Consider the following 72,089-nt stretch of genomic DNA (forward strand, 5'->3'; position numbering starts at 1 on the left):
CTCAGATTCATCGTGAGAATCTTAAGTAGATGTAACACATCCACGAAAGAGGTGGCTTATAAGGCGTTTGTTCGCCCGATTCTTGAGTATTGTCCAACTATCTGGGATCCTTGTCAGGTAGGACTGATAGAGGAGATATCCAACAAAGAGCGGGATCGTTTAGCTGTCGAGAGAGGGTTGTGGAGATGCTATACAAACTCTGCTGGCAGACGTTACAAGAGAGATGTTGTCTTTCACTGAGAGATTTACTACTGAAATTTCAGGACAGCACATTTCAGGATGAGTCAGACAAGATATTACTTCCCCCAGCATATGGAGAAAATTCGAGAAATTTGAGCCAATACAGGGGCTTACCGACAATTATTCTTCCCACGCACTATTCGCGACTCGAACAGGCTTGGAGGAATCAGATACTGGTACCGAGAGTACCCTCCGACACAAATCATTAGATGGCTTGCGGAGTATGATGTAGATGTACATATTTTCTTTTAAGGCATAAAATACGTTAATTTTCATAAGATATATTATCATTGCCGGGGAAATACTTTCAATGAAATAAAATTTATTGGTGTCTCCAACATATAGGTTACGTAGAATGTCACGTAATTTCAGTGCCCATGTACCAGGTGATCAAAAAGTCAGTATAAATTAGAAAACTTAATATACCACGGAATAATATAGATAGAGGGGTAAAAATTTACACACATGCTTGGAATGACATGGGGTTCTATTAGAACAAAAAAAAAATAAAGTTCACAAAATTTCCGACAGATGGCGCTGGACAGCAAAACGTCAGTGACTGCGCATGACAATCGTGAATAGAAGGAGCTGTAATGGGAGAGAGAATCAGATGCGACGGCAGTCGCAGCATGTTGACGTTGCCTGAAAAGGCGCTTTTAGTGAAGCTGTATTATCAGAATGGGGAATGTGCTAGTTCAGATTTACGATCCTATCACCATAGGAAGGGGATTCGAACCGGTAAAGGTCAGTTGACAAATGCAGCTGTGGCGAGAATGATTTCGACGTTCGAAGCCACGGGTTGTTTAGACGATAGACCCCGTAGTGGCCGACCGAGCACAAGGCGTAATACTGCTGAGACAGTTCAGGAAGAAATGGAGACTGTAGCGGTTTCCTCAATGCACAGGGAAGTCAGCGCTCGAGCAGTCGCATGTCGCACCGGCATTCCGTACGCTACTGTTTGCTTGGCACTGATGCGTACCCTCCGATGCTATCCGTACAAAATCCATCGGCATCATGAACTTTTACCTGGCGATTTAGTGAAGCGGAGGACATTTACGGTGTGGGCGTGTCAAAAGATGGCGGAAGATGACGATTGGTTGAGTAACGTGTTGTGGAAGGAGGAAGCTCATTTCACGCCCCGACGGTCTGTCAACGCCCACAACTGCAGAATTCGGGCTACCGAAAATCCTAGAACTGTCGTGGAAACTCAATTTCACGACGAGAAAGTCACGGTATGGGTTGGATTTACCACATCTTCCGTTATCGGGCCTTTTCTCTTCGAGGAGATGTCTGATTCTGGTTTTGTAACTTCTACTGTGACTGGTGAGAGGTACACCGATATGTCACAGAATCGCATCATCCCCAGCCTGGCTGATAAACAGCTGCTGGAACGTACGATGTTCATGCAGGATGGCGCTCCACCCCATATTGTTAGACGCGTGAAAGATCTCTTGCGCGTGTCATTTGGTGGTGATTGTGTGCTCAGCCGCCACATTCGTCAAGCTTGGCCTCCCAGGTCCGCAGACCTCAGTCCGTACGATTATTGGCTTTGGGGTTACCTGAAGTAGCAAGTGTATCGTGATCGACCGACATCTCTAGGGATGCTGAAAGACAACATCCGAAGCCAATGCCTCACCATAACTTCGGACGTGCTTTATAGTGCTTTTCACAACATTATTCTTCGACTACAGCTATTGTTGAGGAATGATGGTGGACATATTGAGCATTTCCTGTAAAGAACATCATCTTTGCTTTGTCTTACTTTGTTATGCTAATTATTGCTATTCTGATCAGATGAAGCGCCATCAGTCGGACATTTTTTGAACTTTTGTATTTTTTTGGTTCTAATAAAACCCCATGTCATTCCAAGCGTATGTGTCAATTTGTACCTCTCTATCTACGTTATTCCGTGATTTATTCAGTTTTCAAATTTATACTGACTTTTTGATCACCCGGTATTTGACCTTGAAAAAAAAAATTCCTTTCGAGTGACGTTTACAGACTAAGCTCTGAACACAACATGCGTTGCTCTGCATTCTTAAACGGACACACAGCGTCTCCACTGAAATTCACTGAAGATGTAGGTTCGCCCTTCATTATGCTGCTAGCTGCGTGAAGCGATTTTCTGTGATCTATATTGAGAAAGAGATTTCCAATCAAAAAATTAGAAACTGGGCATCCTGAGAGTGGTGAAAATCTTATTTTCAGGAAGTAAACTTTTCTCCAGTTTCCAGCCTTGTACAGTGATTAAATATGCATGAGCTTTCATATGACTGATCGTTGGCCATCGTCAAGTAGTGACGGTCACCACTTTACAGTGGCCGAGGAGCACTCGCCCAAAAGCTAGTGATTTTTATCCAACTGATGCAGATGGAAGATTATAATTAAACTTTCAAAACACAGTAGAAATAACACCACACGTCAGAATGACGTCAAATTGCAGTGGAATATTATCACAGAAGGGGGAAAACTCCTTATTTTTTTTAACTGTGTAGTGTGGGCTGAAGAGATCATCCTTGATGACTTATTCTTCTAGGATGGGATGTAAGGATAAAAGGAAAACACTTTATTTATTACACATTCCGTTAGGCTTGGACACTCAGTGGGTCCTTTAGCCTGCTGTCTTTGGTGATGTCTATCTGCTGTTGAGGATGAGATGTGTCTAGGCTGTTATGTGTGACTGTTTCCTCGTGTTATGACAGATTGCCTGTTGGGGATGAAACGTTATTGACTTCGGTACTCGATACTTGTGCCATCTTGCAGGGTTTACCGTTCCTACAGATTATAATTGTCGAACTTCGTCCCTAAGGGCATCGATTTTGCCAAAAACTCGTAGAGCCTTGTCATGGACCTTCTCTTGTTTAGTGGTCGCGTGGAGCGCGGTGCGGATGTCGACGTTTCTTGTCCACCATGGAGCTACTGTGATGATAGAAAATGTTTTGCAGCGTTTGGAGTTTGTTGCAGTTGGAGACGCACGTAGTTCCACACGAGGTGGAGCCATATAACGTTGTGGATTCCACCGTTGCCTTATACAATTGGAGTTTAGTCTTAGGGTTGAGATCCTTACTTTTCCGGAACGGAATCAATGACCTGGCCATCTTCTGGGCTGCAGTCTTCTTGTCGTCAGTATGCTGCGTAAAGAGTAATTTTTTGTCAAGGTAGACACCGAGGTGCTTCACTCCCCTCGACCATGGGATAAATTTATCAGCTATTTGGAGTCTGTCGTTCAGAACTGGTTTCCTCCGTGTGAACATAACGGCTGCCGTCTTCGTCAGGTTCATCGTTATCTTGTTTTGCAGCGCCCAGCGCTCCATTACAGCGAGTTGCCGTTGAATCCTAGCGATTAGTTGGTCCCAGTGTCGCCCAGTTGAAAGAGAGGCCGTATCGCCCGCATAAAAACTCGCCGTAACAAGGGGACTGTTGGGATGTCATTTATATGTAAGTTGAAAAGCAGAGGCGAAATGACAGAGCCCTGCGGAATTCCTGCGGAGATCAGTTTCATTTCGGAGTTTTTATCGTCAACTCGGACGTACAGTTTCCTGTCCTGCAGAAAACTGTCTATGAGTCAAATTTAACAATCTGCAATAGGGGCAGTGCGATGCAGTTTGACGATAAGATTGGACCGCCACACTTTATCGTAAGTTTTTTCGATTTCAAGGAATACACCAATCGTGAAGTGCTGCTTGTTGTATCCTTCTTGTATCCGTTCGGTGATCCGTAGAAGTTGAAGTTAGGCAGATAACTTGTCCTTGAAACCGAATTGCTCGGGTCGTATAACATCATGCGCTGTAAGCGTCTCATGGAGCCTCTTCAACAGCACTCTCTCGAGCACCTTGCCAAGTATCGGCAAGAGGTTAATTGGCCGGTAACTGATGGGTTCTGCTAGGTCTTTACCTGGCTTTGGTAGTGGAACTATTCAAGCCGTCTTCCATGTCGTAGGAAAATATCCCTGCAGAAGACAGCTGTTGAAAATTCGGGTAAGAAGCACAGTTTGCTTACAGGGCAACCGTTTCAAATCGGTGTTGCTTATGGAGTCATTGCCTGGCGCGTTATTCCGAGTCTTCCGGATAATTTTACGGATCTCCGCTGATGTGGTGAGTTGTGGGAGGCGCTGCACAGGCGCAGTACGAAAAGCAGTCCATTCTGCTGTAACGACGGCTTCCTGTCCTTGCAGGCGGACGTCGTTCACGGGGGTCGCTGGTGTAGACATCTGTTCTAGGTAAGTCGTAGCATACAGATCCGCCTGGGCGAGTTCGTCATAGAGGAGGCCATCTGGTCCTCTGATGGCACGTTTAGGTGGCCACTGGTGTCATATGTTCTTGAGTACCTGCCGTTCGCCCTCGGTTCGAAGTAAGAATTCATCCATCTTATCATCCCAGATCTGCTGACGTCACTCAGCCACTCTCCTGTGCAGTTCTCGTGTTAAGAGGTGTGTTTCTCGTCGATCAAATGGTTCAAATGTCTCTTAGCACTATGGGACTTAACATCTGAGCTCATCATTCCCCTAGAACTTTTTTTTTTTTTTGTCATTAGTCTACTGACTGGTTTGATGCGGCCCGCCACGAATTCCTTTCCTGTGCTAACCTCTTCATCTCAGAGTAGCAATTGCAACCTACGTCCTCAATTATTCGCTTGACGTATTCCAATATCTGTCTTCCTCTACAGTTTTTGCCCTCTACAGCTCCCTCTAGTACCATGGAAGTCATTCCCTCATGTCTTAGCAGATGACCTATCATCCAGCCCCTTCTCCTGATCAGTGTTTTCCACATATTCCTTTCCTCTCCAATTCTGCGTAGAACCTCCTCATTCCTTACCTTATCAGTCCACCTAATTTTCAACATTCGTCTATAGCACCACATCTCAAATGCTTCAATTCTCTTCTGTTCCGGTTTTCCCACAGTCCATGTTTCACTACCATACAATGCTGTACTCCAGACGTACATCCTCAGAAATTTCTTCCTCAAATTAAGGCCGGTATTTGATATTAGTAGACTTCTCTCGGCCAGAAATGCCTTTTTTGCCATAGCGAGTCTGCTTTTGATGTCCTCCTTGCTCCGTCCGTCATTGGTTATTTTACTGCCTAGGTGGAAGAATTCCTTAACTTCATTGACTTCGTGACCATCAATCCGGATGTTAAGTTTCTCGCTGTTCTCATTTCTACAACTCCTCATTACCTTCGTCTTTCTCCGATTTACTCTCAAACCATACTGTGTACTCATTAGACTGTTCATTCCGTTCAGCAGATCATTTAATTCTTCTTCACTTTCACTCAGGATAGCAATGTCATCAGCGAATCGTATCATTGATATCCTTTCACCTTGTATTTTAATTCCACTCCTGAACCTTTCTTTTATTTCCATCATTGCTTCCTCGATGTACAGATTGAAGAGTAGGGGCGAAAGGCTACAGCCTTGTCTTACACCCTTCTTAACACGAGCATTTCGTTCTTGATCGTCCACTCTTATTATTCCCTCTTGGTTGTTGTACATATTCTATATGACCCGTCTCTCCTTATAGCTTACCCCTACTTTTTTCAGAATCTCGAACAGCTTGCACCATTTTATATTGTCCAATGCTTTTTCCAGGTCGACAACTCCTATGAAAGTGTCTTGATTTATCTTTAGCATTGCTTCCATTATCGGCCGTAACGTCAGAATTGCCTCTCTCATCCCTTTACTTTTTCTAAAGCCAAACAGATCGTCACCTAGCGCATTCTCAATTTTCTTTTCCATTCTTCTGTGTATTATTCTTGTAAGCAGCTTCGATGCATGAGCTGTTAAGCTGATTGTGCGATAATTCTCGCACTTGTCAGCTCTAGCCGTCTTTGGAATTGTGTGGATGATGCTTTTACGAAAGTCGGTTGGTATGTCGCCAGACTCATTACTCTACACACCAACGTGAATAGTCGGGTTGTTGCCTCTTCCCCCAATGATTTTAGAAATTCTGATTTAATGTTATCTATCCCTTTTGCCTTAGTTGACCGTAAGTCCTCCAAAGCTCTTTTAAATTCCGATTCTAATACTGGATCCCCAGTCTCTTCTAAATCGACTCCTGTTTCTTCTTCTACCCCATCAGACAAATCTTCACCCTCATAGAGGCTTTCAATGTATTCTTTCCACCTATCTGCTCTCTCCTCTGCATTTAACAGTGGAATTTCCGTTGCCGTCTTAATGTTACCACCGTTGCTTTTAATGTCACCAAAGGTTGTTTTGACTTTCCTGTATGCTGAGTCTGTCCTTCCGACAATCATATATTTTTCGATGTCTTCACATTTTTCCTGCAGCCATTTCGTCTTAGCTTCCCTGCACTTCCTATTTATTTCATTCCTCAGCGACTTGTATTTCTGTATTCCTGATTTTCTCGGAACATGTTTGCGCTTCCTCCTTCCATCAATCAACTGAAGTATTTCTTCTGTTACCCATGGTTTCTTCGCAGCTACCTTCTTTGTACCTATGTTTTCCTTCACAACTTCTGTGATGGCCCTTTTTAGAGATGTCCATTCCTCTTCAACTGTACTGCCTATTTCGCTATTCCTTATTGCTGTATCTATAGCGTTAGAGAACTTCAAACGTATCTCGTCATTCCTTAGTACTTCCGTATCCCACTTCTTTGCGTATTGATTCTTTCTGACTAATGTCTTGAACTTCAGCCTATTCTTCCTCACTACTATATTGTGATCTGAGTCTATATCTGCTCCTGGGTACGCCTTACAATCCAGTATCTGATTTCGGAATCTCTGTCTGACCATGATGTAATCTAATTGAAATCTTCCCGTATCTCCTGGCCTTTTCCAAGTATACCTCCTCCTCTTGTGATTATTGAACGGGGTATTCGCTATTACTAGCTGAAACTTGTTACAGAACTCAATTAGTCTTTCTCCTCTTTCATTCCTTGTCCCAAGCCCATATTCTCCTGTAATCGTTTCTTCTACTCCTTCCCCTACAACTTCTTTGCAGTCGCCCATGACTATTAGATTTTCGTCCCCCTTTACATACTGCATTACCCTTTCAATATCCTCATACACTTTCTCTCTCTGTTCATCGTCAGCTTGCGACGTCGGCATGTATACCTGAACTATCGTTGTCGGTGTTGGTCTGCCGTCGATTCTGATTAGAACAAGCCGGTCACTGAACTGTTCACAGTAACACACCCTCTGCCCTACCTTCCTATTCATAACGAATCCTACACCTGTTATACCATTTTCTGCTGCTGTTGATATTACCCCATGCTCATCTGACCAGAAATCCGTGTCTTCCTTCCACTTTACTTCACTGACCCCTACTATATGTAGATTGAGCCTTTGCATTTCCCTTTTCAGATTTTCTAGTTTCCGTACCACGTTCAAGCTTCTGACATTCCACGCCCCGACTCGCAGAACGTTATCTTTTTGTAGAATAGTCAATCTTTTTCTCGTGCTATCCTCCCCCTTGGCAGTTGCCCCCCCCCCCCCCCCCCCCCCGGAGATCCGAATGAGGGACTATTCCGGAATCTTTTGCCAATGGAGAGATCATCATGATACTTCTTCAAATACAGGACTAATGTCCTGTGGATACACGTTACGTGTCTTTAATGCAGTGGTTTCCATTGCCTTCTGCATCCTCATGTCGTTGATCATCGCTGATTCTTCCGCCTTTAGGGGCAATTTCCCAACTCTAGGACAAGAGAGTGCCCTGAACCTCTATCCGCTCCTCCGCCGTCTTTGACAAGGCCGTTGGCAGAATGAGGCTGACTTCTTATGCCGGAAGTTTTCGGCCGCCAATGCTGATTAATTATCAAAATTTAGGCAGCGGCGGGGATCGAACCCGGGACTGAAGACGTTTTTGATTATGAATCAAAGACGCTACCCCCTTTTTTTTTTACCTTTGCCTTTCGCGGGCATGTGCTCTACCATCTTCTTTTTTTTTGTAATCTTTATTATTGAACAAACGGAGAGTACATATATATATACACAAAGCAAAAGTTCTTCAAGGTACCAGTTAAACATATACAAATGAGTGTTAGGTAAACAAATTATTAGAATAACATGAAATACAACAAATTAGAACATATCCTGTTTTCCTTTTTTTTGTTTTTTTTGTTTTCGTTTTTGTTTAAAAATTTGTATTGAACGAACTAAAAGTACATATATATTCACTATGCAAGAGTTCTTCAAGGTACCATTTAAAAATATACAAATGACTGTTAGTTAAACAAAAAAAATATTAAAAAAGAAAAACATTAAATACAACAAAATATAACATATTCTGTCTTCTTCCTTTTTTTTAAAAAAAAAATTAAAAATTGTGTTTGTTTTTGGTCGATGCATGAGAACGTGGATAAGGGTGTTGCATCATGTGACAGGTAGGCATGGTACACCCCAACTTTGAGGGGGGTCAAGGAAGACGCTGCGGAGATAACCGGCAAAAGTTTGTCGGTAAGATGGTTTTCGGGTGAGGGTGCTATGCGCGGTCACAACTTTGTACCAGAAGTCAAGGACTGTATGCGGACCACTCCGAAAGAGGTATTCTAAAGCCTGTCCTCGAAACCAGATTAGGGTATGGTGCTTAGCAAGAGGGTAGTGAAATGTCTGGGGCAACAACAGGAAATCCGGGGTTACCGTCGTTGGCGGGGCACGGAGGTAAAAGCCCACGATTCGTTGGATGAGGAGCCATACGTTTTGTTTCAGGGGCACGTAAGACGGTGCTCGTCGGTGTCTTCGAGCTGACAGTCAGGGTAGAGTGGGGAGGTGGCCAGTCCTGTGCGATAAAGTCGACTATTAGTCGGGAATTTTCCATAGACTAAAACATACCAGAGTGCAGACACAGACGACGGTAAAAAAGGGTGCATACACACACCCCCAAACCGTGCGCCAGTTGATGTCAGGATGCTGTAGCACCATGGGGTCGCAAGGGTTGGACAGCATAAACAAACGATAATAATCTTTTGTACGGGGAGGACGGGTGACTGGAAGATCGGCCCGAACGTAGCTGAGTTCTGTGAAACAATTGGCGACGTAGTACAATAATGGACAAATAGGTGCCACATTGATCGGTGGATCGAGAGAAGCTGGTCGGAGGATATCTAAGAGACTGCGTGTTAAAGACGCGACCGGCCCCTGCCAGTGCCGCAACAGAGTGTGGACAAAGAGTGCAGAAGAGCGTGCCCGCACGTTGATGAGTCCGAGGCCACCTTTTGCAGGAGGCAGTGCTATAGTGTTATAGCGGACTTTGAAAAGTGCCCCTGCTGACACGAAATACCCAAAGGCTGATTGGATGCGGCGGCCAAGGAGTAACGGCATTGGGATGATCTGGGCGACGTGTACCAGTTTAGGGGCGACATAGATGTTGACATAGGACACACGTTGGAGTTGGTTTAAGTTACGGTGCACTTGACCGCGGACATGGTGCCGAATCGACTGCAAAAGCCGCCGGTAAGCCAGGGCCACTGTGCGGTGTGTGGAGCTCGTAAATTCGATACCCAAGTAACGAAGGGTGGCACTAACTGGGAGTGGGGTCGGCACCATAGCCGGGAGGCCGCGCCCAATGTGCATCATAGTCGTTTTACGGACATTAAGAATGCTACCAGAAAGACGTCCATACTGGTGGATCCATTGGATGGCGTCATTGAGTTCCGTGGAGGAGCAGGTGAGAAAAAGGAGATCGTCCGCATAAGCCCTACAGTGAAAGGTGTGGTCACGCAAAGTGAGGCCCTGCAGTCTAGAGGTAAGTCCAGTGATGAGGGGCTCAAGTGCAATGGCATATAGTAAAGTAGACATAGGGCATCCTTGACGCACAGAGCGGCGTATAGGAATCGGTCCTACAAGCCTCCCATTGACTTGTACCATCGAGACCGCAGGAAGGAGTAACCGGCGAATGGCATCGACAAAAAGCAATGGGAACCCCATACGTGTCGCCACCATGAGGAGGAATTGGTGTCGAACGCGGTCAAAGGCACTCGTGAAATCGACGGATACCAGTGCTGCACGAAGGCGACAAACCGACTCCAGTGCAATGAGGTCACGGCATTCTCCTAGGGCTGTTTGTAAGGTGGCCCCACAACCACATGCAGTCTGCTCAGGTGAAAGGACCGTAGGTAAGACGGTGCGTATGCGCGCTGCTAAGAGGCGTGCATAGATTTTATAGTCTGCATTCAGTAGTGTAAGGGGGCGATATGCAGAGACATGAGACCCTCCCTTCGGTTTAGGCACAGTTAGAAGAATGCCAGTGATGAATTCAGGTGGAATTGGGAAGGACGGAGTAAAGAGTTCCTGAATCATTTCCGTCCAGCCGTCCAGCGAAGAAGCATTAACGTGGTGAACGCCCGGTAAAACTCCACTGGGAGACCATCTGGTCCGGGTGATTTTTTCTTGGCCCCTTTGTTGATCGCATCTATCACCTCTTCTGCGGTGATTGCAAACATCATGGACGTTGACTCCGCTACGGTGAGGGTCCGATCAGGGGAAGGACGGAGATCATCAGGAATGGGTGTCGCCATCGGTTCATCATCATAAAATTGGCGATAATGTTCAGCAAAGGCGGACACGACCGCCGCCTGTGTTGTGTGGTGAACACCATCGGAGGTCGTGATGTTGGGGACGAAAAGCCGACGTCGACGACTATGGTCGGATGGGGCATGGATTGTGGATGGGGTTTCGTCGTGGAGGAGGTCTTGTCGTCGGGAACGCACCACGACACCATGCAGTCGTGCACGTCAAAGAGAGAGGAGACGATCTTTAGTACGTTGTCGTTCCCTGTGGGTGTCAGGTGACGGAGGGAGCGCATCGCGCTCACGGAGGACGGCGTAGTGAAAATTTGTGGTGTCTCGATGCCATGCTGCTGCTTCCTTGCCACATTGTATGAAGGCCTTTCTGATCGCAGGTTTGGCACATTTGAGCCACCAATGGAACGTGGATGTGTACTGCGGAAGGCGTCTTTCCCAAGACGCCCATGTAGTGGCAATACATTGTTGGCAGTGTGGATCATGAAGGAGGGAGGTATTAAGCTTCCAGTAACCTCTGCTGCGCCACACTGACTGAGGTGGCAGAGCCAGGGAGCAAATGACGGCGCAATGGTCCGAAAATGCAAGGGGCCATCGTTGAGCTTGGGCGACTTCATTGCCGAGGTGAGCAGAGACATAAAACCGGTCCAGTCTGCTCGCAGAATGTGCTGTATAATGGGTAAAACCGGGGGTATTGCCATGGATTTTCTCCCAAACGTCCACTAGATGAAAATCTTCGATTAAGGTGAGCAGCGCCGGGCATGGCGAATAACCAGGTACTTGGTCCTGCGGATGGAGGACACAGTTGAAATCGCCTCCCATGATAAGGCGATCATAGCGTCCAGGAAACAGGGGCGCCACGTCATGTCCGAAGAAAGTGGACCGCTGCCGACGGTTCGTGGAGCCAGACGGAGCGTAGATATTGATGACGCGCGTGTCGAAGATGGTAACAGCCATGCCTCTTCCACAGGGAAGGATTGTCGTGTCCGTGAGTGGGATTCCTTCGCGTATGTAGAAAGCCACTCCACGCCCTGATTGATCACATGTGGACGTGTATGAGTCGTAGCCGTAGACTGGTGGTAGTGTGGCAACGCGTACTTCCTGAAGAAGGGCGACGTCGACGTCAGAAGCCCGAAGCATGTCACATAGGAGTTGCAGCTTGGGTGCAGTGCCGATCATGTTGATGTTCAGTGTGGCAAACCGGTATGTTTGTTTCAGTGGTGGTGGACGCGCATCTACCATCACCAAGGGAAGTAAGAGGAGGGCACCGACAGGAAGTCCCGTCCCATCAGCTGCAATGCCTCGCTTTGATGTTAACAGGCAGCCTCGCCTGGCGGAGGTAACTCATCCGGAGGAGGGGGCGTACCTTCCTCAATGTCGTCGGCCCATGCTCCTGTGCCGTGGGTCTGTCCAATGTCCATGGGAATTGCGTCGTGGTGAGAGAGATCTGGAGTTGTCGGCGGGGAGACAGGCGTCTCAACCGGCGCACCGATCGTTACATTGTGCGTGGCGACCTCCATAGTGGTCCCGTCCTGCGAAACGTCTTGTTCATCGTGAAAGTTGTCCGCCGACCTCTGCGTGGAAATGTCGGCTGCTTGGGTGTCGTCTTCGTCGTCGCGGGTGGCAACGCTCTGAGAGCCCGTGGGTGAACGGCGACGGCGTTTGCGCCTACGTGGCGAGCGTTGTTTGCGCACGTGTTCCTCAGTGTCGGATGACGGCAAGGAGGAGCGTCGACCGGGTTCGAAGGCGTCGGTGGGTACAATGAAATTGTCAAACAGGTGTTGTGAAGATGTACTGGTCTCCTCAGCGTCCGGTGCGGGAGCCTGTTCGGCGGCAAGGTTGTCAGGTGGGACGTCTGCACCGTCCGTTGGTGACTGGGACGGTGGGACGTGCCGATCGGAAGGACAGGGCGACGGACTGGACGAAACTGTAGACGTGGCAAGAGCCGCTGCGTAAGTGACCGGTAGGGCAGTCATCGTGGGTGTGACGGACGCTTCCGACAACGGGAGCTGCGCGACACGTCGTTGAATGCATTCAGACCGTAGGTGACCTTCTTTCCCGCAACCGGAACAGGTCCGAGGTTGGCCGTCGTACATTATAATGGCACGGCAGCCTCCGATACGTAGATAGGAAGGCACGTGTTTCTGCAACTCGATGCGGACCTGTCTAACACCGTTTAAAACTGGATAGGTCTGAAATTGGACCCATCGTTCGGCAACATGTTCCAGAACGTTGCCATAGGGACGGAGCGCCTCGATGACGACGTCTGCAGGTAGTTCGAACGGCAGTTCGAAGATCCTTATCGTCCGTGTGCCGAGACCTGCGTGATCGACGGTAACGGGTCCGACGTTGCCGTCGGAATGACAGAAGCGCAGTCCACGTTTTGCCTCTTGAAGCACCTTGTCGCACGCCGCATCGTTGATCATTTTGACGTAGACGGTACTGCTAACTATGGACAAGTGGATACCAATTAGATCCGTTGGTGGTATTTTAACTTCATCGCGTATAAATCGTTCTACCTCCAGGGCCTCGGGTCGGGCGAAGTCGGAACAAAAGTTGAAACGTAATGTCTTCTTCCGATAGTTGTGCGCCATGGTGGTCTAGAAGGAAAACGGCACTTACAGCGGCCGAAGTAAACACAAACACACCGTGCGCGCCTCGCCCGCAGCGCTCTGGCGCGTGACCGCCTCGCAGCACTGCCGTCGGCAGACTACCTTAGACCACTGTGACCCCTCCCTAGATCTTAGAACTAATTGAACATAACTATCCTAAGGACATCACTCACATCCCTGCCCGAGGCAGGATTCGAACCTGCGACCGTAGCGCTCGCGCGGTTCCAGACTGAAGAGCCTAGAACCGCATGGCCATCTCGTCTATCGATCGGGTTTCTATAGCGAAGCCAACGTCGCCTCCTCCTGTTTCCCTGTGTCTTCAGTTCTTGGAGTAGAGGCTGGAACTCGTCGAAAGATACTACAGGATAGACTGTGCGAGTAGTTGTCCTCCCTTTGGCTACCTTTATCTTCTGCGTCAAAGTTTGTACAGCGATATCTATAGCTTCCGGTGTTGAAACGTCCTGCGTCGGGCGGATATTGTTGTCAAGATATGTCCGAAATTGTCCCCAGTTCAGAGTTTGTGAGGTTGGGGGGGGGGGGGGGGGGCGGAAGATTGGCCGTTGCATTTTCCATTATGCTGGGAACAGGTCGGTGGTCAGACGAAAGATCTTCGACGGTGCGGAGCTGGGGGTTCGTCTCAATGTTTTTGATGAGAGCAATATCTAGGACGTCCGCTTCTTGCCAATCGAAGGAAGGAATCCGCGTGGGCTCGTGGACGATGGACTGTGATGCCCAGTTCTTCTTCCATGGCAATCAAAGTTCGTCCACGAGGGTTCGTAATCCGGGAATTCCACGCGACATGCTTGCTGTTCAGGTCACCTCCTAGGAAGATTTTGTCAAAATTGGTGTAGTTACTGCGTAGGTCGTCTGGCACCAGGTTTTTACCGGGGCTATTGCACGCCGCGATGAAAGTGATGTTGCCTGTCACCGATCGAACAGTTAGTGATGTTGCCTCCAGATGTTGGAGGTGTGGTAGTGTTTCATGATGGTGCTGCAGTTCCCATTTAAGCAGAACTGCTGTCCCTCCACCTCGTTGGCCTTGTCTGTCCGTTCCATAGACGTACATGTTACGAAATCTGAGCTCAGCTGTTGGACGAAGATGCGTCTCCGGTACAAGTGTGATGTCGATTTTGTGACGTAAAAATTCTATGAATTCTTAGTTCCATATACAGATTTTCAGGTTTATCTTGGTCCCAAGGCGATACATCTTAACCTGTTCCAAAGGCCTTCAATACACTTTCGATTAAGAAAAGTATCCCCAGTAGATGTTTCTGTACGGCGGTGGGAAGTTTGGCGACATCAGAGAGTGCTGGAGCTATGGATTCCAACAAATATGCTGGTGAGACGTAGGTTTTCGGTTCCGGTCGTCGTGGTAATGCTGCGTGGGCGTGTGAATAATGCCGGTGGTGATGTAGAGGTGGGCGTGCTTCAGGAGGAGGCTCTGTTACTGGCTGCCGTGTTGCCGCCGACTGTTCTTGTGGTGTTTGCCGACGGTGGGGCGGAGGGGGTGGCGTCAGGTAGGAGTTCCGTATTACCCGAGTCCTCCGTTGAGAGGGTTGCGGGGATGACCGTTGTCTGGATTTCCTGAGAAGTTCCAGGTACTTCTGACAGCCACGCCATGTGGCACTATGGTCCTTTTCACAGTTCGCACATGTCGGTGGAGCCCCTCTGGGATGAGTACATACTGACGATCTGTGTTGCTCTCCACATCGAACGCAGCGAGTAGGCAAGCTGCAATAAGTAGCTGCATGTTCGAATCTCTGGCAGTGGCAACATTGAACGGGTCCTTCTTGTCTGTTGTAGGTTTCAATAACGACTTTAGTATATAGAAGGTATTTGATGTCGTAAATTTTGTAGTTTTCCTTTTGGGCTGTGACACAGTAAGCTGCTTGAGGTCGTAATTCCTTGGTGTTGTCGTCCCGATTTTTAAACTCGTGGACGTTGATGTCAGGGAAACCCTTCTCTATGAGTGCGTCTTTCAGTTCTTCCTCCGTAACTTCGGCAGGTAGACGTTTGCCAACCACTTTGAGGACCTTGTCCTCTGCGGCCTGATGTGTAAAAAGGTGGATGCCATTCGACACAAAGAAATTGATGGCACATCGTTGATCTTCATAGGAGTCAAAGTGATATTTGATCCTTTCTCGTTGGTAGATGGCCGTAAGACTACCGTCAATATTCGCTTTCAGCGCCTTGTTGAGTTCCATGTAGTTCTTGGTATGATAAACAGTAACGGGCGGGACTTTGCGTAGTGAATTCCGGCCAGAGCAATCTGTCCCCTCTTTATCTGCTTCGAGATTGACGTCTGGTCCATACGTTCTGGAGCATCCGTAGTATCTTCCGTCGCAATAGCCTCATAACGGTTGGAAGTTTTCAGTTCTTCTGGACGTTGTCGCTTCCGAGAGTTGTTCTGCTTAGAAGAAGCGTTGAGTCGTTTTCTTTGGCGAATTAGTGTAAAATCGCCCTCTTCGTCGGTGGACTGCATGGTCCAAACTTCTTCAGAAGAGACTCTCGCCATTTCGTCGTCGTATTCAGGCAGAGAAAATTGTTTCAAGTCGTCTACTTGTTCTTCAGGCTGTGAAGTAGGGACTGTACTAGAGCGGTTGTCATATACTTCCTGACTTTGCAGAATCATGTGTTGTATTTCACGCCTTAGTTCCCGTTGTTGCCGATCTTTCTGTGTTATTTGATGTCTCTCGTCATAGGGGTTTGACGTATGTTGTACTCCGCTCTGCATTCGCATAGCGCTCGTTGTGGTCCTGTCCTCATTATCCTGCCTTTCGGAATCTCAATACAGGGGTCGTCACCGTTGTATCCGTCCTGTGGGGAGCGGCCGCCGGGACGGCTGGCGGGTCAGGCTCCACCGACAGGCCAGCGGCAGGTGACACTTCTGGCTGTGGGGCTATCCTAAAGATGTTGTGTTCAGTGTTCCGATTGCAAACTTAGCTGCATTGAAGGCACGTATTGCGCAGTACATTCTGAACGGGATCCCGGAAACACTTCGGTCTGTTGTGGAACATGCTGTTTCTCGATTTCAGCTTGTTGCAGAAAACGGTGGACAGCATATTGAACACGTTTTGCGCCAGTCACACGCAAATTAATAATCCGGTTTGATTTTTATTGATGCTTTTTATGGTGTTTTTGGCCTCACGACAATTAAAAACCGATTTTTCCCGTCCGATGTGATATGACCTTGCCGTGGTGAATGGACTTGCGTAACTGACAGTATCACACCTGCACAGCCATGCACACTGAGTAGTGTAGTTCGTTTAACGTCAAACGTACCCCTTAGGCATTATATGATTCATTTGCCAGTTGTAGCCGACCACTATTAAAGTATGATGCTTACAGCGCCATCTATTGCTACATTTTGTAACTATTTATTTTTCTTCTTCCATACGTTTCCCCCATCTCCGATAACATTACGTTGCAATTTGACGTCATTGTGACCAGTGTTGTTATTTCTACAGCCGTTTGGAAGTTTAATCACCATTAATATTTACAGTCATTAGAACATGTATTTTTTGTGCATTCCTTTGAGCGATGAATATTGCATTTGAATTCGATAGACCTCTGCTGCCAACTGACTGACGTTCTCCAGCAGATAAGTGTTGACCAGTAAGTTCCACTGGGAGACCCCCTCCTTTTCCTCGAACGAATACGGATCCCCTACACCTCCCGTAAACTCGATCCCCGTCACCCACTTGTCTCTCCCATCCTCTCCCACCCCCCGTCCGCTGCCGCGCCTGTATTCCCATGTCCCACCTTCTCTCCATCTCTCCACTCTCCGTACCCTCTCCCAAGGTGGCTTCCACCAGCTACCCATCCCTGATGATGCCCTCATCCCCTCCATCTACCCCTCCTATCAACTTTGATCCTGCTCTTCCACTTCCTGTGTTTTTTCCTTTGGGCACCCTCTGTCCCTTCTCTCCCTCCTTCCTTCCTCCCCTGGGTTTCCCCTACCCTGCGTACCTTCTTTCCTCCCCTCATCTCCTCTGCCACCGGCTCTGCTCTCCCCTCTCCCTCCTCCCCCACCTTTTTCCCCTTTTGGCAGGTCCCCGGACTCGCACCCACCATCGGTTTTGCGTGTGTGCCGTCGTGTTTGTGCTTCAGTGTTTTCGCCACCCACGCTCCATTGTTCACGTGTGTCGTCTCAATCACCAGTGTTCGTGTACAGTGCTGACAGTATCGCGTGTGAACAGCTTCGTGTTTTTTAATTACTGTGTCTACCGTTTTTTGTCCACCGTTATATTATGTTACTTCTGTGTCTTCATTGTTTCTCTCTCTTCGTACTGCCTGTGGCTGAAGAGCGGCGTAAAACTGCCGCTGCCAGCACACCTTGTGTAAGGTGTAAAATGACAATAAATTTAAAAAAAAATTCCACTGAGACGTCCACCTCAAAATATCGATGGATCTGGAAATACCGTTGCTCCGTGGAAAGTGGCAGACGTTGTAGATCATCACCGCATAGAACGCCGTGTATTGTGTCCTCCAGGTTAGGGGGGGGGGGGGAGGGAGGGGAGCAGCGTACGTGTCAGTGTGCCCTGGCCGGGCCATCCGAGCGCGACGTGACGCAGGGCTGCCGTCTGCGCGGCGGGCGGTCGATACGCGAGGCGCGGCACGGCGGAGCCTCGGCTGGGCGCCCACGGCCGGCCTGCCTGCCTGCCACTCACTTGTCTGCCGCGCGCCAGCTGTCAGCGGCCGGGCGCCGGCCTGTCACACCTGTCTCAAGCCTCACTCTTGTAACACTTCGCGGAGCCACCGCCGCTGATATCTCCGTCTGCCACTGTACAGATCTGCAAGGCTTAAGCGCCCTCCATACAACTTACTGATGCTAATCCAGATTTCTGAGATGTTCTAGGTCACGTAATGTATACGAAGTGTGTAGGAATAGAAATTTAAGTCTCATTCAAATTCACAGGGATGGACAATGATTGGAACTCCTCATGACATCATCTTTTCTCACAATTTGATTTTTTTTTAAGGAGCAATCACAACTGAAATGGGACTAATTTGCCCAAAAGAATTCGAACAGTTGTGAAACCGTTAATTACCTTACAAGTTCTAATACTGTGCTATAAAATCCATTTTTCTTTACAGGGAGCACCAAAAATTTAAAATTCTTAAGGGGGGTAGGACGTCAAAAGGTCCGACTTGGAGCAGGAGAGGCAGCACAGGACATTTTATTTTCTACTATCTATACTTTTACAAATAATTTCATAAAACTTTGTCAGCATGACCAGGAAGGATTCATGATACATACTCATAGCAGTGGAAGTCCAAAACATAACAAAATAGATTTTTTTTAGATATGAAATTTCATCAATTTTTCACTTACTGCTGGCTGCATTTGTTGCTACAGGTATATTTTTCTTCACAAGTAAGAGGGTTTCTTTGATGAATTTTGCACATCATACAAACCATACTCACCGGTGTATGAAACTCTAGAATGTTCCAGATCTATTAAAAACTGTGGTAAAAATTGAGGTAATTAAGTACAAAATTTGATTCTTTTCTAAACATAAAGTTTAAAACATACTAGCTCATTCATTTTTTCATTAATTAAATAGATTCTAGAATTTCAGACACCTGTAAGTATAGTTCGTATGCTGTGCGAAATTCATCGAACAGTCGCTCTTAGTTATGAATAAAAGTGTACCTATAGCAACAAATGCAGCCAATAGTAAGTGAAAAAATGATGAAATTTCACATGTAAAAACAATTATTTTGTTATGTTTTTGAACTTCCACTGCTACGAGTGTGAATCCTGAATCCTTCCTGGTCATGCCGACAAAGTTTTATGAATTTACTTGTAAAAAAATTTAAAATGTCCTGTGGTGCCTCTCCTGCTCAAGTATTCAATATTGAATTGAATAACTTCTGAATTTAACAAAACCAAAGAGGTAAAAAAACTTACATTGGCATTTAAAGCATACCAAGTTAGCAGCGGGCATCAAAAATATTTCAGAAAATTATTTTTGAATACATTATGGGAGTGAACAGTGATCAATGTGTTACAAATATTTACTATCAAAAACATTCTTGATCAGAATTTATTTATTACGGTGACCGGTTTCGACCACTACTGTGGTCATCTTCAGACCAATGAGTAAGAACCTCCTTCGGGTGGTAAATCACTACCTTCTGGTGGTAGCGATTTACCGCCCGAAGGAGGTTCTTACTCATTGGTCTGAAGATGACCACAGTAGTGGTCGAAACTGGTCACCGTAATAATTAAATTGTGATCAAGACTGTTTTTGATTGTAAATATTTCAGAAAAAACTATCTTTAAAGACGGTCCCTTCTAAGAGAATGAATTAATTAGCAAATATGCATCGAGGATCAAGCGGCTCAAGATTACAGAAGGAAAGGCAAACTCAATTTAGGGAGCTGACGAAACGGCATGGAAGGTGCCCGCAGACATTAGTGCCGGAGGGCAATACGACGCTAGAAGAAGGCAGACGAGGCGCGCCCCGAAACAACTCACGGCATCAGCAACCATGGAATTGAACGTCTCGCCAAATGCACGAGGAAACTGTAGACTCTCACCTTAGGCGCACAGCGTCAACGTTAATGCACCATGAACAGCCTTATATACTTAGCCCACGAATGGAATGCACCAGAAAAACGCATTCCAAACACCGAGCTTTCAAGTTTCCCCACAGATCAGCCTTACACCGTAACGGTTCCCGCATACATGGCAACACACTGTTTCGACACACGCACCGCCTTATGCCCCAACAGACGTCTCCGCCTCTCTCCCACTCCCCACAGAGACCGGACTCGCACTCGACTAAGAGATCGCTCCGGAACTCGCAACGGCCCGCAGCCCCGCCACCTCGCGGTGCGCCAGAACGGTGAAGCCACGCCAGTAGGACGCTAAGCTGATGTCGATACGAGCCAGCATGTCTCAGTCACATTGGAGAAAGTTATCCGATTAATAATTTACTTCTCTGCAGATAAATCCTGCTGACCCGGTACACTTCGACATTCCCGCGCTACAGTTCTATACCAACTTTAGAGTTGAGCTAACGAAACTACGGTATAAGGTGAGTAACTATGTGGTAATTATATATGCCGGGTGATCAAAAAGTCAGTATAAATTTGAAAACTTAATAAATCACGGAATAGTGTAGATAGAGAGGTAAAAATTGACACACATGCTTGGAATGACATGAGGTTTTATTACAACAACAACAAAAAAAAGTTCACAAAATGTCCGACAGATGAGTCGTCAAAAATCTCTTGCGCGCGTCGTTTGCTGATGATTGTGTGCTCGGCCGCCACTTTCGTCATGCTTGGCCTCGCAGGTCCGCAGACCTCAGTCCGTGCGATTATTGGCTTTCGGGTTACCTGAAGTCGCAAGTGTATAGTGATCGACCGACATCTCTGGGGATGCTGAAAGGCAACATCCGACGCCAATACGTCACCATAGTACCGGACATGCTTTACAGTGCTGTTCATAACATTATTCCTGACTACAGCTATTGTTGAGGAATGATGGTGGACATATTGAGTATTTCCTGTAAAGAACATCATCTTTGCTTTGTCTTACTTTGTTATGCTAATTATTGCTATTCTTACCAGATGAAGCGCCATCTGTCGGACATTTTTTGAACTTTTGTATTTTTTTATTTTTGTTCTAATAAAACCTCTCTATCTACATGATTCCGTGATTTATTCAGTTTTCAAATTTATACTGAGTTTTTGATCACCCGGTGTATAAGGTAGTAATTAGTCATATTCCAGATGCATTGGTGGCACTGGTAGGGAAAGAAACATAAATTAATTTTTTAAGACAGAAACTGGTAACTTATGACCTGTCTTTGTTTTTTTTTCGTTTCTTTTGCACAAAAGTAGAACCGCACATCTTTCATTGTTTGTCCACTGCATATTTTACGTTCTTACAGAATATAAATTGCATTTCAACGTTAATAAATAGTTGTTTATCACATAACTTATAACTTTTTGCGTAAAAAATGCAATTACGTGTGATATAATTACAGTTTATATTCACAACATAAAAGTATATATTTATTGTTATTTTGTACTCCATGGATCGTTCTTCATCATGATCAACGGCAAGAGCTTCCTGTTCTTATACATAATTATGAAAGTTGCTTATGAATAACAGAAAAATGTTTTATATGTGTTCATCGAATTATAGAAGTGATGTGTTTTCGTCCGCTATATGATAAACTTTTATTATTTTACAACATTCTTCTGTTTCACGTTACCAATCAACCATTTTTTAATAAAAGCTGAATTATAAAACGACAACTTGAGTTTAGGTACAAATGCTGTTTAGTTTTAAGCAACAGGCAGTAATAAAAATGTTACATAGGATATCACGCCTTTTGTATTGCTCCACTTACTTTCTAGACGATTCATCGCTGCTAGGTTTTGAGAAAATGTGGTTAGACATTGATCGCACACATAAAGAAAGCAATCGTTATGAGGCAACTCCCAATAGGTATCCAACACACCTGATGTAATGATAACGTGGTTACGACCTTAACTGACCAGAGCTAGAACAAAAACTCCCGTAGCCTATGCTTTTTTTATGATAGCCTATGGCAGCCTACAATAGTTGTATAGCTCTCATCATACGGAAATAGGAGTCAAAAGAATGGCGCACTCGTTCTTCTCTTTTTCAAAGGAATTTTGGAACTTCTAGCAGTGAACTACGGTGCTGTTTCGCGAAGATTTGAATGTGTAACAGCACCATAGACAAACAAAAAATTAATTACGTAAGTAAATCATTTAGGTTGGCTAAATAAAAACTGGTGACTACACGCTACACCTGTCGACTTTGCCTGACTTAATTGAAGCATTTTCAGTCTCTTTTTCGCCTTGGATGTCGACGTCGACCTTTCAAATTTCAGCTGTGCCCTTGACCCTGAGACAGGCACACGGAGTTATTATGGTACCAGAAGTTATTATGCTTAGCTTTCGGTCAACAAGGAGAGAAGGCTATGAATTATAGAACACCAAAAATCTACTGTTGTCGAGACTAGTTGCGGTCTAAGCATCATCTTCAATCAACGAAAGTTGTCATTACTGTTTCTGGTCTTTGATTTTTGTATACAACGTAAGCGTTTATTGCAATCATAAAATTCGTCGATCGAAGATTATCTCTATGGAAATAAGTGACTAAGGTGGACAATATATCATTGCAGTAGTTTTTGTTGCTCAATATGTGCGTTATTCGAATAAAGGTTTGTTGTATTGAACATTTGCTGCATGGTCCAGTGTGAGCAGGAAACTAAGCTCACCGAATAAACAATTACTCACCACAGTGCACACGGACATATGGCGCAGCTATCGAGTCACGTGCTTAGCAACGCACGCACTGGTTCTACGTGAGCATAAGGTAGTTGTGATAAGCGAGCCATTTATGTTTCAAGCAGACCATGTTTCGAGCAGACACTGTGGGTAAACAGGGGTACACGAAAGGAAGTGACAAACTGGCAAAAGTGAGCAATCCTTTCTGGCCATACCAATGGCCATACAGTGTGTAAAGTTGCTGATTTCTTGGTGTTTCGTGGCGGACTGGTCAAAGGGTCTACAAGCAGTGGTGTAACTCACGTGACCACGAAACACGACTTCAGAATTGTGGTCGGAAAAGATCATGGCTGAGAGGGACCGGAGACGTGTTTCATGGCTTGTCAATCAAATTCGCTTACAAACGCGGCAGGAATAGCTGCAGGTAGTGAATGATGGCCCGTTCCAACCTGTTAATGAGATGACATTGCGACGGAAGCTGCATGCAATGAACTTTTGGAGTCGGTCACCTAGCAAGAAAACATTGCTGCAAAGCCAAATGAAGACAGCAGCAAAGACCATCGTGCTTGAAGAACATGTCTGATGCTCTGAACCCTCGCTCACCATATTATTTTTCGACTGGCCTCAAAATCTCCTAACTTGAGCTCCATAGAAAACATGTGGGACATGTTTGAACAGCTGGAAAAACGCAGACATTAGCTTCCCCACAATTTGGTAGAATTATGTCATCATATCCTCAGTGAGTGGCTTACCCTGGTTGGGATGTACCTCAACAGCCTAGTGGACTAACTTCATAATTGAATCAAGGCGTTTGTCAAGTCCAGGGACGCAATTACCACGGTTTTAAATGATACTTAAAATGATTTCTCTAGGCGGTGACTAACCTTTTTGTCCCTAATGCTTATGTAGCTTGTGAATACCCAACTTGATATAAAAGTGCGCTGCAGTATTTGCGTTGTTAGTGGTGTTAGTTTCTTGACTTGCTGCTAGGCGCCGATACTGGCAGGGCGACGTTGGGCTGAAACACAAGCATTGGTGTACATTACACTTGCAGCCAATCAACATGCGTCTAGGCACTGTGAGCAAGGCTTTGCTCATAAAGCTGTTTTATGAAAACATCAACCAACAGAGCGATTATCGTCGCGTTGTACGATTAGAGAGAAAACTTATTTCCCCACCGGAGTTGAACTTGATTCGTAAGTTCGAATTAATTGGCGATTTGGAAATTCCCCTGGGAAAGGACGACGTTCAATTGCTTCACAAATTGTTGAAGAAGTTACTGTTGCCGAGGCTAACAATGCTGGATACAATGTGCGATCTTCAAACAGTGCACTTACTGTGTCACGAAACCTGAACATTCTCTGACTCCCCATTTTAAAAATGCTGCAAACAATTTTGGAACAATACCTCTATGGTTCTAGATTGTCATTGATGCAGATGGTCGTCAAATTGAACAATGTTCGTAACCTATAACGTAAGCATGGTACAGAAGTAACAAATGTTACTCTCTCATGTGGAAATTAATGCGTGTTTCTTTCAAGGGTTTATTCGTTACTTTTCTTCCGCATACCGTTACAGATGTTTCCTACGATAATTCGTTTTTGACAGGTGTCCCTCTCAAGTAGTGAAAGTTTAGTTGTAACCATGCTGTATTTAGCACTACTTGCCGAAGATATTAAGGGGAGTCGATGGTGAATCGTTCCTGATCAGCACGCAGTGTTAAAATTCAATCCCTTACGTTGTTCAGTGTAATAGATCCGTATGTGATAGTGCATTTGTCACCCATCATTCAGCTGCATATGTTAGGCAAAGAGAAACTCGGCGCACCTGTACAATTCTCTCGTTTCGTTTCTCTACCGTCTTTTGCATCAGTTATTCGGCTGTCCTCCGTCAGTCATTACTATAAATTAACTACTCCACGTTTATACTACAGCTAAAGTACTTTAGTGTCTCATGACTTTACTGTATGGACCTCGTCTACTATCAGATATTTTTAAGTAATGAGTAATTGGGCTCTAGACCATAATTGATGAGCAAACAAAGTATGGAATACTGCACTTTCAGCTCAGATCCTGCTGTCTCGAAAATATTAAGGACAGTACCGGATACACTTTCTGAAGATCAGTACTTCAGAAAGGTAAAAGGTGTTTCGATATAGGCCTTAGACTAATCACCAAAGACTACGGAATACAGTGATACCATTGTCGCTTTCAAACACTATGTAAATGCATTTGACACAAAGACCTGGAGAAACTTTCTCAGGCATTGAAAGTGGTTACTCTCAAGCACAAAGATCGAAGGAACTACGAAATTCTTCAAAAGATGAGGTAGCAGTTTGGATACGAGATGAACAAAATCAGTTCATTGTCATATGAAGAGGAGTAGCAAAGCAGTCCTTAACTCTAGTGTCATTATTAACGTATACCATCAAAAAACAATATTAACAGTAAGTAAGGAAAATCTGAAAATCGTAGACAGCATTAAAGCACTGGTATAAAATAGACATGTCACGGTTTCCAGATGATATGCTTGTTCTAGCAAAAAGAGAGGTGACAATCACCTATCTCTTGCGATACATATGGCAGCTAGGCATAACGACACTCATGGGTGAATGGACCCTTATTGACGTACACTGGCTAAAAGCCTTTGGTGACAGACCTACACAGAACTGAACCGAACGGCTCAAAAAAAAAAAAAAAAAAAAAAAACCAGGAGAAAACAGAAGAAAAGGTTGCTAGTAACCCCAGGAACCTAAGCTATTTTTCTGTGACATGGATGCCGAAGGGTGGATCCGTGACATATTAAAATACTCTACTGATAAAAAAATTACAACTTTCATGACTTTTAATATTTAAACTAAGGCCGTAACGTATACATACAGTTAAGGTCACTGAAGTCATGAGACAGCGATATGCACATATACTGATGGCGGTAGCATCGCGTAATTCAAGGTATGCAATGACAGAGCTTTGTCGGAGCTGTCTTTTTTACTCAACAGATTCATGTGAAAAGGTTCCCGATGTCGCTAAAGCCAGGGGAATTAACAGATTTTAAACGCGGAAGCGTAGTTGGAGCTAGATACGTGGTACATTCCGTTTCGGAAATCGTTAGAGAATTCAATATTCCGAGATCCACAGTGTCAAGAACGTACCGAGAATACCAAATTTCAAGCGGATAACGCAGTGGCCGACGGTCTTCACTTAATAGCCGGGAGCAGCGGCGTTTGAGTACAGTTCCCAGTGTCTAATGACAAGGAGCACTGCTTGAAGCAACCACAGAAATCAATGTCAGACGGACGACGAACATGGCCGTTAGTAAAGTGCGGCGACATCTGGCGTTAACGCCGCGACAGACGCGAGTTTCATTTGCTAGCAGCACGGCATCGCCTGTAGCATCTCTCCTGGACTCGTGACCATATCGGTTGGGCACAAGAGGACTGTAAAACATTGGCCTGGTCAGATAAGACCCGATATCAGTTGGTAAGAGCTGATGGAGGGGTTAGAGTGTAGTGAAGACCCCACGACGCCATTGGTCCAAGGCACTGTGAAAGCTGGTGGTGGCTCCATAACAGTGTGAGTTGTGTATACCTGCTGAACCGATCGTTAACTGGAAATGGTTATTGATGGACCCCATTTTGCCCAACAACAATGGATTTATTATGGATGTCAATGCTCAAGGTTACTGGCCCACAGTTGTTGGCGATTGGTTTGTAGATCATTCCGAACAATTCGAGCAAGTGATCTGGCCACCCAGAGCTCCTGCTATGAGTGCCATCGAACAAGTTATGGGACAAAGACAGGTCAGTTCGCTCATAAAATCCTGCACCAAAACACTTTCGCAATTACAGAGGCAGCATGGATGACTATTTCTGCAGTGGACTTCCAAAGTTTAGTAGAATCCGTGCAACGCCGAATTGCTACACTACGCCAATTGGCAAGACATTAGGAGATAGCGCACTACCGTTGTCACGTCGGTATAAATGTTGTTAATGAATGTAAATGGTAGGTCAATAAAAAAAATTGGTGCACATACAAATTTGTCGAGCTAATGTATATCCCCACCCTAAAGGCAGAAGACACATTTCACAGTTCTTTATTTTGGGTTCGTTTACACAAACATCGTACCGACCTTCACTGCAGGACGGTCATTACATCCTGGATGTTGCTAGATGAATATGGCGATTGCATCGATAGAACAGATACCGGTGAGAGTAAAATAGTAATAGAGGCCATTTCCTTTTTCCATTCTTGAAGGTGTTCATATGAAAAATTTGATCAATGGCGTCAATTCCACACGATCTAGTGTTTGCCAGAGGTATGGCTCTCATACTTAGTGGATCAGGATCATCAGGGTCCGTGCGCCATGTGGATTTAGTCGCCACTGTAAACCTCTCACCTTCTTCTTAGAGACAGTCACACCTGTCTTCCTGGGCCGGCAGGATTCATGGATCATGGGAGGAGATTAAGGCTGCACCCAGGCACCCAAAGACCAACTACCATGTCACTCTCTATGCGCAGCCCTAGCGACAATTCTCCAGCACCTCAGCCTAGTGGATTCTTGGGAGCGTGCTCATGCATTGGTGAGCAGCCATTCATCCAGCCGACTCGATCGTGTTTACATCTCTCGTGATATTGTCAGTGGGGTGCAGGATGATGAAGTCTGGCCCACTGCATTCTCTGCCCATGACGCATGTATATCGGCATCATCAGTCTCTGCCAGCAAAAGGTGTGGTGCGGCCATGGACCATGGGAACTGAACACTATCCACCTTACTTCACCCTACTGCTGGCAGCTCATCGAGACCACGTGGGCAGCTTGTTGTCGTGATGCCTATAAGTCTGCGCTGTCGTGGTGGGTGCTTTGTGGAAAGCCTGGTTATGGAAGGGAAGTTGCGGCGTGGCGGCGACAGACTCATGGATTCTATTTCACCATTCTCCGGGATTGTAGTATGATGCTGCATTCGCCAGAGCTCCAGGTGATGGTGAATCGTGCCAAACATAGCTCAAGTCCCTCTCTCACCCCCACCTTCAATGAGTTATGATCAAGGCCCGCACACACGATGGGTTAGTGCAAGAGATCCATCTATGTATCATGTCATAGCGGAATGACGCCACCTCAGACGAATTTGGTTAATGCTCTTACGACTGATGATGGGCAGTGTTTTGATACCCAATGGGACATTAGGTCTGTCTCCACGCACACTACGTTACACTGTACTCTTAACAACATCACCGCGCCGCCAACATTAGGGCAGTCTCCAGACTCTCCTTTGGCTCAGTTCCCGTGGATGCGAAGATGGATCTGATTGCTAAAGTTGGGGAGGACGAAGTCCATGATGCTATCCAGGTGGGTTCTACAAACAGGTCGCCTGGCCCTGATGGCCTCCCACTGGAATTTTATCAGACATTTCGACCACTTCTGGCACCAGTGCGGAAAGAAATTTGTCAGGACCTAATGTCACCTTTCGTGCCACTTCCAGACAGTTACCTAGATGGTTTCCTCATTACCTACCTCAAGCCTCACGGATGTGCGATTACCGCACCTTGGCGATACTCAATACCGATACAAAGATCTTCACCTGGCTGTTGGCTGCATACTTAAACGGAGAGCTCGGTATGTAATTTCCCCCAATCAAACTTCATTGGGAGGTACCAATAAGATCTGCACTGCCAAAAATGGTTCAATGGCTCTGAGCACTATGGGACTTATTTTCCGAGGTCATCAGTTCCCTAGAACTTAGAACTAATTAAACCCAACTAACATAAGGACATCACACACATCCATGCCCGAGGCAGAATTCGAACCGGCGACCGTAGCAGCCGCGCGGTTCCAGACTGTAGCGCCTAGAACCACTCAGCCACTCCGGCCGGCTCTGCACTACCGTCTGCCGCTTTCGGGACATAATCGCTCTTGCTCACACTCGTCATATAGCTGACTTTTGGCAGCTCTTGATTTGTTCAATTGAGTTGATCACGACTTCCTGGAAGAGGTGCTCTGCAATATGGGCTACCCTGATGCTACCGTCGACGTCGCAATGGTCCCCTACATAGAGCTTCGTACATTAAAATGGCCATCTTAGTCCTCCCATCTCGATCCACTGATTAGTGTGTCAAGGATGCCTGCTCTCTGCACTGCTGTATGCATTCGCCATGGAACTGTTGTTACATAGCCTCCGTCAACGCCTCTCTGAGATGTCTCTCAGCCACCATGTATTCTGCAGCACTGTATAGGCAGACTATCCCGTCATCGTTCTTCGTAGTGGTGCTGGGGTCAGAGAGTCACTGGCAATGGTTACCACCTACGGCGAAACTTCTGGTACCTGCCTTAACATCTGCAAAGCGATCGCCACAGCTATAGATGCAGGACCCTGCGTACAGTGCTGCTCCTTTGTCTGTAGCTGATACTCTCCGATGCTTAGGACTCGATTTCGCAAGTGATCTGCGGCGGACAATTTCCCTCAGCTGCCACGTCTACATTCACAACTACGAGGTGGGCTCTTAGATCACCGTTTACGAGCACCCGATATCCTGCAATGCATACAATACGTAAATATATATTTGGCATCACTGGAATTACTCAACAGAGGAAAGTCCACTGGACCTGACGGGATACCAATTCGATTCTACACAGAGTACGCGAAAGAACTTTCCCCCCTTCTAACAGCCGTGTACCGCAAGTCTCTAGAGCAACGGAAGGTTCCAAATGATTGGAAAACAGCACAGGTAGTCCCAGTCTTCAAGAAGGGTCGTCGAGCAGATGCGCAAAACTATAGACCTATATCTCTGACGTCGATCTGTTGTAGAATTTTAGAACATGTTTTTTGCTCGAGTATCACGTCGTTTTTGGAAACCCAGAATCTACTCTGTAGGAATCAACATGGATTCCGGAAATAGCGCTCGTGTGAGACCCAACTCGCTTTATTTGTTCATAAGACCCAGAAAATATTAGATACAGGCTCCCAGGTAGATGCTATTTTCCTTCACTTCCGGAAGGCGTTCGATACAGTTCCGCACTGTTGCCTGATAAACAAAGTAAGAGCCTACGGAATATCAGACCAGCTGTGTGGCTGGATTGAAGAATTTTTAGCAAACAGAACACAGCATGTTGTTATCAATGGAGAGACGTCTACAGACGTTAAAGTAACCTCTGGCGTGCCACAGGGGAGTGTTAGGGGCCATTGCTTTTCCAATATATATAAATGACCTAGTAGATAGTGTCGGAAGTTCCATGCGGCTTTTCGCGGATGATGCTGTAGTATACAGAGAAGTTGCAGCATTAGAAAATTGTAGCGAAATGCAGGAAGATCTGCAGCGGATAGGCACTTGGTGCAGGGAGTGGAAACTGACCCTTAACATAGACAAATGTAATGTATTGCGAATACATAGAAAGAAGGAGCCTTTATTATATGATTACATGATAGCGGAACAAACACTGGTAGCAGTTACTTCTGTAAAATATCTGGGAGTATGCGTGCGGAACGATTTGAAGTGGAATGATCATATAAAATTAATTTTTGGTAAGGCGGTTACCAGGTTGAGATTCATTGGGAGAGTTCTTAGAAAATGTAGTCCATCAACAAAGGAGGTGGCTTACAAAACACTCGTTCGACCTATACTTGAGTATTGCTCATCAGTGTGGGATCCGTACCAGATCGGGTTGACGGAGGAGATAGAGAAGATCCAAAGAAGAGCGGCGCGTTTCGTCACAGGGTTATTTGGTAACCGTGATAGCGTTACGGAGATGTTTAGCAAACTCAAGTGGCAGACTCTGTAAGAGAGGCGCTCTGCATCGCGGTGTAGCTTGCTCGCCAGGTTTCGAGAGGGTGCGTTTCTGGATGAGGTATCGAATACATTGCTTCCCCCTACTTACACCTCCCGAGGAGATCACGAATATAAAATTATAGAGATTCGAGCTTGCACGGAGGCTTTCAGACAGTCGTTCTTCCCGCGAACCATACGCGACTGGAACAGGAAAGGGAGGTAATGACAGTGGCACGTAACGTGCCCTCTGCCACACACCTTTGGGTGGCTTATGGAGTATAAATGTAGATGTAGATGTAGATGTATCCCCCACATGGCACAGATACTTCCTATTCCAACAGTAATGGCACGTCGCATGCTAGTAGATGTAGTAGGGATCAATTTAATATTCAAATTAATTTGATTCATCAATTAATCACCACAACCTGCCCCTGACCATGACCACGCCCACCATCGACCACGCCCATTCCTGCCCCCAGATCATGTCACATGTTTTTCTCAGCCTGCACGTGGGCCCCAGCCCCCCACCCCCACCTCCCGCTCCACCAACCTACCCTATTGGCGGGAATTTCGAATTTTGGTGGAAATTATGAATTTTCTTGGCAATATGAATGTTGACAGCAATTCCGAATTTTCGGTGCACACATAAATTGTCAGTTTAGAGGACATAATATTAACAGAATTTGTTGATGGAAATTGTTTATTAAGTGGTTCGAATGGTTTGAAGGCTCTGAGCACTATGGGACTCAACATCTGAGGTCATCAGTCCCATAGATCTTAGAACTACTTAAACCTAACTAACCTAAGGACATCACACACATCCATGCCCGAGGCACGATTCGAACCTGTGACCGTAGTGGTCGCGCGGTTCCAGGCTGAAGCGCTTAGAACCGCTCGGCCACAGAGGCTGGCTTATAAAGTGGGAATAGGTGGTAGAAATCGGAGAATTATGCTCTGAGAAGTACATAACTTGCATTTTGTAGGACAGGGAGACTCTTGTTTAGCTTCCAATCTCTTCACTTCGTATAGTGCGATCGCAAAGTCATTAAGGTGCTCTGCGTTGTGCCACTGGGCTCGCACATTACTGTCAGTGGCCTTTCTTGGGGCTGGACCATTGTAGCTTCCATGCCAACAGCCGGCATCCATCCACCCCACATCAGGTAGCAGTCCCTTGCTGACTCGGCTGCATTCACGATGGCCGCCTCGTGGGATACTTCCGCACCCGCCTACCCTACACCCCTGGCCAGCTGTGGGACTTTTGACATGAAAGGCGCCGTGCCACATGAGCTCTTAACTCCCAGGTACCCTGATGACCCAACCAGACACATGCGCCGCTTGGCCACGTTCCCGGCAGTCTACTGATGAACACTTGTCTGCTACAGCACTTCCATGCCACAGGGTGGTGGCACCCAACAGCTAGAAGTCTATGTACAATGCCACTCTCAAGGCACACTTGGTTGGTCATCACCACCAACAATACAGTTCCTTCCAAAGGTTAGATTCTTCCCTCACAGCTCAGCAAAATACATTTTGAGGGATGCATTGGGCTTGTCAGACTATCCATCTCAGACTAAACAGAGGGTGTTTTTCTAAAGACATCAGATGTGTATAATTTTCCATCCACTTGCCAGCAAACAAATGATGTTTGTATCAGATCTTTCTTTCCTCCTCCCCCCCCCCCCCCCCCCACAAGGTGTGATTTTTTCCTTAAACAGCTTCATCAAGCCTGCTTGAAGAAAACGGAAGGCAAGTTATAACTTGCTGGTAGGTCACTGAGTTCCTATTGGCCCTCTGCAAAACAGAGGGTGAATTCTGAAGCTATATAAAGCCTAACCCCCACCACAATCATCATCAGTCTTTGACAGTGCATAGTTGTGTTAGTGGGATTCTTGCAACATGAAATGCTCAGCCACCAGTGATTCCCGGGCAATAGTGGTAAGGAACGGCCAAACTTGGGTCAATTGCCATGTAAGTATTCATAAAAAATCATGAGTTCAAACTGTGCCAATTATAAAATTTCGTAGCAACGTATTCAAACTTTTTCGAGATTGTGATACATTTCCGTAACAAATGTTTATTAAAGTCCTTTTTTCTTGCTATTACAGCATTCATTCCCGAAATTTTGGAACTAGAACGCCAGCTGGAAGATGAAGGTCTCCAGAAAGAGGAAGAGGTTGTGGTACCATCATGTAAGTACATCTTAAAATTATTATGTGATAGTTATATGTTCAGAAAGAAGTGCTTATAACATTTCTACTGTTGTTCTGGCATTAGAGCAGCAGCTGGAACCTGAAACTCCACATCAAGTAAATACATAACCAAATTCTGTGTGCCACTTTATGTGTTCAGAAAACAGCTCTTGATGTATTCAGATTGTAACAAGTGTTTATAAAACTTTTGATCTCGCTGTTGCAGCATTAGAGCAGCAGCTGATGGACACTGAACTGCATCTGCTGCTGTCTGCAGGAAAATACATACAGTTGTAATATACTGCCATTAGAATTTTTTCATCACATACAGTCGTTTGAGGTATATACTATTTATTGTTGTAGATGTTGCTAGAGCTCAGGAGGAAAATGAGATTCTGGTATGGGTACACGTCGAGAATGATGACCAGGAGTCATCGATTCCATCTAGTATGAACTTTTTACTTATTTACTTAATTTTTCATAGTTATGTATAGTCATTATCTCACTGTAGTCAAATTCGGTACAAATCTTTTTGTTGTTGTTTCTAACAATCAATATCTTGTTGTAGACAACTTCCTGATGTGGATCTATGGCTCCACAACAACAACAACCGCAATTCCGGCAAGGGTGAAATTCTTGAGTGGAAGCGTGAGATGGTGGCCAGAGAAATGTGCAACCTCTCTCTTCTGCAACAGGAGATGGAGATATTTGACTGGGTGGGAAAACAACCAGAAAGATCGACTGAACTGCTTAATCCTGGGACTCAGAATGTAAAAGGTGATTATAATGTGACCATCATTGTTACAGCATACAATTATTATTCAGGAATGGTGATTTGTTTCACTGTCGCTATTTGTTTAAAAGGAATATTTTTTTTAAAAATCTTGGCATCATTCGTATGTTACAGGGGTGCACCAACACCACCACGACAAGAGCTTGATGTGGCAACATGCACCTAGAGCGGTGGTTGTGGGGGCGGGTGTCAAACACACACACGGGCGGAGTGCACCGCCGTGCAAAGCGCCCCTCATTGTCGCTTGAGAGGCGGCTGCTGCAGTTCCTGCCCCCGCAAAACCGCATACTCTCTGAGACATCTGTGGGTAGTTCAGTCGGAGCAACGACTACCCCCCCCCCCCCCCCCCGAGGCTGCCTTGGTGTAAGCCCCAATATACAGGAGCATCAACGAGCGCCCTCGATGCAGCCTGGGTGCTCCCACAGCAGGTCAACGCCACCGCCTCCTACTACTGAAGTTCTGGCTGCACGCCCTTTTCGCCAACGAAACGTATGTGTGCCTCGTCCTGATAGTGAAGGACATCAGATGAGCGGTGTCATGACCGCTCAAGATTACTCGGCGGATGCGAGGGCCTTTGAGGGGCGTATCTAATCTACTAGATTTGAGAATCCGGTTGTGACCCAGTCACGTTTTCTAGAAGTGTGCCTCCAGTGCTAGAGATAGAACTCCTGAAACCGCCAGACTATCCAATGTATGTTGTCATTAAATGTAGTGCAGTGCTCTAGTGTGAGTTGACTCACCCGCCCAAACAGCAGGGTGCTGCTAAGGAGAAAACCTTACACTACTTCTGGGGTGATAATGGCTCGGGGGTACATCAGTCACCGAGTAGTATCTTGAATCCTCCTTGGGTGCTATAATGGCCCAGTTTTCAGATATGGAAGTAAGAGGGTCAGCTAAAGCACTCTGCCAAATACCACACCTCGACATTCATATTCATTTCTATGATCCATTAAACGAAGGGTACAGTGATATTAAACTCTCTGAGGATATTAAGAAGAGCAGGCTTGCATTAACGTTCAAAATGAAAAACATAACGCTTGTTTTGCATGGCCAATCCTGGCTCCTGAAAGAAATCACACAAAAGATCCGCAGAGCACATCTCAATACGGAATAGATCTTAACATTCGTGGATGTCATAACTTTGACGGTTTAGAGTTCCCCATATAGATTCAGGACATACCAAAATTTGAGGCACAAAATCCCGTAACATCGGTTCACGTTTTGGTCTGAAGAAGGAGCAGAAAGGCAAGCCAGATGAGCATGACAAGCATACCATAGTTGGCCCAATCCATTTTTCGAAATACGTAGGCAAGCGTGGTCTTCGTGTAAACATGCTGCTCTTCTCTGTAGGTGATAATCAGCATTACATATGGATCAAAAACATCTCCCACCCACTTTGCAGACAATTGTCGAAACATAAAGATAAGAAACACATTTGTTTCAGGTGTCTAAATGAAGTATTTAAAGTATTTAAAAAGGAATCTGGAGGACTATGAACCCAAGAAACCGGTACATGTTGTTATGCCTACAGAGAAAAACAAGTTCATTAAATTCAAGAATTCTCACCACCAAGATCGATGTCTGTTTGTTGTATACGCAGACTTCGAATGTCCCCTTACCCATGTCACCCGCTGTGAAGGGAACCCCTTAGCCTCGTATAACACTTTCACGCAAAAACACCTACCGTATGCAGTGTACCAAATTGAATGTTCATATGATTAAGACTTAACCGCTATGAATCTTATGTCGGGGATAATCCTGCCGTGTGGTTGGTCACTAAGCTTGAAAAACACCCAAGGGATGTTGATAGGCTTTACAGCACCAACATCCCATGACCGAATCGGAGGAGGATAAAAAATTAAACAATGATGCGGTTACTTGTCATATTTGTGGGCTGCTGTTAGATAGAAAAGCTGAAACTCCCCATAGAGATCGTTGTCATCTTATGGGGAAGTTCCGCGGTGCAGCTCACAACGCTTGCAATTTGAAATATGAGCTACCACAGCACATACCCGTTTTATTCCTTAATTTAAGTGGGTATGACGCTCACTTTCTAGTTGAGCAACTGGTTGATCTCGGTTCGGAGAAAAATGAAGTCAGTGTACTGCCTGAGAATGTTGAGAAGTATAATTCATTCTACAAACGGATGAGGCCAAAAATTACTCTCCGTTTCCCTGACACTCTACGTTTTATGCAGGCGCCAAGCGAGAAACTCATTGAAACTCAACACTGGGAGAATATGCATAACACCCGATCTGCTTACCCCTACGAGGAAAAGTTACAACTTGTGACTGGGAAAGGAGTTTTCCCCTATGAGTATGTGGATAGTAAGGTGAAACTCGACGAAACCAGGCTACCCGACGTATTTGCATTTACCAGTTCTTTCACAGGCAGTGCCACAACTGGGACAGATTATGAGCATGCCCTGAAAGTCCAGCGGGAATTCAATTTTCCACATCTGGATGAATACGTAAGACTATACATGGACATCGACTGGCGCTTGCTTCCGGATGTTTTTGAAAAGTTCCAGAGTATATTCTTGGCCACATACTCTCTGGACCCCGCCTTTTAATCCATGGAACCTTGCTCGTCTTGAGACGCAATACTCAACAAAACGAGGCGCGGCGTCGAACTTTTGACTGATGATAATATGCTCTTTTTCTTTGAGCATGGGATCCATGGAGGACTTTTATAGTGTTTCCATAGACACTCCAAGACAAATAATCCACGTATGGGTGCAGTGTTAAACGCATTCCTCAATCCAATTTGTATTCTATATTTGGGTGTGAATAACCTACATGGGCACACCATGATGCAGCCACTGCCAGTTGGTGGGTCTCAGTGGGTGCCTGAAAACGAGTCACAGGGATTAGGTGGAAAAATATTGGGTCTGGTCACTGATTCGGATATAGGGTATGTAGTAAAGGCAGATATTGCTGTGGCTAAGCCATGTAACCACAATAGCCTTTCTTCCATGAGAGCTAGTTCTGCATGGTTTGCAGAAGATCTTCTGCGAAGTCTGGATGGTAGGAGACGAGGTACTACAGAATTGAAGCTGTGAGGATGGGTCGTGAGAAGTTTCATATCAGCGCACACTCCGCTAGAAGTGAAATCCCATTATGTGAAAAAAGATTTAGCAACATACCGTTTGTAATCCTTAGACATGACAAATGTAGCCTATAGGAAAAGACAGGTATGTATAACGTATACAAAAGAAACAAGAAGAGATTATAAAAATTGTAGACCGGAAGAGAAGTATTGGAATCGAAATTGGTGTAAGATAAGAGTGCAGTCTTCCTTTTTTACTGTTTCTATTATATAACGAAAAAGCAGCTAGGGAAATAGATTTAAGGTCAGAGTGGATTAAAACTAGAGCGGAAAACTACTAATGATTTCTTTCGCAAATGACAATGGCTTTCTTAGCGAGAATGAGGATGACTTACGGATCATGCTAGGAGGGTAAAAAAGAGAAGTGGAAGGTATAGTAGAACACAGATTGGCGAGAAATGTAGAATCAGTTTGGAGACGAAGTGCACTAATTCTGCTGTTTTGGAAGCACAATCTCACGTGATAAGCAAAGCAACAACGACATAACAAGCAGACTAGCACAGTCGGAGGGAGAATTATTCGACAAAGAAATCACCTAGGAACAAACATAGACCTTAACTGGTGAAAGACATTTCTTACAGTGTTTATTTGGAATATAACAGTGTATGGCAGTGCATCTTGGACTGTGTGAGAACCTAGGAGTAGAAAATTCACAAAACTTGAGATGTAATGCTATAGACAGTTAATGGAAATAAAGTAGATCTGTAAGACAAGAGATGAGGGGGCTCCCTGCATTACTGGCTAGGAAAGGAATGTGTCGGTAGGATTCATTACGTGTTTCGAAGGACACGTGACCTGTAATTGGAAAGTGTCATGATGATCTCTCCATTGGCGAAAGATTCCGAAAAAGTCCCCTGTTCGTATCTCTGGGAGCGGACTGCCAAGGGGAGGTGCCAATAGGAAAATGATTGAATAACCAAATAAAGGATTCACGAGTCAGGGCGTGGAATGTCAGAAGCTTTCAAGTGGTAGGGAAGCAACAAAATCTGAAAAGGGAAATTCAGAGGCTCAATGTAGATGTAGTAGAGGTCAGTGAAGTGCAGTAAGAGAAAACACGGATTTATGCTCAGATGAGTGTAGGTTAATATCAACAGCAGTGGAAAATGTTGTAAAGGAAATAGGATTCGTTCTGAATAGGAAGGCAGGACAGAGAATGTATTACTGTGAACAGTTCAGTGACAGAGATGTTATAAGAGTCGACAGCAAACCAACACCAACAACGATAGTCGAGGTATACATGCAGACGTCTCAAGCTGAAGATGAAGAGATAGAGAAAGTATATGACGATATTGAAAGAGTGATACAGTACGTCAAGGGAGATGAAAATCTGATAGTCATGGGGGACTGGATGGTAGTTGCAGGGGAAGGAGTAGAAGGAAAGGTTACAGGCAAATGTCAACTTCAGACACGGATGAGAGAGGAGGAAGATTAATTGAATTCCATTATAAATTTCAGTTAGTAATAGCAAATATTCTATTCAAGAATCGCAAGAGGAGGAGGTGTACTTCGAAAAGGTCAGGCGACACGGGAAGATTTCAGTTAGGTTCCATCATGGGCAGAGAGAAATTCCTAAAACAGATACTGGACTGTAAGACGTATGCAGGAGCAGTTACAGACTCAGATCACGATGTAGTATTGATGAGGAGCAGCTTGAAGTTTAAGAGACTAGTCAGGAAGAATCAATATGCAAAGAAATGGGATACACAAGTGCTAAGGAATGACGACATACATTTGAAGTCCTCTAAGATAGAACAATAAAGAATACCGAAGTAGGAAGGACAGTTGAAGAGAAATGGACATCTCTAGAAGGGCAATCACAGAAGTTGTAAGGAAAAACAGATACAAAGAAGGAAACTACGAAAAATCCATGGCTAACAGAAGAAATACCTCAGGTGATCAATGAAGGAAGAAGGTACAAAAACGTTCAGGGAAATTCAGGAATACAGAACTACAAGTCGCTGAGGAATGACAAAACCAGGAAGTGCAGGAAAGCTAAGACGAATTGGTTGCATGAAAAATGCATGAAATCAAAAAAGAAATGATTGTCGTAAGGACTGACTCAGCATATAGGAAAGTCAAAACAACATTCGATGAAATTAAAAGCAAGGGTGGTAACATTCAGAGTACAACGGGAACATCACTGTCAAATGCGGAGGAGAGACGGATAAGTGGAAGGAGTACATTAAAAGCCTCTATGAAGGGAATATTTGTCTCATGTCATAGGCGAAGAAACAGGAGTCGATATAGAAGAGATAGGGGATTCATATTAGAATCAGAATTTAATAGACTTTTCGAGGGCTTAAGATCAAATAAGGCAGAAGGGATAGATAAAATTCCATCAAAATTTCTGAAATCAATTGGGTAGGGGGGGGGGGGCAGGGGAAGTTGCAACAAAAAGGCTATTCACATTAGCGTATAGAGTGTATGAGCCTGAATACATATCATTTGGCTTTAGGAAAAATTTCATCCACACAGTTTCGAAAACTGCAAGAGCTGAAAAGTGCGAGAATTATCGCATAGTCAGCTGAACAGTTCATGGATCCAAGTTGCATACAAGGATAATATACAAAAGAATGGAAAACATGATTGAGGATGTGTTAAATGGTGATCAGTTTGGCTTTAAGAAAGGTAAACACACCAGAGAGGCAATTCTGACACTGCGGTTGATAATGGAAGCAAGACTAAAGAAAAATCGAGACTTTTTCAAAGGATTCGTCGACCTGCAAAAAGCGTTGGACAATGTAAAGTGGTGCTAGATGTTCGAAATTCTGTGACAAATAGGGGTAAGGTAAAAGGAGAGACGTGTAATATACAAAACTCACAAGAGCCACGAGGGAATAATAAGAGTGTAGGTAGTCTTTCGCCTCTACTGTCAACCTGTACATCAAAGAAGCAATGATGGAAGTAAAAGAAAGATGGCCGGGTATCAGTGATACGATTCCCTGATGAGGTTGCTATTCTGAGCGAAAGTGAAGAAGAATTACATGATCTGCTGAATAGAATGGACAGGCTAATGAGTATAGAATATGTACTGACAGTGAATCGAAGAAAGACGAAAGTAATTATGAGTAGCAGAAATCAGAATAGCGAGGAAGTTAACGTCGGGATTGATGCTCACAAAGTAGGTAAAGTCTAGGCCTAGGCAGCAAATGAACCAGTGACGGACAGAGCTAGGAGGACGTCAAAAGCAGACTAGCACTAACAAAAAGGGCATTGCTGGCCAATAGAAGTATACATGTATCAAACATAGGCGTTAATTTGAGGAAGAAATTTCTGAGAACGTACGTTTGGAGTATAGCATTGTACAGTAGTGTGTGAGATTGTGAGAAAACTGGAATAGAAGAGAATCGAAGCATTTGAGATGTTGTGCCGTAGACTAATTTTGAAAATTAGTTGGACTAATAAGGTGAGCAATGAGGAGGTTCTGCGCGGAATCTGAGAGGAAAGGAATATGTGGAAACAACTAACAATGAGAAATACAGGATGATAGCACATACATTAAGACATCAGGGTTGAATTACAAGCTATTAGAGGGAGCTGTAGAAGGCAAAAAACTGTAGAAAAAGACAGATTGGAATACATCCATAGAGGACGTAAGTTTCAAGTGCTACTCTGGGATGAAGAGGTTGGCGCAGGACAGGAATTCGTGGCGGGCAGCATCAAATCAAACAGAAGGCTGATGACTCAAAAATAAAAAAAGAAGTTTTTGGGTTTGGAGCTGGCCCTCAGTAGCGTCAGAGACGTGTTCCGTTTGGTTCATCTTAGGTAAATTTATAGTCCAAGACATTAACGTCATTTCAACATCATGCTCCTCAAACCTTGGCAGCACGGCTCCCAACCTTGTGACTAAGGCAACTACCCTACGAGAATGTGTCAGCGAGGAAGGCAAGAAGCATGAAGAGAGTGATGTGGTTTGCAGTACTGTTCATGTAGTTCACAGCTGACACTGGGACACCGATTATTACCACAGATCCCTAGGAAACCCAGGTGAATGGGCCACATTAAAAAATACTGCCTTCATCTGATTGCGGTCGTGGTATGGTGCTTGCTTGGAGCAGCTTTTCGCCTGAATGACGGCGTACCCGGGCGCAACCATTTGCCTAATGTATCAATGCATTTGATTCATCCAGCTTGGTGACGCGCGTCCACTGATCCACGGTTGGTCGTCAATGGTTCCATACCCACTGTATTATAATTGACGATGTCGTTGCGTCAACAGAGGAACACGTAGAAATCGCGTCCTACGATACCCATATTCAACAATGTGCTATGTGCAGTGTGCTCCGAAACAGCTTATGCTTGCATCAGCATTGTACTCTGCCGCTAGATGTGCCCCTCGTCCCACCCCTATCGTGCTTTAAAGAGGGGCAAACCTCCGACCTCCGCATTGTGTGATGAAGCGACGACGTCCAGTACCCTGTCCCCCAATCGTCGCTCCACTTTCCTATCACTCTGAATTAGCACGGGAACAGCCGGCCAGTTTGATCGTTTCCAATATGCCCGTTCTCAGGCTCTGAGCCTTAACAATCTATCCCGCGTAAAAGTCGTCTCCGTCAGCGGAGCATATGTGCGCTAGAAATATCCCTATTCGTCTGTGTATTCAATTGTCAGCATACCATTAACCATACTAGTCTCTTTTCCTAATTCGTCGATTAACTTGTTGGTTTACGCACATTCATGCATAACTTCCGGTTACTGAAACAAAACGAGGTACCCGTGGTCAGTTTAAGAATTTGAGAACATGTGCGTTGGATATCTACACTTACACTGTCGGAATAAAGCACCCTCAGAGACTTCATCTATTGAGAATAGGGTACAATACGTGCAGTTCGTGAGATTCATTTGTCTCGGTCATCGGTGATCAGATGGCGCGTCAGTATGTACACTCTCTGTTTCCACTGTAAGCACGAGCTGACTTTAGAGGTGAACAGTGTTCGCAGCATTCATTCTACCGTAGCCAACCAACGCGTACGTACTGCTGTTTAACAGCTTCAGCCATTTGAACGGAGTCACACTGTAAGCTTCCAGGAAGCTAGATGGACGTATCGACATGTTACTGCACGTGTTGTGCACAGTGTGGCCGTGGCGTGTCGCTGCCTTCAGCAGTGTCTGCTGAATAGTCCCACAACAGATTCTAGACGTCCGCGTAGCACGGACGCACGTCGTGCTCGACGCATTATGCAAGCAACGGTGGCCTACCGCACGCCGCCGAGGGATGACATCCGGCCCCACGTTGCGCCTGTTGTCTCGCTAGACACCACTGGGAACGTCTGATGGAAGCAGAACTGACATCACGTGTGCCTATGGCCATGCTACCACTGATACCGCAACATCATTAGGCATGGCTTCTCTGGCGACGTGAAAGAGTCGACTGGCGAGGTTTCCATGTGCTTTTTATGACCAGTGAGCAGTGATGAGTGTGGAATATGTCCCTTTTTATCTGCTCCATATGCAACTGGCGTTTGGAATGGTACCTCACGGCAGTGACAGTAGCTACGAGCTGGTTAGATACAGAGAAGGAAAATGTAGTAAAGTAAGCGTCACAAATCTAGAGCATGGAAGTTTCATCAGAATTTATACACAGTATAAACTTCTTGTCGAGTTTATCTGTCAGTAAGTGAAGCGAATTTCTGGAACTACTCTAGCGTCTTCTGTATGTTTGGGTCCAGAGCCGCTGGAAATTGGTTCATGGAAGTCATAGTCCTGTGTAGGTTATCTGTATTTTTGAAACGAACAATTTATTTCATGATTTTTCGTGGTTGTCTAAAATGCCCCCTTGGGCTTTTTCAAGCTGCCCATTAGTGAAACAAAGGACGTAAGTTGTGAAACGTCCCCTTAAACTGACACACATTATTTTTAGCGCAACGCAATCTGACTTCCAAAAATCCCTACAAAAGAATGGCCCTGACTAACATTAACCTATACCTTACACAAATCACTTACCTCACCAAAAATCTTCGTTACTCGAACTACTGCAACACAGCGAGCGCCACTACTGTCAGCTAAACAAAAGATTCAGACTACTGAAGGCACTAACTACTGATAGACATAGTTAGCAAATGAAAGATTTTGATACAGAACAATGTATTTACCTTAATAGTGTTCAAAAGTCATAATATATATAGCAGTTCATGACATCCATTCTTACAAATTTAGGGACCGATGACCGTCGCAGTCTGGTCCCTTTAATCCTACAAACCAACCAACCTTACAAATTTCAAAACTCCGCCATTTCTCTCCCCACATCCACAACTACTGTCGGCTCACCTCCAACTGCGCAACGCTAAGCGCTGTTAACAGCCAACTGCCCAACGCTACAATAGCGAACAACAATGCAAACTAGCCACAGACTGCACACAGCACAGTCAGTGATTTTCATATAGAGCGCTACGTGGCGTTACCAATATAAAAACCTCAACAGCGTACTTACAGTTGCAGTAGCTTCAAGCACAAAAAAAGTAGTCAGAAATATGCACATCAGCCTTCTACACATCTGTATTACAGTAAAAAGGTATAATCACATATAAAATTTTCACATATCACATAGTGATACGGCTGTTGTTATGCAGGTAAGACTTAAATGAAGAGGCGTAGCTAATGCTAGGATGAATAAGTTTCCTGAAACCTTTGTTAAATGAGTAGCCCGTGTGTCCGATATAGCAATTGTATGGCATGCCAGGTTACCTCGCCTAAAGGGTTACTGGGCCGAAAACTGATGCGCTCTCTCTTCTTTCAAAACAAGTGACCTATTACATCAGATATTTTTCCATAGTACGATTTCCTTTGGTCTCAGATTCCCTGCAAGGAAAACAAACCAAAGACTGAAATTTTAGTGGTAGAACACTTAGAAAATGCTACAGATATACTAAAGATACTGCTGACACTATGCTTATCCGCTCTCTTGTAGAATATTGCTGTGTGGTGAGGGATCTGCATCAGATAAGACTGATGGCATTTCTGTAAGAATGTTAAGTATCGTTTGTGTACACATACACATTTGATGTATTTCACGAGATTGTTTGGTGACATTTACTATTAGTGGAAAGTGTTGTCATTGTATTGGTGCATGTATGCATGTTGATAAGAATTTTCCGAAGATCTGTAAAGTAATGCTTATGTACTTCTTATGACTGATATACGAGTTTGTACACAGTGATAAATTCTCCTTAATGCGGCTTTACTTTTTGTACATTGTAGATTCAATGATGACACATTCTGTCAAAATTGGTGACTTAACTGCAGAAAATGTTTCCTATTCAACAGTGACAGAACCCTCCCTAAGAATGTGTGCAACCTACATAATTTTGAAGAACTAAAAATAATGTGTTCCCTATGTTGGAACAATTTAGTACATTAATCTCATTTAGGTCATTGCACCTATCAATGGCGGACCATGTTGCAAAGGCGAACTTTAAGTGAGCGTATTCAACCGGCATCCCTGTTCGAAGTATGGCGATTCGTGCTACAAGTACAGGGCTGGCGGCGAAGTGAGTAAGGAGCTTGTGCCTCAGTAGCTGCTAAGGCCGTAAGGAACTGCCACTCAAATGTAATAGACACATATTTTATCAGCTGTTAGCTGTCAGCTCGGTATCCAGGAAGAAGCAAAATGTGCACGCGGGTCAATAAATGTTCTCTCGAAGTCCTCAGAAATCACAAAGACAGGCACTTTGTGAGAGTAGTTTAACAATCGGAACAGGAGTCAAGAAAGAGCTGAATTTTCGCCCACGGAAACCACATTACTACCAGGAATTATCGCCGGAAGAGTGATCGGTTGGAACGGGGGGAGATTGCTTGCTTGTTATGAAAACTTGTGTGATATATTCAGTACTGACCCAACGCCCTCCTATATTTATCTCTGAGGGTGGCGAAAGAGAAAGCCTATTGCACAAAACCAACACCTCTTGATAAACTGGAGAAGCTAAGTAGTCAAGTTCTTGGAAACGTACAGCTGGATTATCTACAGAAGCCTGTCGCAAACATCCAGAACCGTTTACAGAAGCTCTTAGAATATGGCGCTGCTAACATTGAGGTTTAGAAATATGCCGCAATTTTACCGTTGTACGTAAGACAATATTTCTTGTTTCATGAAAATTTGTTAAGTATATAAAAGTTATAAAAAGTTTTTACAGTATTCAACGGTGTACAAGCAGTCTCAGAGATTGTCAGTTCAAACATCTATAGTGGATTGCCTGATAAGTTATAGCTATGCGTACTATTGTCTTATTACACTTTGACGCATTTTCGTTTGTTCTACAACGTACTTTTCGAACTATAGCTGCTTTACCGTAGTTTTTCTTTCCTTATATAACGCTGATGGTCAATGGTTTTGATTATATCTTAGCGTATGACGTACTTCGGGCTACACTTTTCCATTCGTAATTTTTAGGTAACAAACGGCACCATTTTGGTTCACGGTTACATTATTAACACATCCTTTCTCCCCTAAAGCATTTTCGGGAATGTAATAACTTTTACACATGGTTTCAGAAACTAGATCAAGAAGGGGCGATCAGAAGGTTTCCAATTAAGGGCGTTGTTGCAACGTAGCTCGTCTCCGATGCGAGTATGTAAGCTTCGACATGTAAACAAGCCGTCGACGTGCTTGCGGCAAATGCGGAAACGTGAACCATGGCGACGTTATTACAAATAAGCTCAAACAGGACCAACATGCTTTTATTCCTTACTTATCAGCCGAATGACAAACACCGGTACATATCGATAGAAGAATGAGGAACGTACATGCTGCAGCATGCCTGTAGGAAAATACCGTTGCGGAAAATTGCAACAAGGAGTGCTGCCTCTTCATGATGAAGCACGTTGCCATATCGCAAAAGTCATAACGTAAAACTCACGCCAACTCAAGTGGGACACACTTGAGCACCCACCCTATAATTCTGGTCTCAAGAAAAATGTTCAAATGTTTATGGATTCCTAAGGGATCAAACAGATGAAGTCATCGGTCGTTAGACTTACACAATGGTCGGCCGGTGTGGCCGTGCGGTTAAAGGCGCTTCAGTCTGGAACCGCGTGACCGCTACGGTGGCAGGTTCGAATCCTGCCTCGGGCATGGATGTGTGTGATGTCCTTAGGTTAACTAGGTTTAATTAGTTCTAAGTTCTAGGCGACTGATGACTTCAGAAGTTAAGTCGCATAGTGCTCAGAGCCATTTGGTGGTGGTGGTCAGTGTTTAACGTCCCGTCGACAACGAGGTCATTAGAGACGGAGCGCAAGCTCGGGTTAGGGAAGGATTGGGAAGGAAATCGGCCGTGCCCTTTCAAAGGAACCATCTCGGCATTCGCCTGAAACGATTTAGGGAAATCACGGAAAACCTAAATCAGGATGGCCGGAGACGGGATTGAACCGTCGTCCTCCCGAATGCGAGTCCAGTGTGGAGCCATTTGAACCATTTGAACTTACACAATACTTAAACTAACGTACAGTACACTAAGACTGCGCGACCTCTTCCGCCGGAGGTTCGAGTCCTCCCTCGGGCCTGGGTGGGTGTGTTTGTCTTCGCATAAGTTAGTGTAAGTTAAAAAATGGTTCAAATAACTCTGACCACTAAGAGACTTAACATCAGTCCCCTAGAACTTAGAACTACTTAAACCTAACTAACCTAAGGACATCACACACATCCATGCCCGAGGCAGAATTCGAACCTACGACCGTAGCGGTCGCGCGGTTCCAGGCTGTAGCGCCTAGAACCGCTCGGCCACTCGGGCCGGCTATTTGAACACAGTAGGTTTAAAAATTCTGCGACAAATCAATCTTAAGGAGATAGTTATCTCATATACTTCTGTTTCCCTTGTGATGGCACTGAACATATTATTTACACTAACTCGAAACATGAGCTCGGATTCAAGCAGCGACGCTCCGAAGTCTACAACATCTCTCAATAGCGGGTATGAATAAGCCATGTCGATATCACGGCAATGCATGAAACTAGTCGCTGTGTCTCGTACATCATTCAAAATCACACGCAGCGTCCGACTAGCTTATACCGGAATAAAAATCAGTGCAGGTATTCTTTTCACTATTCCGCCACAAAATTTCAATACAACTTTGTCTATTTTTGCGCATGCGGCTGTGCTTTTTAGAAGAAGCACGAAGCGAATCATGACCCAACAGGAACAGAAATAAAACGTCTCACGTCACGGTGCGTACTTCAACCAGGATTTTTTCTTAAATATAAGAGGGAAAGTACAACACGTCTTCTACAGAGTGCGTCAATCCGTGATGGCTCGAACGGAATTTTCCAATACGCCCCACAGCAACGAAGGGCGAAATCGAGTCACTGCTGAATTTAACAGCGCACGCGTAGCTTCGACACTGTTTTTCCATCTCGAGAGCAGACCAACTCTCGCACGGAATGAGCCTTCTTTCTGAATCAGAAGGAGGTCACAGTCGAAGATCTGCTTGAAAATGAGAAAAGTTTCCACCCTCTTTCCGAGCATCAGCAGCCGTAGCCCTCTCTCTAGTGACAGAGTGGTCCACATGCTGTGTAAACTCAACCTCAGATAGTGAATGGACAAGAATCTTCTGTTTTTTAAAATATTAATCCATCTAAGGAAATTGAACAACTACTAACGGTTAAACACAATTTTATGTATACATCCTAAACAACAGAGCTAATCATCGTTCCGGTGTTTTTTCTGAAATTTGGACTGCAGCCCATTTGAAAATCACATATGTTTTAGGGTCGTGTTATTTTAACACATAGCTAAGCTACTGTGTGCAAGATACCTAAAAAGTGTAGTGCCGCTTTGTTTTACGTTCTCGAAAATGTAGTAGATATGTTGCGAAGAATTCTATACAGAAGTTAAATGTCAGAGATTCTAGTATAGAGTAAACGTGGACAAAGGAGTTACAATATATGTAATAAGTGGACACAAGCAGAAGCAAGTAGTTTTCGCGTAAATCAAAACCAGGAAAAATGTCCTTGTGAGCTATTACAGCATGTGACTTATCTTGTAAGTATATCCGTCTATAGACCCCCACGTAGATACTTTCAGCTCTTCGTGAGATGTCTAGTGTCATGATTGCTACCGGTAAACCGTAAACACATCTATTTACAGGTGAGTCACGTAAGGTGTAACACCCTTTTCGTTTACTGAATGGTTCCGTACAACGATACGAAGTTTTCGGCAAAACTGTACGCAAAGGGCCATATATTATAATATGTGACAGAGAGTAAAGATCGCTATACTGAAGCAAGTACGATTTTTTAAGAACAGAATGATATTATACTTTCTTCTAACGGCATCCGAAAGCGCTTGAAAAGTCGAGTGCAGTGATACAATGCTTGTTAATTTTGCGGCTGAAATTCTTCGCATAAGAACCGTGAGGTATGCTAACACAGAAACGCAAGTCGGCCTGAATTGGCTATTGAGTTGTAAATACACTACTGACAGGCTACGAAGTTGTAACAAGGTTTTCGATTGTTTACTTGTCTGCACTGCAGAACTAGGAGAAAGTGTGTTGTATACGTGCAGGTCATTTCTGCTTCAACGTTCCTTACTTGCAGACATGTACACCAATGGGTAGAAGTTAGGCATGCCACTTTTACACGGCGAATGTCAAAGAAATGCAGTCGAAACGGTACGGAGCATGGGGGTGTCTATCCTAGTCGTCGCTGTCATCGCGCCAGACACTTGTACCTGCAGGTCATTAGTTGGTTGGTTGGTTTGGAGGAAGAGACCAAACAGCGAGGTCATCGGTCTCATCGGATTAGGGAAGGATGGAGAAGGAAGTCGGCCGTGCCCTTTCAAAGGAACCATCCCGGCATTTGCCTGGAGTGATTTAGGGAAATCACGGAAAACCTAAATCAGGATGGCCGGACGCGGGATTGAACCTTCGTCCTCCCGAATGCGAGTCCAGTGTGCTAGCCACAGGTCATTAGTGCGAACAGCTTCTTCAACGTCTGTTTATTAGGACGATGACTGCGACTGACTGAGCCGTGAAGAAGCTGTACCGACTACTACGCTTCCCAATCTACACTGTTGCACGTGGTGTACTGGATTAGTTAACCGAGTATCGTTTGCATCTTGGATCGACATAAATTCCTCCTCTACTATCTGTCACTACATCAGGCACTCGGAGAACGTGCCCAGCTGATTCTTCGCGCCTTGCAGGGCAAATACTGAATTAAACGTTTCCTAACCTTTGGATAGGACGGAATGCTGCAGTATAATGACAGGCAAGGTCCCCTTCATTTCTTTCTATGGGAGGCATTGAAGGATGCAGTCTATATGAAGCCCTAATTACATTAGACTACATGTGCCGTCAAACAGCCACTGAATGCAACGGCATATCATTCAGTGTACTTTCATCCGTTCATCTACGTCTCCAAGAGCGATAGCAAATGTGCCTCGCAGCGATGCTGAACAATTTGAGCGCTTGGTTCAGTAAAGTGTACAACTACCTTTCGTTAAGAAAAGGATATGTTTTGTGGATAACATGTCGTCAGTCACTCTGAATAAAATTATTAGTGTATTGCTTTACGTTCAAGAAGCATTCAGATGTCTCCAGGAAAAGACATATCAGGTAAAATTTTTGTTTTCTTTAAATCTAAGAAAATTTACAGTATTTAATTTTTTTTCCATGAACAGGGCTGTTTGACTTTACGAAGTATGAACAACCGAGGTCTCTGCTTTGGCTTTGACAATTAAGCAGCAACGGAGAGGGTTTAAATGGGCAGTTGATTGACGTAACTATAGTTGTTTCCACAAAAACCTGAAACGTACACACATTTGAAATAGTTTTCGTAAGTCCAATCTGATGCGCCAGTAGATAAGATATGACGTACTTTCATAGGCTGAAATCATAGCTCACCCTATATCTATGTTGTATTCCATAGTTCCACAAGCAAGAAGTCATAGTTGACCCTCTATCTATGTCATATGAAAATGAGGTTCCATCATAGTTTAGCTGCTTATAACGACGGTGCCTGGCGTGAGAGCTCTGCTTGGGGCTGTTTACACCATAATAGTCTACTCTGCTAGATGGTCTCCAATTTAAATACGTTCGTGGAAGGTTTTAACATAGATATTAACATTTGCTATATTACTGTAACTGTCTTTCCAATAGCTGCTGGATGCATCTATGAAACGTATAGGTTCCACAAGAAAAAAATATACTATCTTCAGCAACTTCACCATGACAAAGTACATGCCACTTAGCGTACTATCATTTGCTGAAAACCTCGTTTTGATATCTGGAGCCGTTCACGAAATAAAAGAGATGTTATGCTTTATGTGACTCACACTATTTAATACATTCGATACTAAATTTGTGCCAACATTAGAAGCAGAAATGTTACTCAGAAGTATTTTACAGAACAAATGTGTGCCGTACCTGAGGAATTAAAGTATAATGTAAGAGGAAAAGGGAAATTTACATAGAGACCAGAAGAAGACAAGATCAATTATCACTTGCGTTACCCTAAAAATCCTGTAATATTTTAAGGAGAGCCATTAAATTGTCCAGAAATATGTGAAACATGGCAGACACAGGGCAACCAGTCATTCCACAAGATACTATCACAATGAAACTGAATGACAATATTGTGCTGACTACTCACAAATAAGGATTGTAAGTAGGCTATATAGGTTTTTATGTTGGTGACGCCATGTAGCGCTCTGTATTAAAATCGCTGACTGCGCTGTGTGCAGAATGTGGCTGGTTGGACTCATTCGCTACTGTAGTGTTGGACTGGTGTATGTGTAATAAGGTAAGGAATAATGAGTAGTGGTTAGGGACTCTCGTTTGTGAAAAGGATGTTGGAAACCAAGAATCGTACATTAAGAGTTATGAAATGTGTGTACATGCATTAATGTATCACAATGCCGACGAAAATTTTTAGACACTGCTATTCATGAGATTTCGTTTCTACACATTTCTACTGTAATTTTTCGACCTGTGAAATTTTATTGGTATCGTAAATATTTCGGTAAAGAAGGTAAGTGACCTTAACGTGATGCACTGTAGGGGCCCACCTGTGGGAAAGTTGCTTAAAAACGTCCATTAGGGTGTGTCTTTCAGAGGCACAGATGTAGAAAAAGAGGCCATTAACCTCGCTATTGACATTTCTTTGCAGAAAGCATCGCAAATACGACACGCTCACACTTGAAAACATATAATTACACATTGGAGCTCATACTTCCCATTATTTACTGAAATGCCTATAAAATGATGGGAAATACTTTACGTCTATATACCTAATTACGACTACTGTCTTTCTAGTTGAAAGATTGTTTTACTGCCTTATGAAATGCCATATGGCTAGTGAACGACATCCTTACGCTTTGCCTTGCATATACTTGCTTAGTCTGTTTGATATTTAGTTTCTATTTGCGCTGTAGCATTGGTTGAAATAAAACTTATTACATTACTAATGTAAATACTTACTGTGTACAGATCTAATAAATAATAATTTTATGACCTACTTTCTTAAAACAAAGGGAGCACTAGGAAACAAAAGAAGTACATGAACGAGAACTGATATAGACGTTAGGATGTAAATAGACATTTCCCTTCACAGGAATTGCATACATAACTTTTTAAACGACTTGGTAACTTATTTGGTAGAGTAAGTTACTGTGATGCATCACTCTAGTGTTAAGATGTGGCATAGGTATCAGGGATTTCCTATCTTTACTCTAATATTTTTTCTGCTTGAGCTTTGCCATGTTTAGGTAGTTTATTGCTTTTGCTGCTGCTGTTTGTCAAGCATTGCCTTACTGAATTTCACTTTGTATTACTCTGTTAAGCCAGGTTTACTACTGATTCAATTTTCTTCTTTCTGTACATTAGCTGACATTAGTTGTAATGTTGCATTTGCATTATTAATTTATATTTATTGCTGCTTGCTTTGCCACTTAGCATTTTTTTCTCGTTCTTGTTTGTGTTATTGTTCGTGCTGCTGCATTGGTTCGTCTCTTAGTTTATGCATCTGAGCTCGGTAGATTTAAGTTAGTTTAAGAGGGGGGATACTATATAAGAAACTAACTATGAAAAATAGGGAAAGAATGTATTGAGAAGCTATAAGAAAAAGATTTAGGCCAAAATGAGTATTGTACAATGAGAAATAATTATTTTGAATGAGAATATGAATAGACGAGGAGGGTTTAGGGACAACAGGGTTAGGTAGGATTTTCTTGAAAACAAATAAGAAGGTAATGAATATGTGAAATCACTAATACAGAAAGCATGGGTAGATAGGACTTTTCGGAATAATGATGAAGTAAGAGAGATCTCTGAGAAGTAAACAAAGTTTTGTTTAAGAATGAAATGCGATAAATACTGCAGTACCAAATGTTGTACTAAAAACAAACCCTGTCCTTTCCTTCTGTGTTATTCCACTATGTGTTTATGTGTACCCTTGCGTGTCTACGTTCTTCCTATCTTTATGTGTTTATCTGTTAAGAGTTATGTTGTAGAATTTTTCTAATACTAAGCTGCATTTGCTATGATGAGGAGTACTGTTACATCAAATACAACCTGTTCTTTATCACTTAACACTTCTGGACTGAGATGCCCTGGTCCATACGTGAGACTCTCCCCTGACGTTTCGCCTTCGACTGTGGAAGGCATCCTCCGAGGACAATCAGCGAACTGCAACGAGAGCACGAGTGGGTTCCGTATATATAAGCCATCCAGAGGGCGCCACCGCCAATCACGTAGCGTCGCCTGTGCTATGATGTCTGATATGGCAAACTTTCTCAATTGAAATTAATCGATTGCCGCGCTGTTGCGGCAATGTTGACATCCATATCTTATACAGCTTAATGCCTGCATCTTTTCTATTAAAATTATTGCAGTGTTTGGAGATCTCAATGGCCTCTCTGTACATTCGCACATAATAATGCGACGTCTTTGCTATGATGGTCGTCTCACTAAACTTTATTTCATGATCACCTTCCTGAAACATATGTTCCGCTACGGCAGATTTATCAATATGTCCGAGGTGACAGTTCCTTTTGTGTTTACCCAGACGGGTGTTAACGCTTCTTTTTGTTGTGCCAATATAGACCTTTCCACAACTGCACTGAATTTTATAGACACCTGATGTAGCTAGAGAATATTGTTTATGTTTTGCGGATCTTAAACATTCTTTTATTTTCGTGGCGGGTCCGAAAACAGTTTCCACATCGTACTTGCTTAAAATTTTTCCAATGCGATCAGTGACCGTACTGATGAATGGTAAGAGCACTTTCCCGTTGGGTTGGTGTCGACCCTCGTCCGTCCTGGTTGTTAGTCTCGGGCTTAGTGCACGACCTATCTCTATGTTGGAATACCCATTCTTCTTGAAGGTCGCTCTACGGTGTTCAATCTCATCATCTAAGTGAGCTGGTTCACATATTTTGTGCGCCCTGTCTATTAATGTTTTAATCACCCTTCTTTTATGTCTTGGGTGGTGGTTAGAATCTTTCTGCAGATAACGATCAACGTGTGTGTATCTTTTCTGAAAACCTTATGACCCAATGATCCGCCCTCTCGTTTGATGACGGTCACATCTAAGAAGTTCAGGTGACCATATATTTCCTTTTCTAAAGTGAATTGAATTCTTGGATTAATACTGTTCGGATGTAACAGGACGGTATCCTGTTCCTCTTCTCCATGCGTCCATATAACAAACGTATCGTCTACGTAACGATACCATCTGGCTGGTCTTTTTCTAGCTATTTGAAGTGCCCATTGTTCAAAGTTATCCATGAACAAGTTAGCCACAGCTAGACTAAGAGTACTTCCCATAGCCACCCCGTCAATCTGTTCTAAAATACAATATTATAATGAAAATAATATGTTGTAAGGCAATGTCTGAATAATGTCAAAACATCGCTAGGAACAATGTCCGCTGTACATGTGATAGCTTCATTCACCGGAATCATGGTAAACAACGAAACCACGTCAAAATTGACTAGGATATCTTTAGGGCCCACATTAATTTCCTTAATAATATCGATGAAGTGATATGAATTTTTAACATGACTGTCAGTTCCACCAACATGAGGTTTCAGCAGCGAGGCAAGGTGTCTAGTTAATTCATGGGTGGGAGACCCTATTGCGTTGACTATAGGTCTCAAAGGTACCAACGGTTTATGTACCTTGGGTAACCCACAGAGTCTGGGCGAGTAAGTTTCTGATTTAAAGAGTTGCTTCTTGTCGACTGAAGAGAGGGAAGACGCTTTCACCAATTGATGTCATTTTTAAAACCCTCGATGTCGGATCCTTCTGAAGTTGTTCGTAATTGTTGGGATCCAAAATGTCCAGGATTTTTTTATGGTAATCTTTACTCTTCGGTACGACAGTAGTGTGCCTTTATCTACAGAAACCACGATGATGTTTTCATCTGCGTCTATGTCCCTCAGTGCCTTCCTTTGTGCCTGTGATAGATTACTATTAGGTGGCTTACACGTGCGCAAGATTCCAGCTGTTTCCATTCTTTATAACATCAGCGGACTGCTGTGACAGCTGACGGATACCTGCCTCAGCATTAGCCACAATATCTTCCGTGGGAAACATTCGGGGCGTCACTGCAAAATTTCCACCCTTAGCAAGTACTGAAACTTCATCTACAGTCAAGACTTTGTCTGACAGGTTCATAACTGTCCGAGAATTATCCTCTCTTGTGCCTCCCGACTTGATCTTCTGTAAGATATCGAACTTCCTCTTTTGTCTAACCACTGATATTTTTACACTTACTTCCATAGTTCTAAATGTAAGGTTGTCAATCTCATTCCAATCGTCATACTGCATGGTATTACTAATCAGAATATGAAGTTGAAATAGCTTACTTTTGGTTTCCGCTAGTGCTCGTCACGTCTGGTGAATCCTCTCTCGTAAATTTGCTGATTCCATACGGCTGTAAATTCGATGAACTTGTGCCGAGCGGAACGTCCTCTTCACTTGCAGAAATTTCGGAACGGTTGACGTGTCCCTGCAGCGTAACAGGAAGGTGAGCGAACACAGTTGTTGTGACTTCTTCTTGCGCATGCTCTCGAACCGTCGAACAGATGCTGACATATCCTCCCCGTAGAGGCGTTTGATCATAATATTCTTTTATAACGCATGGTTTACTACTAATGTTATCCTTATGTTTCTTAATGATATTTTTTTCCTTGTGTAATTGTATTTTTGTGTTATAGAATTTTAATTGACTCCAGTCCATCAAATAATGTAAATAGCAGGGTTTTTTATTTTACTGCACACTTTTCTGTTTGTCGTAGTATATGTACAATATGTAAGACGTTAAATAATAGGACTGTTAGTGCTCGCACGTGTGTTGATAATTCAGCAGGGGACTGGTTAACAGCATCTCTGGTTCTAAGGACATTCCCAAGGTTTGTGAGTGCACAAGTGGTGTTTCATGGACTTGCTATATTATCCGCAAGACTCTTCCATGGTGACTGCACACCCGCACAGTCGCAACACATGGCTGCTGGCCATCTCTACAAGGACTGCAGTGGGTCTGCACCTGTGGGGGCCCACTAACACCATTATCTCTACCAGGACTACAGTGGGTATGCTCTGTGATGACCTATCTACCAATAGTCTTCAAAACTTCGACTCTGTTGTGGCCCATTACCTGTCTGCCCATTACCTGTCTTTCAGTTGGATGGACAACACTATTTCTTCAATACTGCATGGAAATCCACTACCTACGAGTGCATTTTCTTTTACTACTCAGGCTTTGTGCATAAAACTGTGATTCTACTGTGATGAATGCTCAGGATAGTCTTTAAGAACTGCGAGGACAGTTTTTGCTTTTGACCAACAGTGTATCAACAAGTGTGTGCATTTGATATATTTGCTATCGCTAATATGAAAAAGTTTAGCAGATAAGTATTGGACATTGCCCAAAACAATTTGTAAAATTTTTTTGTGAAGAGCATTGGGGCTATGTAAGTAGGCTGTTTAGGTTTTTATGTTGGTGACGCCACGTAGCGCTCTGTATTAAAATCGCTGACTGCGCTGTGTGCAGCCTTGGCTGGTTGGACACATTGTTGGGTTATTCGCTAGTGTAGTGTTGGGCTATTGGATGTGAACATCCCGTAGCGTTGGGCAGTTGGAGGTGAGTCGCCAGCAGTGGTGGATGTGAGGAGAGAGATGGCAGAGTTTTGAGATGTTAATATGAGCAGACGATCCGTCAGAAAAAGGAAATTTGTCAAAATAGACGTGAAGAATTTATATATATATATATATATATATATATATATATATATATATATATATATATATATATATATATATACTCCTGGAAATGGAAAAAAGAACACATTGACACCGGTGTGTCAGACCCACCATACTTGCTCCGGACACTGCGAGAGGGCTGTACAAGCAATGATCACACGCACGGCACAGCGGACACACCAGGAACCGCGGTGTTGGCCGTCGAATGGCGCTAGCTGCGCACCATTTGTGCACCGCCGCCGTCAGTGTCAGCCAGTTTGCCGTGGCATACGGAGCTCCATCGCAGTCTTTAACACTGGTACCATGCCGCGACAGCGTGGACGTGAACCGTATGTGCAGTTGACGGACTTTGAGCGAGGGCGTATAGTGGGCATGCGGGAGCCCGGGTGGACGTACCGCCGAATTGCTCAACACGTGGGGCGTGAGGTCTCCACAGTACATCGATGTTGTCGCCAGTGGTCGGCAGAAGGTGCACGTGCCCGTCGACCTGGGACCGGACCGCAGCGATGCACGGATGCACTCCAAGACCGTAGGATCCTACGCAGTGCCGTAGGGGACCGCACCGCCACTTCCCAGCAAATTAGGGACACTGTTGCTCCTGGGGTATCGGCGAGGACCATTCGCAACCGTCTCCATGAAGCTGGGCTACGGTCCCGCACACCGTTAGGCCGTCTTCCGCTCACGCCCCAACATCGTGCAGTCCGCCTCCAGTGGTGTCGCGACAGGCGTGAATGGAGGGACGAATGGAGACGTGTCGTCTTCAGCGATGAGAGTCGCTTCTGCCTTGGTGCCAATGATGGTCGTATGCGTGTTTGGCGCCGTGCAGGTGAGCGCCACAATCAGGACTGCATACGACCGAGGCACACTGGGCCAACACTCGGCATCATGGTGTGGGGAGCGATCTCCTACACTGGCCGTACACCACTGGTGATCGTCTAGGGGACACTGAATAGTGCACGGTACATCCAAACCGTCATCGAACCCATCGTTCTACTATTCCTAGACCGGCAAGGGAACTTGCTGTTCCAACAGGACAATGCACGTCCGCAGGTATCCCGTGCCACCCAACGTGCTCTAGAAGGTGTAAGTCAACTACCCTGGCCAGCAAGATCTCCGGATCTGTCCCCCATTGAGCATGTTTGGGACTGGATGAAGCGTCGTCTCACGCGGTCTGCACGTCCAGCACGAACGCTGGTCGAACTGAGGCGCCAGGTGGAAATGGCATGGCAAGCCGTTCCACAGGACTACATCCAGCATCTCTACGATCGTCTCCATGGGAGAATAGCAGCCTGCATTGCTGCGAAAGGTGGATATACACTGTACTAGTGCCGACATTGTGCATGCTCTGTTGCCTGTGTCTATGTGCCTGTGGTTCTGTCAGTGTGATCATGTGATGTATCTGACCCCAGGAATGTGTCAGTAAAGTTTCCCCTTCCTGGGACAATGAATTCACGGTGTTCTTATTTCAATTTCCAGGAGTGTATATATATATATATATATATATATATATATATATATATATATATATATATATATGAATTTTGAAGACTATTAACGCAAATACATTGTTTTTTCTCTATCAAAATCTTTCATTTGCTAACTATATGCCTATCAGTAGTTAGTGCCTTCAATAGTTAGAATCCTTTATTTAGCTGTCAGTATTGGCGCTCGCTGTGTTGCAGTACTTCGAATAACGATTTTTGTAGGGTAAGTGATTCATAAAGGGTATAGGTTATTGTTAGTCAGGGCTATTCTTTTGTAGAGATTATCAACAGTCAGATTGCGTTGCGCTAGAATATTGTGCGTCAGTTTAGTAATGATCAGAATAAGTAGAGAGAAAACTGTCATGGACTGTGCGGCTGGTCCCAGCGGAGGTTCGAGTCCTCCCTCGGGAATGGGTGTGTGTCTTTGTCCTTAGGATAATTTAGGTTAAGTAGTGTGTAAGCTTAGGGACTGATGGCCTTAGCAGTTAAGTCCCATAAGACTTCACACACATTTGAACAGAAAACTGTCTGAGTACGTTCAGTTTTACACAGCTGTTTCTGTATCAAATAACGTAGACGTTTACCAGCACAGCCTTTCTTTACATTCACAGGGTAAGTTTCACGATTACTTTCTAAACGTAGCAGCAAATAAAATCAAGTGGTTCAGCAGAAGAATGTATAAATCAAGTCGCTCCACGAAACTAAGAACCAACACCCTTTACTGGAATTAAGAGAGAGTTAAAAAAAATGGAAGCTAATAAGTTGTCGATAAGGTTTCAACTACCATTCTGAAGAACTGTTCTAACTTAGCGGGAGTGGCCGCGCAATCCATTTCATGGCGCCTCTAACAGCGCGGCCACTCCGCGCGGCTTAATGTACTCAAGAACACTAACAAATTTAAGCAGAAACAATTACTTATCATATAAGAGATTAGATTCCAGAAGGGTCACTGTTTTGAGAATGCTATTTATAAACTCACTCATAAAATATTACAAGCATTAAACAAATTAATATTGCCAGTTGATAGTTTCTGTGCTCTGTCCACAGTGTTTCCGTGGATTCATTTTGGGTTCACTCCTCTTTCTTACGAATGTAAATCACCTTTCATTTAACATTCGTCGAGCACTGACACAGTTTGCAGACGATTCAAATGTTACAATAAATCCCCATAGAGAAATAGAAACAGAAATTATTAATGATGGTCTTCAAAGAATTATTAAGTGGCTCTCTGAAATTTTTCGATGAATCTCTATGTTTAGCTCTGTACAGCAAAAACAACTGATGTAGCAGATGAACAGGGATCAGTAACCTGGGTAGAAAGTTACTAATTCATGAGTGTACATCCTGCTTATGGATATTTGAAACGACTGAGTTGCTCAGAAAATCATGTATAACTAGTGTGCCGCTTCGCTATACTTTTTCTTATGTCGCGAGCTTTTTGTCAACTTTTGATTCCGAGTAGTGACACTCCACGTGCGTCGAAGTCAAAGGGAGGAGAGACTAGTCTGAGCTCCGAAATGGTAGGAGGAGTTTAAGAAATGCTGCTAGTGGATAGCGAGTGATAGTTGTGAGTGAAACTGTACGGTTTAGGAATAGTTGCGGCTGTTTGCAGCGGAAGCTGAAGAAATCAGTTGTTTTCATCGTCACAGGAATTCGATGTAGCGCGCTGCGCTGCGGTTATTTGAAACCACACATCTCAACGTGTACCTTGGCGCCGAGTTTCCGGTAGGCAATATGTTGTAGTTAACTGCACATGACTGACCCAAGTATAGAATGCTAGCGGTAGGCTATGCTTCTTCTTTACGTGTAAGTTCTTAATTGTTGACTATTTCTGACGTGTACCGGCTTCTCAAGCGAACTGGCGAAGTGATTACAGTGAGTTCTGACGCAGTAAGTGATGCACTGGGGTCACATGTGTGATGGAACATGTCGTTACTGCGGGTTTTTTGTGGTGCATTGCACATTTATAAGGTGTTCTATATTGAAAAAGTGACAAACCAGGCGGTTTCAGTGATAAAAATAGTTAAAATTTAAATTTCGTAAAGGTGGTCATGAAATAAATGAATCTCTTAAAAACATTATTTTACGCATTTATTTTAAGCATTTATTTTGAGTAAGAATCTTGTTATGAATAGAGTGTAATGTGTGATTGTACCGGTGTTTGAATGTTTATGTAACGTCGCTCATGTTAGTTGTTTTATTAAGAGTATTGCAAGTATGTTGACTAACATAGCTGTTTAATTTTTATCTCCGGATTATTGTATATATTTTATGCGTAAGCTTCGCTAAGTTTTAATACAACTTCATTTTCAGGTGAGTTGAGATTTCCTTCTTTATTATGTTTTAGTGGCTCTTAAGCTAGGTGTACGTGTATTTGCAACCTATAAACTGAGGAGTAACGTTCATCTCCAAGGACTACAGGTGGCTACCCAATGTATACAATTAACCTATAAATTGGGCAGACGAGTAATTATTGTAATATGAAGCTACTTAATTTTGACTATCAGAGTTCCGCAGTTCTTTAATAAGCGCTGAGCAGTAGATTTGCACTTTATGTACACAGTTATCTCTCCCAATACCAATCCTGCATAACATTATTTTCGCTGTTCGTATAAGCGTTAATCTTGAAAACAAACGGATGAACTTTGTAGTGGTTTTTGCACATTTCCACTCAGTTATGTCTTATGGAATAATTTTCAGGGTGAAACTCATCACTTAGAAAGAAATTATTGATAGCACGAAAGCGAGCAGTAAGAGCAACGTGTGTTCTTCACCTACAGTCGCCGTGTTGTTACTTCTTGAAGAAGTTAAATATTTTAACTAAAACTTCGAATGCGTATATTCGATAACAAAATTCGTCATAAGTGAATCATCACAGTTTTACACGACTAGCGTTGTCCATATGTATAAGACAGAGAGGGAAACAACCTTTATTACTCATTAAAGCTACTAGTGGCTCATAAAGGCGTTCTACGTCCACATCGAAACAGATATTCCGCAAGCCAACTGACGGTGTCGGAGGCTTCTTCTGGTAGAACTCATTGATATCCCATTCCTTGATTCACTCGCGAATGACAAGAGGTATGAATGATTGGCAGTATATCTCTGTAATAGCTACAAATTCTCGAGTTTTTTTGTCGCAGTTATTTCGCGATATGCACGTGGGAGGAAGTGATAATTATTCTGGCAAGACTCTCCCGAAAATTCAATAGTAAACCTCTCCGTGATGCACAACGCCTCTTTTGTAGTATCTGCTACAATACCCATCAGTAAAATATTTGGACATTTCCCCAGCTACATAAAACGTTGTTATTGTGAGTTTCCTTGCTTTCTCATTTCGTTGATAGTTACTCCCCTCAATTTTTATGAAAACTTGTTTCAACTTCGGCATTATTTGATAATCATTGGGTGAAGTTCATGAAGCACAATCTATTGAGATGTCAGTATCAGCCAATTGTACATTTTGTAGAAATTTGTTATTGAATTATAGTAACAAAATCACGCCACGAGATTCGAATGACACTGCAGAATTCATGAATGCTTCACTCTTAGCCGAAATTCGCGACTTGTTACATATTGTTCAAAATTCTTCCCAGATGTTAGTATAAAGTTTAGTACACTACTCAGGTACCATTTGAAAACTTCCTGTGATTGATTGTTCACAACGAACCACGTCTGTCGACTCCTCTTTAACGACTGCCACACATGTTTTCACTCGAATACAAGCAATCGTAAAAACCCATTGTCGTGTCCAGAAACGTTCAACCGACCTTCTCGCACCTCACTGAGGTTGCATGTGTTCTAGTATCGATCGAGATGCTACAACGGTGACCCCACAACAGGTGGTAAAGCAAGTTATACATAACCCATTGTCCCCATAGAGGAAACTTTCGCTAACACACGCTAGCTTGTAAAAACACTAGTTTGAAGTGTCGTTGTTTTAGTAGGACTGACGTATAATATGTTCATTAATGTTAAAATGAGGCAAGTGTGCACTTAAGCAGCCAGAATTTAAAAGAGCTCTGGAAGACTTGAGATCAAATAAGATAGGTGGAATACATAACACTCCATCAGAGTTTCTAATATCATTAAAAAGACAGCCGGCCTGATTTGGCAACAGGAAATTCAAGAATGGCAGAAATTGAAAAGCCTTCAGGCATTCTACGTTGCACGCCGACTCAAACAGGTCGAATTGGTGATTATGACGGTCATGATGATGTTGATGGTGACGGCCGACGAAATACCAGTGGCCTTCGAGCTGAGAGTGGGATTTGCAAGAACCATATAAAGAACGTTTTCTGAAAATTGGGTCCTCGCGTAGCGTTCTTCCTATCTCAACTTCCTGTCTCCCTTAATAGTTTATCAACTACTGCAGACGTATTCGCACTTTGAATAACACAGTTCCTACATATTTTGCTGTAAATTGTGTGGGCTTGCAGTAGGTTTTGACCCGCAGTGTCTTCTGTTCAATACGTGTCGGCGTATTCGTCGAAGGAATACCCGTGACGCGCCATGGCATCACTACCCTCACTGCTGTTGAAGTGTGTACCACGCGTGCTTCCTTCGTTGTCCCATCGCATCCGTGTCCACATTTACAGCTACGCGAATGCTTCCGACAATGATCGAATGTCTCAGTACGTTTTCCAAAGATGGTCGAATGACGAGCATATAAAAGTCTCCTAAGCCAGCTGATACTACTGACGCCAATTTTTCTCATAGATGGTAGCTTACGACAGGCCTGAGCCCTTGGCTCGGGTTCCGTCCCCGCTACCGAAAGTTTTTTAAATTTTTTTATTACTCTCTTGTTCGGTTTGACGAAACCAAACGAAACATACGTTTGGAAACATCGCCTCTGGCAGTATTCTTGAATCGGCATGCGCGACGGTCTGATTGGCTAACTTCATTGCTAAATAACTCGGAAACGGCGCAAAGTAACGACTTCTTTTTGTAACAATTATTCTCCGCATAGTCTACCCTGTGACACCCTTACAAGTTTTTAAGACTGTTTCTGACCACCATGTATGTTAGTCCTCTCAGGCTATGGGTTGCAGTAGCCTGCTTACAGCGGTAAAGAAATACTCATTGTTTTATTTTACTTCATTGTGTGGTCATGTATCCAGTAAATTTTACCCTGACTGCATACAGTTGTAGACATGTATTCATTGTCTTTTTTTTGCGCATTTGATGAAATTATGAGTCCAAAAAATTTGACCATGAATTGGTAGAACAGTTAAAAATGGTAAAAATCCTTGTTTTCTAGTCGTGAGAACGCCTGTTGCTACGAGCATTGTTCTCGGTCATAGATACCCTGTCCTCGAGTAAAAGTACGCTATGCACTATCCAAGCTCGTTTCACAGTATCATGCACCAAATTCATATACGAATACCTCAGGAAGTAAGTAACTTGAAGCAATGATTCTACGGACAGCTTAAAACCCTAATTTTAAGAAACTATTTTCTGACTATAAAAATGATATCACATTTTAGAAATAAAACCTGCCATTACACTAATAATAGATGTAGTTCATCTGCTCCAGTAACGATATGGATACAAATCTTATCAGAATACACAACCTGAGTCATAATTACAACACTTTTTTGACAGCAAATTAACGCTGTATAAAACAACGATTAAGTTATGACCTAGCAAATACTACAGCATCAATTAGTCAATCAAAACTACTAACCAACAACATTTGTAATCTGGCACTGATTAAAAGGACCTTTTAAATTATATTTCCGTTATTTATTTCTTTACCCGCTGGCCATTGTGGCCGAGCGGTTCTAGGCGCTTCACTCCGGAACCGTGCTGCTGCAACGGTCGCAGGTTCGAATCCTGCCCGGGGCATGGATGTGTGTGATATCCTTAGGTTCGTTAGGTTTAAGTAGTTCTATTTCTAGGGGGCTGATGACCTCAGATAGTCCCTTAATGCTTAGAGCCATTTGAACCATTTTTTCTTCATTCATTCAGCATTTGGTCCTTGCATTCATGAGCATAAAGGCGCAAATGGAGCACAAAGACTGAGAAAGTGATCCAAAGTCCTGTAATAAATGGCAAGAAGTCTCCTAGCTAAATAACCTAAATGAGACTGAGAAATATAATTATGATTTACGTCGCCCTCTAATGTTTCATCACTTCGACGTCTTGAGGTCTCCAAGGACTTAATTTTGTACAGATTTACATCTTCATACATACTCTGCCTTAAATTCTACAGAAAGCTACAGTGAATGCTTGGTACAAGTATTAGTCATTGTCTAAATGAAATCCGGAGACGCCTGTTGCTCGGTAGACAGGCGATGTCAAACCTTGACAAGGTTATAAGGTCCAGAGATATAGCACTAGTAACGAAGATCCGTATTGTGAGGGCTATGGTCTTTCCAGTTGTGATGTATGGATGTGAGACCTGGACCATTAGAAAGGCTGAACGGTGAAGAATTGACTCCTTAGAATTGTGGTGTTGGAGGAAACTTCTTACAGTTCCATGGACTGCAAAGAGAACCAACATATCAATATTGGATCAAATAAAACCAGATTTCTCCCTGGAAGGTCTAATGTTAAAACAAAAGCTGACCCACTTTGGACACACAATGCGAAGTCATGCCTCGCTGGAAAAAACCTTAATGCTGGGGAAGATTGAAGGAACTAGAAGAAGAGGACGTCAGAGGATGAGATGGATCGATGGCATCACAGAAGCAATTGGTTCCAATCTGGAAGGTCTACGGGGAAAAGTGCAAGACAGGAAAAGGTGGCGTGATTTGGTTCATGGGGTCACGAAGAGTCGGAACCGACTAAACGAATAGAGAGAGAGAGAGAGAGAGAGAAATGTTCCACACAGTCCACTCGCGTTAATTACACTACCGCCTAAGTTTGATGTGAATGTGCAATAACCAGTTGCTGACAGCAGGTGGTACCACTAGCAATGAAGAGGCAGGCACCGAAGCATCTGTGGTGCACCACGAGCCATATATGACTGTGGTCAAGTACGGTTGCGGAGAAGTGTACGGCAGAATAGGCGTGCAACTGTTGAGCAACAGACAGCCAAAATGAACCAAGGAGGAACCTCCTCAACGACCGCCCGGCTGATGTTGCCGTCTATGGTTCTCTGCAGCTGGCGTCTCCTTCATGCACCGATGCTGTCTGCTGTTTATCAGGGACGAAGGCTGGAATTTGCACGCCAGTATCGCAACTGGGCGTCCACTGAGTGGCGACAGGTGGCCTTCTCAGAAGAATCAAGTTTGATGCTCCATAGTACAGAAGACCTCTGGCGTATACGGGCCTACTACAGCAGCTGGAAGAGTCCAGGCCGGAGGAGGGAGCGTTACCGTCTTCGGAATGTAATTACAGTATCCCCGTGTGGTCTCTATATTCTGGAAGGAAAAATAGATCAAAACATGCATGTATCTATCCTTGTGGACTGAGTCACCCCTACATACAGTTTGTCGCGCCGTGCATCCTCAACCGGAAAACCTAAAGCAGCTGGCCATTGCACTAGAGTCGGCATGGCATCCCTCTCGGTACATTCCAGAATCTTACTAATTCTCTTCCTGCACGTTTTTGCTGTAGAAGATGGTTATTCAGATGGTCGCATTAGTGTCTCTGTACACTCACAAGTGCCGGCTGCGGTGGCCGAGCAGTTCTAGATGCTTCAGTCCGGAACCGCACAGCTGCTACGGTCGCAGGTTCGAATCCTGCCTCGGGCATGGATTTGTGTGATGTACTTAGGTTAGTTCGGTTTAAGTAGCTCTATGGGACTTATGACCTCAGATGTTAAGTCCCATAGTGCTCAGAGCCATTTGAACCAAGTAGGTAATAACAATAGTAATACATCTATCTTTGCACATCAGACTTTACCAATACCCTTTTTTCTATTCTTTCATATTTTACTTTTGGAAACCCTACATCCAAACCTATACAATGTATAATACTAACACCGTACCGTTTTCTGGACTCCATCCACCTGTAACAGCGGAATGGTGACTAAGATTTTCAGAGTAGCAAACGAGAAAGCAAACATCGTCGCTAAGGTCCTGAGGTCAACTGATATGGTGTTTACTGGTACTTTCTGTAGCAATATGTGACTAGTGTGTGTAGTGTGTTCAGCGACTGGGAGTGAGAAATGAACAATGTAGCCTAGCCTTTTACATTACTGAATAATATATTTGCAAAAGAGTATTGTGTAGCAGGGAGAAAACGAATGAAGTAGAGTTGTTTTAAACAGACTGGCCTTTTGTGCAAAAGGCTGGAGGTTCAAGACTTCGATCGGGCGTCCTAAACCGTTTCCCTAAATTACTACAGGCAACTGCTGGAACAGCTCGCACGTCAGCATCACAGCTTATCTGCTACCTGCGTCAGCTGCTGTGACAGACTCCACATCCCGCCAAGTGGTGTATTTAGGAGATTACTACCAGTCATTTACTTAATTATTCCAATTACAAGCGGAGTGAGGGAAATGTCCACACGAATCCGTAAGAGGCTAATTTCCCATATCTTGACTTCGTGGTCTTTCCGCGAAATGCGCGTTGTAAGCAATAAAATCGTTTTGTAGTCAGCTGCAAATACCTTTTTACTAAATTTTTTTCAATAGCGGTTGGCGAAAAGAACATTGTCTTCTCTCCAAGGACTCCGATTTCAGTTGACGGAGCATATGCGTAAGAAGACCGTTAACGAATCCAGCAGCGTGTTTCTCAATTTCTTCGATGTCTTCCTCCATTCCCACTTACTGGGGATTCCAAACACGTGTTCGATATGCGGTTCCTTTTGTACATGATCTACACTTTCGTAAAACTCTCCCCATAAACCGAAGGTGACCGTTAGCCTTTCCTACTACTGTTCTTACGTGCCTCTTCTATTTCATGTCGCTTTGCAACGTTGCGCCTAGATAATTAAGCGATTTGACTTAGTCAGGCAGCGCAAACTAATTTGAATTTGTCCTTTTTGATATTGGTTTCAAACATTACAGGTTCTATTTCCCATTCACCTCCACTAACTTCCGTTTTCCTACATTTAGAGCAAACTGCCATTCACCACACCGAATAGAAATTCTTAGTCATTATGTATCCTTCTACGTTCACTCAACGTCGATTCTTTCCCGTATGCCACAGCAGCATCAGCAAACAGTCACAGACTGCTGTTCACCTGACTGTCAGGTCACTTATGTATGTAGAGAACAATAGTGGGCCTATCTCACTTTTCTGAGGCACTGCTGATGATACTCTTATGAACATGAGGAAATTATACTTACTTCGATTATTTAAGAGGTCTTGGAGCGATTCACATACGTGGAGACCTACTCCGTATGTTCGGAACTTCGTTAACAGTCTGCAGTCGGGCATTACGTCAAACGAATTTCTGAAATGTACGAATTTGGGATCAACCTGTTCCCTTCATCCATGGTTCGCAGTACACCGTGTCATAAAACCGCAAGGTGCATTTCGCATCAGAGTTTCTTTCTAAATCTGTGCCGATTTTCGGACAGAAACCCTTCTGTTCCAAGGATATTTATTATATTCGAACTTAGATTATGAACAAGAACTCTGTAGCATGCCGTTGTAAGAATATATGTCTGTACTTTTGGGGGATCCTTTCCTTTACCTCCGTATATACAGAGGCTATGCGCTGATGAACCAAAACATTATGACCACTTGCTTAATAGCTTGTTTGTCCATCGTTGGAACAAAATACATTACTGATTCTGCGTACCAGGGATCCTAAAGTTTGTTGGTAGTTTATGGAGATACGTGTTACTAGATGTCTACTTACAGGTCATGTAATTCGCTGAAATAACGGGCCGCTGATTTGCGTACGCGATGATGGCGCCGGTAGCGAGCCAGGTGGGTTCCATAAGATTTATACCGGGCGAATTCGGTGAGTTTACTGTAAAACTCCTCAAACCACTGTAGCACGCAAAATTAAACTGCTGAAAGATGACATCACCATTTGGAACGATATCAAGCATGCAGGGATGTAGATGGTTCGCGGCTATCAATGTGTCTTCGATTACTACCAAATGTCACATGCAAGCGTAGGATAATGTCTCGCACACAATAATACTGTTCCCACCAGCTTGCGTCCGAGGCGCGCTGCACGTGTCGAGCCGCCCTTCACCTCGATGACTGATTTTGTGGTGACAACCATCGACCTAGTGTAGCAAAAATGTGATTTACCCTAAGAGCCGACGCGTTGCCACTGATCGACGGTCGAATGCCGATGGTCCCGTGCCCACTGCAATCGTAATTTATGACGTGATTGGTTCAACAAGTGAACACATAGGGGTTGTCTGCTGCGAAACTCCATGTTCAACAATGTACGATGATCGGTGTGCTCTTAAACACTTGTGTGTGCACCAGCATTGTGCTCTTTCGGCAGAGATGACACTTTCTGTGGAGAGTCGTGTACGTCCAGCGATTTAGCGCCTAGTGGTAGATTCGCTGGCGTCTATCTCATTCCATTCTACCTCTTTCCGTAGATGCTCACGACAGCAGCACGCGAACATTCGACCAGCTTTACCATTTTCGAGATACTCGTTCACAGGCTCTGTGTAATAATAATCTGTCCTTTGTCATAGTCAGTTATCTCAATGAATTTCCCCATTTGCAGCCCATGTCTTCGCTAGTGTGATCCCCCATCCTTGTCTTACATTCTTTTATTACCGCGTCACTTGTCCTCAACCCCACAAGTCGACATCGAATGTCGCTGTGTGAAGCGGTCATAATTTTTTGGCTTATCAGTGAATGCATGATAAGGGGCCAACGCCGGAGAGTACTCTGTGTAAAATCGAAACTGGGTCCCGTCCGAACATGGCGACTTCCTTGCTTTCAACTCTTTCAGTTGTTTCTCAACGCCAGTGATGCCTGTTTTTCCGTCCCGTGCGATGATCAACCGAAGGTATGTCTGTGATTCTCCTGGTTGAACGATTTTTTTTAATGCGAAATTTAAGAATTCATCTTTCGGTTTGCTATTTGCTACTGACACACCATACCGGTCGACTAGTGGCTCGCTGGAAGCCTGAGACCCACTTAGGGATTTGCCTGAATAAATGATATGTAAGTATTATTGTTCTTAAATTGTAGCACCACAACATGTCCAATAGCCTTGTAAAAGTGATCTGTAGATAAATCAAACAGACGATATTCGTACTACTATTGCTGTTGGATGCTGACTAAAGAACGTACGAAAATTAATCGTGAGATAACGGAGACAAACTTTCTGCTACAACAGCTCTTTACATCTCGTGGTCTTTCTTGTGTTGCTGGCGATACAATGTCGTATTGTCTACCTCTCATTTCCGATGAGTCAGCGACATTTTTGTTGTATTTATTTCTCGTTAGTTGTCCTTAATTTAGAAGGTAGTTTTTCTATTATTAATTTATTTTTCGCCGTCGTACATTGCCGTTTTGGCCGTAGTATTTACGTAACCATTTTCTTTTGTGCCTCATGGATACTTTTTTAATCAATACATTTTGCTTTCAAATTTTGCTTTCAGAACTTGTCTCACTGCATCCGATATTCTATATTCTTCGGGGTTATTTATTTTTCGGTATTGTTTCTAGCGAGATAAAAGCTCATTTATAATTTCTAATTGCACTATACACGTTAGACAGGTATTGTGATCTGTTCCGTTTATTTTCGGGTTATTACTCGTATCGAACATTTTCATGTATACACTGTCTGTGGAACGATTGGGATCTAAAGCAAACTGCTGTCTATGTAAAAACCCACGGTTTTTACCACCTTCATCTTTGGGAACTGGTTAAAGCTGAGATTTATTTGTTGCCTCTCTTTTGGGCCTTGAGCTGATTATCAGAGACATCTCGTGGTTTCGCACATAGATTTTCAAAGTTATTACTGGGTCCGGACGGCAGAGAATCATTCTGGCTCATAACATGTGTCACAGTCAGTATCTGTGGCGCGGAAAGTTTACCGATGTTGCAGAAGGTTGGACGCTGCTCGTAATACAATTCCACACCACGCCCTCTCGTAATCAAGGAGTACAATCGACGCAGTATGACAATACCCAATACATGATTCTGTGAGCCTTGCAATACGGAGGTATTGAAGTCGTAGCACTAATGGAAAGTGCGACGCAATGGTAATAGATAACTGAGAGAACAGAGTGTGGGCAGCTGCTCTCCAGGTAATGAGGGCACAAACCGCGACGCAGGCAGCGATAACATTGTGGCCAGATTAAAAACGACCGTTTCTGATGCCTCAGTCTCAATGTCCAGTCATACCAATTGCAACGCAGATTCTGCCGGAATGAGAGTCTAGCTAGTTACAGGATAACGTGGTTGGTGAAATGTAAAGTGTTGCTTACTGCCAGGAGAAGACTTCGCCTCCGAGCCCACAACCGCTCAGCTCTAGTGGAACTTAGCCGCTACCAGCTGCCATTGCTCTTGAGTCAGCTATGCGATTGAAAGATGATGTGGCCGAGCTTGCCCATTCCTCTGGTGAAGTGCCGTACCAAGTGACTCCAAACTGCCGCCCCAATTCGCTGTATGAGACGGCTGGGTGTCAACTCCCTGGCTGTGTGGTGTGTTGCTGATTTGGTCCTAGGCTTCGCAGGACGTGATATGTTGTCAGCACCTCCGTCCTGACGTATACCCTAACCTCTGCCGACGAAGCACTGTGTCCACATTCCTCCCTTAGCCTTAGTGTGGAAATCAGCTTGCCTTCTGCCTCTCTGAATGAGAAATTCACACTGCGAAATTCACAAGTAGTAAATTCGTTTTCAGACACTGCTATCTCACTGTGGCTTTAGGGCGTATGACATACACCCACACAAAGCTTATCTTCTTGCACCTATAGTGTCACCACCTCACTTTGTCAGCCTCCACGCCCTCTAAAACTCCTGACCACCCAAAGATTGGTTGCTGCAATGTGTGTCAGTAAGTGGGCCTCAAGCCTATCCCTTTACAATTGACATCAGAAGTGAATGACTGCCGACACCTGGAAGTCAGAAGTGGTCCTCACACCGCCAGAGCTACACTGCTACCGCCCAGTTTCTGATTTCAGCGTCATCACCACAACAGCTTCGCTCATACTGCAGTCAACGCTTCATACAATTCAGGTGCGCTTCATACAGTGCTGGTTGGTGAGTGAAAATATTTTTTTTACCTTGTAACTAGCCGTTTTCTTTGTGTAGTTCATTGGTCCTGAGGTACCTCTTGCACAGCTAAATCAACATCCTGGCTTACCTGCTATTAAGGGTAACTCTCACGAGTCGTATTTACCACCTGTCATGCATGCATTTTACAGACTTCCCGGGCACGAGTTGTCGTTCACGAAGGTTGTGCCAGCCATATGTTTCGCTTGACGTTAGGGACATTGATGTGAGACTGCAGTGAATGTAGATGAGCTACGATCCACTGTAATTCACTGTGTGTGGTGCACCCTGTAGTGTGAACCCCATGCCACTCCATTCCGTACTGCATATTTCTTTGTTGTTTTGGCAGTTGCGGAATATACAAGATGCCGGTAGAATTGCACATTGCATGTACAGGTGTTTCTGTTGTCGTTCAGAAAAGGGCATACCTTCAGGTAACAAGCAGCACCCAGACAGAAAGTTGAGGAATTGGTACATAACTAGGATCAGGCAGACGTATTGCGTGGCGGGAAGCAAGCAGGCGCACCTTCATAGCCAACACAGAGGCAAGCGAAGGAAAAGGATGCTTGGTGGATATGAAACGTGAATGGACTAATGCAGCAATAGTGTAAGCTGTCATTGTGAAGGGCAGAAATTACAGTTGAAATGTGTTCGTCTAAGAATAGTCAAGGCAGTAGCGGAATATACAAGATGCCATTAGAAATGCACATTGCTTGTACAGGTGTTTCTGTTGTCGTACTGAAAGAGCATACCTTCAGGTAACAAGCAGCACCCGGACAGCAAGTTGAGGAATTGGAACATAACAAGGATCAGGCAGACGTACTGTGTGGCGGGAAGAATGCAGACGCACCTTCATAGCCCACACAGAGGCAAGACATGGAAAAGGATGCTTGGTGGATATAAAACGTAAATGGACTAATGCAGCACTAGTTTAAGCTGTCATTGTGAAGGGCAGAACTTACAGATGAAATGTGTTCGTCTAAGAATAGACACGGCAGTAGCGGAATATACAAGATGCTGGTAGAAATGCACATTGTTTGTACAGGTGTTTCTGTTGTCGGTCTGAAAAAGCATACCTTCAGGTAACAAGCAGCACCCGGACAGAAAGTTGAGGAATTGGAAAATAACAAGGATCAGGCAAACGTATGATGTGGCGGCAAGCAAGCAGACGCACCTGCATAGCCGACACAGAGGCAAGAGAAGGGAAAGGCCGCTTGGTGGATATAAAACGTGAATGGACTAATGCAGCAATAGTGTAAGGTGTCATTGCGATGAGCAGATATTACAGTTGAAACGTGTTCGTCTAAGAACAGAAATGGCAGTAGCGGAACAATCAAGATGCCTGTAGAAATGCACATTGCTCGTACAGGTGTTTCTGTTATCGTTCTGAAAGGGCATACCTTCAGGTAACAAGCACCACCCGGACAGAAAGTTGAAGAATTGGAACATAACAATGATCAGGAAGACGTACTGAGTGGCGGGAACCAAGCACACGCGCCTTCATAGCCTACACAGAGGCAAGAGAAGGAAAAGGATGCTTGGTGGATATAAAACGTGAATGGACTAATGCAGCAATAGTGTAAGCTGTCAATGTTAGGGGCAGAAATTACAGTTGAAATCTGGTGGTCTAAGAATAGACAAGGCAGAAGCGGAATATACAAGACGCCGGTAGAAATGCACATTGGCTGTACAGGTGTTTCTGTTGTCGATCTGAAAGTGCATACCTTCAGGTAACAAGCAGCACCGGGCAAAAAGTTGAGGAATTGGAACATAACAAGGATCAGGCAGACGTACTGTGTGGCGGGAAGCAAGCAGACGCACCTTCATAGCCAACTCAGAGGCAAGAGAAAGAG

This window comes from Schistocerca americana, chromosome 1 (genome assembly GCF_021461395.2).
Source record: "Schistocerca americana isolate TAMUIC-IGC-003095 chromosome 1, iqSchAmer2.1, whole genome shotgun sequence".
Lineage (NCBI taxonomy): Eukaryota > Metazoa > Arthropoda > Insecta > Orthoptera > Acrididae > Schistocerca > Schistocerca americana.